A 70,137-nucleotide genomic window follows, 5' to 3' on the forward strand; every position below is an offset into this window, starting at 1 on the left:
CCTTTCCCTCCTTCCCTTCCGTGTCACCTAACACACATTGCACGATGTCAGGGGTACTAACTGTGACAACTGCTCTCATAGTTCCGACCACAGTCAGTCGGAGGGTTGCAGCTCAGCCTCCCCCACTCTTCTCGCCCTCACCACACAGGACAGCGGCTGTGCACACTCACTTGTTTATTGCAGCTGGAGACCACATGTGGCGCATTCGATGATCAGAACGGTGCTCACTGGCCTCTGGTTACTGGGGGAGCCCACCGCAAGTTACCCTGGGGGAGGGGTGGCCGTGGGAATGAGGCCACAGAGAAGCATCGGTTCCTCCAAAATTGCTGGGTGGCAGAAGACTTCGAGGTCTACTCCTCCTGATACTCTGGAGTCTGTTTTTTTGTTTTTCTCTGCGTGTTTGTTGGTGGCTTCTCCTTCCCCTCTCTCCGTGCATGCCCCGTCACGAGATTCCCCATCCCCTGCTCTTCAGCAGCTCTTGCTGCTGGAGCACACCAGCCCCTGTCCCCAGCCCCAGGGAGAAAGCCTGGGGAAGCAGGGCAGTCTTGGGGTTGGAATCAGACGGCACATACTCCTCTGTGTGTCCTCGTACAAATTATTAACGATGCTACACCTTGGTTTCCTTTCTGGAAATGGGGCTAAGAATACCTAACTCCTAGGATACTTCAGAGGATTAAGTGAAGTAATCAGCAAACTGCCCGGCACCATGTCTGGCACAAAGTACATGCTTAGGAAACAATTCCTTCCCTTCCTTTCCCCAGGCATCCAGGCTCCAGCATTTCCCCTCCACGCTGTCTTCCCCCTCCCAACAGAGGTGTTCTGCTCCTCTGGGCCGAGAGCTAAGAGGCAGGGGGTGGAGGGGGGCAGTTGGTGGTGATTTTCCATTGACTGTCAGGCACCATGCTGACACTTTAGGCATTATGTCACTTGTTAGGAAGAAACACATAGAAAATGGTGATGACTCAGACCCACCCTGAGCTGTCCCACCCTCTGTGCAGCAGACTTCGGACACTGGCCCCATGTTCTGTCCCTCACCAGATTTCTGTCTCGTAGAGGTTGGCCATAAAGTGAGACATCGTCCCCCCTCCTCCCTTCCTGGCTGTCTCTGCAGGCCAGCGCACAGACGTGTTTCTAAAGCGTTTCACAGACAGGCTTATAAAGGAAGTGACAGAAGTTTCAGAATTTTATAGGATTCTGTGGTTGTGGTCTGGATTCTGCCCCCTTTTTTTGAGCTAGTCCCAGGAAGCCCATTGGCTTCTTGTCCATTGCTTCCACTTTCAGGGATGCGGAGGGGAAGCAACGCAGAGCACTCGGGCTGGAACATTCCGAGGCATTGCCTTTTTGAACACCGCTAGATTGTGTGCGGAAGTCCCCTTGGGGACTTTCCTCAACTTAGGGTTTGGAAATTCTGCACCTTAGTCATTCCTTCTAGAGTCAGTTTTGGGTGGTGAAAAGGGCAAGGGATTGGGAATTGGGAGACCTGAGTTCTAGTCCCAGTTCAATTCCAGACCTAATTGTTAGGTTGTGGCAAACCACTGGCCCTTTGTGGGCCTCAGTTTCCTCATCTGTGAAATGGAAGTCTGACGGTATTATTTCTGAGGACTTTTCCTTCTCAGTTAAAAGACACAAAGGTAAATATCTCTAGTATGCTAGAGAGAGATTTGGGAGCAGGTGTCCTGTTGCCCCTGAAATCAGTTCACACTACTCCTCCTACAGGAGTTCCCTCTCATCCTTCTGACGCCGGGGACTCACCTCATTGCTTAGCTCATGCCTCCTTCCTTCACTCTTTCCAGTCCTCCACCCATGCATTCCTTTGTCTACTCATTCACCTCTCCATCTCGTGTCTGTTAAAATTCTTTCTTTGTAAGTGGAGAAAACTTTTGTAACTGGGAGTATGGTGAAAACAACACTCAACCTAGGTTTTCCTCTGCTCTCACACTATCAACACTATCAGCTCTCTCTCTCTCTCTCTCTCTCTCTGATGTTCTTCTGCCCTTGTGTGACCAAATGTGTGGGACTTTCTCCCCACACACCAAGCAAGCAAGCAATCAATTCTGCAGCAAACATCAGCTGGGTTTCCTCCAGTTAATTTGATGCTGACGCCATCTGTCTGGAAATAGTCTCAGAAACCACAGGTTGAGGGCTTGTTCTCACAAGACAGCTCCATCCTTCCCCCAGTTGCAGGTTTGGGCCCCCAGAATGTCTGACCGACCAGCTTCCAGTTGGTGCTACCATGACCCCCTCTTTGGGTTTGATTAATTTGCTAGAGCAGCTCACAGAACTCAGAGAAAAAAGTTCGATTTGTTATACAACATATTTTAAAGGGTAGAAATAACCAGCCAGATGAAGAGATACAGGGCGATGTCTGGATGAGCTTCTGTCTCGGTGGAGTTGGGTTGCACCACCCTCCCAGCACGTGGGTGAGTTCTTGTCCACCTTCCTGTCACCCTCCACACGTTGAGCTGTCTGGAAGCTCTCTGAACCTCGTCTTGGGCCTTTTATGGAGAAGTCTTATTGGATAGGCATGATTGAAACGTGGACAAACGTGTCAAGATGTGTTTGGGCAGAAAAGGTGTGTTCTGATACTAACAAACTGAACAAGTCACCCACTAAGGCCCGTCTGGTCAGATTTTTCTTGGCCTCTCTGGCATTCCTTCCTCCAGGCAGGACCCTTCTTGGAATGAGGGTCTTACGACCCACAATCAGATTAGAGTCCTGCCTTGGGCAGGTGAAAGGAGGGTAGGAGAACATGAGAGAGAGAGAGAGAGATTCTGATTCCTGAGGCCTAAAGTACCCCAACATTATAACAAAAGACTGTAAGATTGTAACAAGGGCTATGGGAATTATGAGCCAGGAACCATGGAGATATATAAATAAATAAATAAGTAAAATATCACACTAACTTAGGAAAGTAATGTCTTGGGGGAGATGTTGAGTAGCTCATAGAATGGGTAGGACATTGGAGAGACTGGCTTGGAACAAGGGCAAGTGAGACACCAAAAAACCCTGGGTGTTTGGGAAATTGGAACTGTTTGACAGTCTCATCAGGGTACCATTGTTAAAATAAATGTGCTCCAGTTAATTTTCCTATCCCCTCTCACTCTATGAAAGAGTCACAGTCCTAGGAGAGAGAGTGTGACCAGCCAAGCTTGTGTCATTTGCTTGCTTCTTGGCTGGGAGAAGATACAGCACTTGGTTTGCTATAGCACTGAGACTGTATACCCTGGCAGGGAGAGATAATTCCATAAAAGGATGTGAAGGTGATATTTGGAAGGGGGAATGGATCCTAGCAGAAAAATAAAAGCAAACAAATGAACTAAGACTCTACCCACCAGTCACCCACTCCTCTATCCATCCATCCACTCATCCATCTGTTCATCCATTCTTCCAGCCAACCAACAACATACCTTTCTTGAGTGCCCACCATGTTCCAGAGTCCATGCCAGGCACTTAGATACGGTGCAAGGCCAGCAATCAGAAACACTCCAAGACCCTCCTCACAAAAGACTCCTCTGCAGACCTAAAAGGATGATAAGGATATGGGGGAAGAAATTCATATATGTCCGTGTACTGGAGGGTTCAAACCAACATCACTAAGGACATGGTGACTTCTTCTGGATGTGGGCAGGTAAGAGATGGTTTTTGTGAACATCTCATACTGCCCTGAGATTACTTAACATGTGACAGAACAGACTATGGCCAGGATGAGGCACCAGAAAACCGGGGTCTGCCTCTGGTCTTTGCTTCTCTCTAGCAGTGGGCAAGTCCTACCTCCTTTTCCTGATCTATACAATGGGAAGAACGAATGTAAGAATCCCTGCCTAGTCTATCTCAGAGAACTGCTGTGGAGCTGAAATGGGTTAATGGATGTGAAGGCACTTTCCAAGCACAAAGAAAGAGAAGTCTTTTCATCGTGGCTACTTCTGTTTGCAGAGTGGCTGATGATAACACCCAGGGCCCATGTGCTACTGCGACTTCTTCACACCCTCACTGCCTACCACCCAGCGATAACCTTGGAGAGGATCTGTTGAGGGTTTCAGTTCCTCAGGTCGGTAGATGAATGTCCAGGGTAATCACTGCTACCCACCACAGAGAAGCGGATGGTCAAGGCTCTGTGGGCCCCGAGTAGGCTGGAAATAGCAGCTGGCTGAGTGTGTGTGTGGTTCTGGTTTCTTATACGTGGAAATGAAATGATCAGAGGAAGCTCTGAACTACATGGGAGGCCCAACTATTTTCAGCTCACAGTAGGAAGGAGCTGGGTTCTCCAAATTGCTGCCAAGTCAACACAGGAGACCACAGCTTTAGGTCAGAAGGTGAAGCATGTGTTGTCTGGAGGAATTAGCCCTGCACTTACAGGGTTCCAGGCCATGACCCTGAGTGAGGCATATCAACTCTCTGACCCTCAGTTTTTCCATCTGTCAAATGGGTTTGCCTGTAAGGAACAGCCTGTTGGTGCTGTTGGCTCATCTTCTTCACCTGTCCTAGGATGAATTTCTGGTCAAGCTTGTCTGTCTGCCCGTCAGACAGTCTCTTCCAGCTAAAGGTTTTTTTTTCCTCATATATAAAGCACTCCTTTGGCTGCCTTTCATTTTTGGTGGGCTATACATTGCTACAACCTCTATGCAGCTGGGCACAATCTATTAGAATTTTAAAAGCACGTACTGTATTTAATAAACACTAGTAATCCTACTTCTAGGAGTTTATCTTACAGATATATTCACACCTGTACAACTTGAGCTGTACAAGATATTCATGGTTTGTAATAAGGAAGATTGAAGTTCGTCAATAAGGAACCGATGAGATAATCTGGCTCTTCCACAAATGCCAGGCAGCTACTCCAAAGAATGAGGCAGTTCCCTACATGCAGATAGGAAATGATCTCTAAACACACTCAGCGAAAGAAGCAAGGGGGATAGAATGGCTTCTGTAGTATGCTGCAGTGTGTATGTGTGTGTAAGAGAGACTCATCTATGCATGGAAATGCTTTTGAAGGCTGCCTGAGAGACTGGCCACAGCTGCCTTCCTGGTAGAAGGGTAACAGGAGGGAGGCCTGGGGGACAGGGGAGGAGGGAGACCTCCTTTTCCTTGTATACCACTTTGTATCTTTAGAACTTTGTATCATGTGCATTTGTGATCTGTTTATAAAAAGTCATCTGGTAGGGGGTGCCCAGGCGTTGGAGGGAGAATTCCCATGGAGCTTGGGTCCTAGTCTTAGAGCCGCTTTTACCCCTCAGACCAGTGAGCGATGCGGGTCCTCTGAGCAGAGGTTCTCCAAGGCAGCAAGACGTCCCCCGTGGCTCATCCCTGCCCCAGTCCCCTCACCCAGCCCCTCGCCCCACCCTTCACCGCACGGGGAAGTGGGCTTTTTAGAATCCTATTTTGACACCCAAAACACAACCATACATGCCTCCCCACAAAAGAAGAAGAGTGCCATTTCACCACTGGGAAGGAGGGGCAGATCATTATCTTCTCTGACACCGGGGTGTTACACAGTGGAAACAGCATTTGGAGTTGCGCAAACTTTGATTCAGATTTCAGCCTCTGCTGCTTATGCTGTAAAAGTTCAAGAAGCTGTCAGGCTCTCTCGCTAGACTGTTTCCTCATCTGCAAAGTGGGCTGACTTTCCACTGAACTCAGGTGACCGGAAAGACGGGATGAGGTCATTGTATACAATGCCTGGCACATAGCCAGTGCTCGGTAAATGGGAGCAGTCGTGCTCGCAGCCACCGAGGTCAGCCCAGCCTGCTGGAGCCCTTTACCATGAAGGAAGGAGGAAACAGTAGTGCTTGGAATTAGACCCAGTTGAGCAAACGCTGGCGGCCCTCTCCGGGTTTGGCCTCTTGCCCAGTAGAGGTTAAAAGGCACAGTGCCCACCTGCCAGCAATGCACGTTGATCAGAACGGTCTGGGAAAGCCTCAAGTTCACAGCTGCCTCTCTGTAGCTCTGAGGTCTGGAGACAGTGTGCTCAGCCCCAAGGTGACTGTTTCCAGGGCAGACTCAGCTTTGGTGTTTGCACGGGGGGCTTTCTTGTAAGGCAGGGAAGAGGCTGACTGGGGAAGGATCAGGGGTCCTGGAAGTTGCTCCATGAGGATAGGGTGTCAAACCAGTAGGGACCTTGGGAACAAGCTTCCCCCACATCAAGGGCTACTATCTCCTGGCCTGTCCCCTCCACAAAGGACCCTGCAGTACACTGAGCTTTCCTGCCACATGGGGATTGGTCCTGAACAGGGGGTTCACCTCCCAGCTGCAGACACACAGGATGGGCAGTGGTGGGCAGCCTGGGCGTTTAGAGTAAGGCGGACCTGGCTCTGAGTTCTTGCTTGGCTGTGGACTCACTCAGCAGCTATGCTCTTCAACTTTGCCGAGCCTTAGTTTCTTTGTGCAATTTGTGCAATACTACTTCCTACCGCTTACTGTGAAGATTCAGAAAAACAGCCCATTACACAGATGTTTCGAGGCATTACAAAGATGTTTTAGTAGAGCTGGCTAACGTTGAGTTGCTGGTCTAAAATGAGGGCAAAATTCTTCTTAGGGAGGGATTTACTCTTGGTTTAGGGGGAAAATGCCCCAATGAGCATATTTGATTATAAAAAGGAGACCCCTCCATCCCATCCCACCCCTACCTCATATTGCCTAGAGAGAGCTAAATTGTTCTGTGCAACAAAGCAAGGGGATTGGGAGTTGCTCGTGGTCAGTGTGAAAGATGGGGCAGGAGTGTGGGATGGTGAGGGAAAAGAGGGGAGATGTGTGGGGGTCCCAGAGCACAGTGGGCCAGGGAGAGATTAATTTCCTCTGTCAGGGAACGGCCAGTGGATTTTTAAGGCAGGGGTTTTTATGGCTAGTGTCCAATTTCAGGTTCTTACTTGAATTATTCTGTGCTACATTCAGGACCTATCCTACGCTCAGATCTCCAGAACACATCTGTTACATCCAGTAGCCTTACAGCATGGGTTTTTGGGGAGAATGAAAAAATGAGGTCCCTGACTCTTGTGGGGTGAAGCAGCAAGTAAAGAAATAGAGAATTCCATGGTAGCTGAGAATTGGAGGAAGAGGTGCCATGATACAACACAAGCCTTCAGTTCTCCCTGGGGATACAGATGGGGTGAGAGTCTTGACTACTTTCAGTATCTGAGATGGAGAAGGGAATGACTTTTGGATACTCTGGTGAGGTTCCAGATAACCACAGAGCAGAGGCTGTCACATGGGCAGTTAAAAAAGGACAGAGGACATGCCGAGACTCGAATCAATGAGGTGGGGCTGAGGCTGCAAGTGAGTGATTGTGGGTTCCGGCTGCACCAGGAGAATGGACCACAGGGTCCAGCAGCTGTAGCACTTCAGCACAGGAGGGTTCTGAGGCAAGGTGAGACGAGCCTCATCTCAACAAAACATCAGCTGCAGTCAGCAGGAGGAGAACCACTCCCCATGCCCGGCCAGGGCCATGGCCACGGCCACGGCCACGGCCACGAGGCCCTGCACGCTGAAGCCTCTTGGGAGGTAAGAAACAGCTCTGCCAAAGAGTTCAAACGTCACATTGGTCGTGAGTATTCACCTGAATAGAGACTGCTTCTTTTCTGAGAGGCCAATCTTCCTCGACTGTCATTGTTTAAGTGTTTCTTCCCCCACTGGTGGGAATGGATGCTCCAATGTGAGATCAGACACTGAAAATAGGAACAACAGTGTTTTGTACATCCAAGTTGTAATGTGGACATTTTTGACACTGCCATGTGATTAATGCTGAAGAACCACCCCGTGGTCGTACATGCCACACACACACACACACACACACACACACACGCACGTTCCTCCAGCCGTAAAACTTCCCTCTCGTATTGCAGACACACAGGCTGCTTTCTAGTCATCGCTGCAGACAGTCTGACCACCCGCTTGCTCTCTTCAAAGCCCTGGTAGTGCTTTGAACACTAGCGGGAGAGAACCTCTGACAGCTCAGAGCCTCACTTTGATGTCCTGGAGCTGTTTTTTGATTGCTTTGACCTCTTAATGAGGCTTAAGTCCCTCCCAGGGACCAGCCAGGAAATGCTCAGAAACTAGGACACGGAATTGTTTTGTTAAAAAAAGAGGAAAAAAGAATTGGAAAGCATAGAGGCTGAGGCTGAGTCCCAGTGAGGTGGGCCGGACCCAGATAGACTGGGTGTAAGGTTGGCTGGATTTTCTCTTTACTGTCTATAGAACTTGTCCCTTTCCTTCTTCTGTTAAACGGAGGATAATATTAGCTAATGCTTCCCTCGAGCCTTGTTGGGAGGGTTAAGTGGGGTGACATAAAGAATTTAATGCTATGTGACACTTTGAGAGCCTTCTTTCCCATCCTCTGTGCTTTTGGTCTCTCTTTTTTCCTTTCTCATTTCCCCCACCTCCTCTATCAGTGACAAGGTGGGCGTTAGTACCATTAAGGGTCTCGACTGTGAGGAGATGGGAACTTCCCAGTTGGGAGGAAGGGGCTGGAACATGGAAGCTGGGATCACCATAACCCCACATTTTGGGCAGCTGAGCCAAAGCTGTGTAGTCTGTTTATCTCCCTCATCTCCTGCTCTTTGAAAACCAGCTCCACCACTTACTAGCTGTTGGACCCTGGGCAATTGCTTAAATTTTCTGAGCCTGTTTTCTTACTGGTCATATGGGGATGACCCTATACACTGCACAATGTGGAGTGATCGTTAATTGGCATATTATATGTAACAGGTCCAGCATGGTGCTTGGCAGATGCTCAATAAATGTAGCTGTTTAAGCTCAAATGATGTAGCTCAGCTGGTCAGACCAACAAGCTAGGAGTTGTTCTTGACTTTTCTTTCCTTTACGCCTTTCTTAATTTGGGCTCCCCCAGAAGCAGACCCCGAGATAAGGATTTGAGTGCGAGTTGTGTATTGGGAGGATCCCAGGAAGCTCCAGTGGGGAAATGGAAGGGAAGGAAGCCACTCTAGAGTGAGCGGACTACCACTGTGATGGGACAACGCGGGCTCGCCCCCACTGGGGACTTCTACTTCTGTGTAGAGCACATCTCAGAGTTTCCCCACCTGAGGAACTGCTTGTCCACCAGCCTTGTCTGCCATCAGCTGAGGGCTTGCTTTTAGGGACGACTCCTCAGCATCCCCACATTGCGGGTGTGGGCCAAGCCGCAGCCAGGGAAGGCCCCGGGGCAGAGTCGCGGGTGCTTGCAACAGAGGGGACGTGGGCAGAGCGCTGACTACATCTGCTACAACATCCCACGTCAAGCGTGTCAGTGACTCCTGACAATTCTGCCTCCAACACGGATTTCGAGTTTGAGGACTTCTTGTCACCTCCACAGCTCCATCCAGTCCTGGCTACCAGCGTCTCTCCCTACGCTAGCCTAGTAGGCTCCTACCTGGTCTCCTCTATTCTACTCTAGCCTCTAGCTCACCCCTCAAATCCACTCCCACAGAGTAAATGGGGGTGATCTAAACAAGCGAATCATGTCATGTTCTTCCTCTATTTAAACCCTCCAGTGCCTTCTTGTTATACTCAGAAACCCGAACTGCTACGAGGCCCTACACAACCCAGTGGTTTTCAGCCAGGCATGATTTGGCAATGTCTGGAGACATTTTTGTTGCCACAACTAGAGGAAGGCGGCTGCTAATGGCATCTAGGGGGTAAAGGTTGGGGGGCTGCTAAACACCCTGAAATGCATAGGGCAGCTCCCCACGACAAAGACTCATTTGGCCCAAACTATCAATAGCACTGGAACTGACAAATTTTATCTGACTCTTCTGGCTGTATCTCCTACGACTTTCTACTTTAGTCACTCCCCTGGCCTTTTGGCCATTCAAACACCTAAAGCTGATTTCCTCCCTCCTCAGGGCCTTTGCACGTGCTGCAGTCTCCCTCTGGAGCATTCACCTCTCAGGCCTTTACATAACTTGTTCCATTACTACATTCTAGTCTCTGCTCCAACATCACCTTCCCTGGCCGCCGTCACTAAAACACTTTGCAAAGCCCAACTCTCTGTCCATCGACTCTATTTTTCTTTTTTTTTTTTTTAATTTTTTTTTTCTAAACTTCTTTTTTTTTTTTTTTTTTTGAGACAGAGTCTCACTCTGTTGCCCTGGCTAGAGTGAGTGCCGTGGCGTCAGTCTAGCTCACAGCAACCTCAAACTCCTGGGCTTAAGCGATCCTACTGCCTCAGCCTCCCGAGTAGCTAGGACTACAGGCATGCGCCACCATGCCCGGCTAATTTTTGGTATATATATATTTTAGTTGTCCATATAATTTCTTTCTATTTTTAGTAGAGACGGGGTCTCACTCTTGTTCAGGCTGGTCTTGAACTCCTGACCTCGAGCGATCCACCTGCCTCGGCCTCCCAGAGTGCTAGGATTACAGGTGTGAGCCACCGCGCCCGGCCTCTATTTTTCTTTATAGCACTTATCACTAGCTGAAACTATGTTGTTTATTTTTCTTTATTTTTTATTTTATTTTATATTTTCTATATTTCTTTATTTTCTTTAATATCTCCCTCTCTAGACTAAGCTCTATGAATGCAGAACTTTTCTTCTGTGCTGCAGCCTTAATACTTACCAGTGCCTGGTACATACTCGGTGTGTCTTAAAAACTTATTGAATGAATGATGTAATTTTAGGTAGTGGCTTGCAGGTTGGGAAGAACAATTTTGTAGCTTCTCAATTCCTTGAATTTACTTATGAAACCAACAGTAATGGGAGGAGTGGTTTTCAGTTTACCCCTATTGGGTAAGCGCTTTGAACAGACTCTGAGCAGGGCCTCTGTCTCTCATGAGTCAGAGAGGTGCAAACCAATTCCTCTCTCTCCCCTCCTGCCATGTAGTGGATATGTTGACCACTGCCTGACTCATTAACATGCTCTTCCAAGGAAATTTGTTCCCATTTACAAAGCCTGCAGAGTCTTTCCGCTTCCTCAGCAGAGTCAATGTGGCGTGGCTCCCTGCCCCAAGGGCGTTCTATAGGCTGCCCAGGAGTTGTGTGGGGTCTGGATTAAAAAGATAAGTTGGACCAATAAGATCCACTCCTCTGTTGGCTCTTTGGGAACTGGGAAACAGACTGGGCAGTGGGCATAGGCTCATTCCCAGCCAGTAGCCCCAGGAACTGAGCTAGGAGTCTAGATTCTGGGAAGGTGGCCCGCAGGGACCTTGGGGAGTACTGGATCAGCCACTGACAGGTCCCATTATGGGGTCCTGGAATCGGATAGACCTAGATTTGAATCCTGGCTTGATCGCTTACTGGCTGTGTGAGTTGAAGCAGGTTGCTCAGTCTGAACCATGCTTTTCTCATGCCATATGGCTCTAATCAGGTAGATATTAGAAGTAAGCAAAGTGCCATATGTAAAGTTCTTGACATATCAAAGATACCCAGTGAGTGTGAGGTCCTTTTCCATTTCCAACTGCCCCGCCTCTTGCTCCTGTGAGCTGGGCTATGACAGGGTTGCTGGGCTGGACATAAAAGCAGAAATGTTTCCTTAGATGTTCCTTAGAAAGTGACAGAGAGAACTCTGGCTAGGAAAGAGGAAGTGGAGGCACTTTCATGACTCGGAATTTCCATAATAGGGCTTCCAGCAGGATTGAGAGGACAGTTCCCTGCCACTGTGACCTGTGAGTAGACAAGATTCAGTAAGTTCAGGGCTGGTCACTTAGTGGGGGATTTCCAGAGCTTGTGCAGAGAGAAAAGGTCCCCAAGAGACTGGCGGGGACCCTGTTTTGAGGCAAGGCAGGAAAGGAGGCAGGTGGACACCCCTCTAGTCCTGCAGCCAGTAGCCACAAGCTGCTCTCTGAGCCCAGGAGGGAGAAAGGTAGCAGTCCCATTGTGTTTCAGCCTCAGGATTGGATCAAAGAAGTCTATGGTCAGACAAGAGTCACAGGAAAGCCATAGAGGGGGTATCCACAGCGATGCCTGCCTCCCTCGTGGGCCTCCTGCAGGGACATGGCATAACAAAAATGCAATGAAAATTATGCAAGGGAAACACAAACATATACAAGATTCAAATGAAAAAGATTCAAATCATTATAAGAGATTCAAATGATGCACAAGTACAAAGAGATGTAACAGGAATCCAAGTCTGCAAACTCGAGTTTATAGGAAATAAGACTTTACTCCTATAACTTACTTTGGTGTATAGTTTCATTCTGCTGTTTTGCTGGCCTGGTGGGAAACTTTAACCTCAGCCTTTCTGGGGTGTGTCAAGGTATTTGGGGTTTATGATTATCTGTCTCCATAGGTTACTGCGGAGCCATCCTTCCTGGAGTGGGTCTGGTGGCTTTTTGATAGTTTGGGGACACAGAAACCTTCCTCAGGGCTGCTGTGGCCCACCTGCCTGGATGTTCCCTATAGCCTGTCCTCTTTGGGGTCTCCCTGTCTCTTAGCAGTGCTGCTGGGATGTGCATGTGGCGCTGGTCTCTGTCCAGCCCCAACTTGGAGGCTGTTTTGGCTTGGAGGAAATCTATCCTTCTTAATAATTAAATATATATCCTCTTTTATTCTTTCTGCAGGCTTAGGCTGTTAGAACACACAGGCCAAAAAGACCCATAGTTTTGTTCTCTGCCCTGCCATCTCTTCCCTGAGAGGGGTGGAGGAGGTGCTTGGTGCAGACCATCTGCTTGAATGAGGGAAGGGAAGAGGAGATAAAAATAGGAAAATACCTCAAAATATCCAACCAGAGAATAAAATGCAAGGGCCACCTTCCAAGAGCGCTCCCTTTCCCACGGTAACTCCTATGAACAGTTTGTCCTGCATTTACATGTGGATGTATTTGGTAACCTGTGTTAGTCCCTAAGGGGGTAATTCCCTTTTAGGCCCTGGGGAATTTCTCCACCTCCTCCCCAAGACCCATTTTGCCATTACAAATCGGGCTAGGGAGCAGCAGACTGTAGCAGGACGATCAGGGCTGGTTACATCAGCCCCCTTTTTCCTAAAGTTGCCATCCCTGCCTCGCCGTCCCTCAGTTCTCCACCCCTAGCTCCCATTCACACCCGTCACACACCCCTCCTCGCCCTCCCATCTGCTTGACTTCTGATGAGTCTTATTTCCATATGTGCACGGAAGTGTTGAACAATTAGTTCCAATTTGATGGTGAGTACACGTGATGTTTGTTTTTCCATTCTTGTGATACTTCATTTAGAAGAATGGTCTCCAATTCCATCCAGGTTAATACAAGAAGTATTAGTTCATCGTTTTTTTTAAACGGCTGAGTATATATGGTATACATATACCACATTTTATTAATCCACTCATGTATTGATGGGCACTTGGGTTGTTTTCACACCTTTGCAATTGTGAATTGTGCTGCTATAAACATTCGAGTGCAGGTGTCTTTTTTATAAAAAGTCTTTTTTTCCTGTGGGTTGTGGTGTGTTCTTTTTCACTGCCATGTAGCATAGCGTTGTATCCACACCCTAATTACTAAAGCTAAACACAAGCCTCTCTGATTTCAGGTTCCCTTCCTCCTCTTTGGCCTGAAGGGAGAACTTCATGACACATTGCCACCTGCTTGTGTGCCCTGAACTCCCACTCTCTCCTTTTCTGTTCACTTCCCTGGGGGTGAAAGGACCAGAATTTCCAGTTTCTCTTCTTGTCTCTGAGTCATCTCTTCCTTTTTCCTGAGGTGGCATTGGCCCTGCCTTCTTCCTTGGGGACACTTGACAAGGGTCAGGGAAGAAAACTGGTTTCCTAAGGAGGAACTCTAGCAATGTGATCTCTGCTGTACTTGGGGAGGGTGGAGTTTGTACGGAACTGCTGCCCTGATTGGAGAGAGAGAGAGAGGGAGAGAAGATGTTGCTACCGCCACCTAGGCATCTGTGGAAGGGCTTATTAATTTTTAGTTGAAAGTGGCAGAAATCTAATTAAAATAAGCTTAATCAAAAAAGGAAATTTAATGACTTGTGTAACTGGAAAGTGCAAGAAGTTCCAGGCTTCAGGTCTGGCTTGATCCAGAGGCTCAAACAATGTCATCATTAGAGGTTTCTTACACTTCACTTTTTATCTCTATTCCTTCTGTATGTTGCCCAGTTTTCTTTTCCTGAAGATAAACTTCCTTCATGCAGAGGTGGAAGAGAGAGACAAAGCCACAGGTCGTTCGAGACTTTCATCATTCTGGCTCAGCCAACCCCAGGACAGAGTGAGCGTCTTCCTTCCAGTGTTCACTGTCAATCTCAGGGCCTGTGTAGGTCTTCAGTCTACCTCTTGGACCAGTCTCTACGGTCAGGCGTGGAAAGGGTTCAGAAGACAGACAATCCCATTAGAACCACATGGTGGGCAGACACAAAACAGCTTATGTTCACTGTGAAAGGTTATTCGGTATGAAATGTCCGGTCTCCTTAAGCACTAAGTTTGACAGTTGGTATCGCTGACATTTTGCTTTGACACTTCTATTTTTATTTTTATCGTGAAGATATATCCTCAGTCTTTCAAATGCATGTATTGGCTTGTGATTATCTTTCACTTTTTTTAAGAGAATTTTTGTAGAACTATGGATAAGTCAAAAAATTCATGTTATTTTCGAATATGAGTTCTGTTGTGGAACCAAAGCTGCACGGACAGCTTGAAATATCAACGACATGTTTGGGAAGGATGTGGCTAAGGAATGCACAGTACGTCGATGATTTGAGAAGTTCCAGTCTGGTGATTTTAACATTGAAAATAAGCCACGTGGGCGACCTGAGACCAAGGTGGATAATGATGAGCTGAAAGCTGTAGTGGAAGTGGATCCATCTCAACTTAGCTCGTGAATTAGCAGCAACAATTAACAATTATTCCAACAATATTGGACCATTTGAAACAAATCGGTAAGGCAAAGAAGCTGGATAGATGGGCAATAGAGATAAGTAGTTGTTGTTTTAAGCTATGAAGTTGTGGGGTGATTTTCTATACAGCAATTGATTCCTGGAACATGATTTTGGTGGGATATAGAACATGCTACCCCAAAATATGGCACCCTGGCATACTGAGTATTTCAAGGGGAAGGAAACTGAGAGAACCACAGAAGCAGAAAGGTCACTCTCTGACCTTCTCCTACCTTTCTCCCCTGCAGCAGGCTGTAAAAGAATTCTGACTTACCGTCCCTAAAACTAGATCATAAGAACCTCATTCCAGAGGGGTCCTGCCCCATACCTGGAGGCCGAGAACAATCTGTGCAAACAGGCCTTGTTAAGTCACCCCCTTACCGCCATTTATTGCCATTGTATCTTATCCTTTTGGCCTCCAATCTTATTAGTACTTCTGCATGACTATACATAAAAATACAGTTTTTCCTGGGTCTTTGTGTTTTCATTTCTAAAGGCTCCCATGTCACATAAAACTTCTATTAAATAAATTCATATGCTTTTCTCTTGTTAATCTGTCTTTTGTGATAGGGGTCTCAGCCGTGAAACTTGGAATGGGTGAGAATAAGATATTACTTTTTCTCCCCTACAATTTGTAACAAGATTTTTCTGACTCCAAAGCCCTTAGAACTCCTTATTTCATAAAAAATAAAACTCAGACCCCTCTGGATGGCTTTCCAAGGCCTTGACAATCTGGTCCCAGACTACCTTTTCAACCCAAACTCCAGCCTGTGACTTCACTGTGACACTGCGGAGGGGAGAGAAAAGCACGAGCTCTGAAGAGAGTGTGGTATTGTAGGGGATAAATATTAGTATCTTTTCCTCACTCATTGCAAGGTTCATGGCTGACACCCCTTTAACAAAAGATGGATTAACAAGACTAAAGCATAACAAATGTATTTAATCAAAGTGTTACAAGACACGGGAGCCTTCAGTAGTGAAGACCCAAAGACCCAGGGGAAACTGCGTGTTTTTATGCTTAGATCTGATGAAGAATAGACAGTCATGTAGACGTATGATTGGACCAAAAAGGGGTATTAGCTAATGGTAATAAACGGGGGTTGAGGAGAGGAACTTAGCACATCCTGTTCGCTCAGGTTCTGTGGTTGAGATTAGTGTCTCTCATGCCCCTGCCATCACCATGAAAAGGACATCATCTAGTTCCAGGAAGACGCAAGACACAGTGTCAGCTCAGAACTGAGAAAGTGAAAATCAGCCAGTTGCTAATCAGACTGCGATAACAGACACAGGTGAGGCAAGCTGCAAAGCTGACAGAAAACATTGTTTCCCTAGTGTCACACTGCAGCTTAAAATATGTAACAATCCCTTTGTTTTGAGTGATAACTGCTTTCTTGCCAAAGACTTTCGCAGCCTTGATACGTTTTTCCCATTCCTTGAATGAAGACAACTGCTAAGCTAATCCCAGCTTTTCCTAGCCCCTCCTCAGAATCGTTCAGCAGAGGCCCAAACCTTACAAGAATCCCTTCCCATTCCTTCTTACCATGATGCCCCACCTCTGCTGTTGGGAACCACCCTTTCTTGCAACAAGTTGGATAGACCTAACTTTGATGGACGAGAGGTGCGTGTCAGGTGGTCTTTATCATATGGGCTTTATCAGACACAAATAGCAGGGCTGAGCTGCCTTAGCCAAGTTCAATTTAGGTGATCCAACCTTTGGCCAGCTAAATAAGTACTTACTGTTGTATGCTACTGATATTTTGTGGTTGTTCATTATGCAGCAATAACTAACTGATATACTTAGTAATGGAGGTAATGGAGCTGGGGTTTGAATTGAGATATATTTCACTGCAAAATCTATGATCATTGCACTATGCCACACTGTCTTCTCATAAGAGATACTGTATCCGAGAGCATCATATGTTTGTTTGGCATCCACCCTTGCTGGTGCCATGGTTTTTGACTTCTATGTATAAGTCTACTTGTCCAGTGGTGTGATCTTTGATATTTGAGCCTGGGTGAAGTGGTAGGTGGCTAGGCCTTTAGGTTTCCTAAAAAGGTTTTCAGGATGGGCCGTGCATTGGTGCCAGATCTGCTGACCCAACCCCTTGGGCACAGTAGGGTTTGGGGTGAACTTCAGATGTGAAGATGAGTTTTTGGTACTAACAAGCCATCCAATTTTGCTTTCATGAATTATGCTATGGAACCTTAAAAGGCTTTCAAATGTAGTCAATTTTTTTTTTAAGTAACACTGGTGTTCTGCATGGATAACTGCTTATTGCGTACCTAGCCTGGGAATAGAGAGATCAATCATGGCTGTAGCTAATCGTCATTTTTGACTTTCAGACTCCCAGCCAAGACAGTCTGGGCATGCATATCTCCTCCCCTCCCTCTGTGAAGGGTGCTGGCTGACTTGGTTTTCCTGTGCTATTGCCATTGTGCCCTTTGGCTTTTGGTGGTTGCAGTCATCACCTGCTGTCCCTAAGGGCTAAGAGTGGTCTCACTGATCTTAGAGGATATCCTTGGAGGGACAGAAAAAGGTTCTCACCTATTGCTGTTTCAGCTTTCTTCTGGGATCCTCAAAGTTTCCAAACCCCTCTGAGGAGAGATACTCCTGGGGCCTAGTTGGTTGACAGTCAAATTTTATCACCCATTCATACATTCAAAAGATCACCCAACCCACTAGCCAGTGTTCTTAGACTAAGACAATATTTCAACTTTCTCCTTCTGGGTACATACCCTGGAGGCTGAGGATAATGTTTGCTTTTCCTTTTTGTTTGAGAGTCTTAATTTGAATGTGCCTAGTTCTCTTGACTCTTTGTTACTGAAAGCCTAGAAGTTCCTTAGGCCAACCTCAATAATGTACAGCCTATTTAAGTTCTCCTTGGCCTTCTGGGATGGTTTAGCTGAACTAAGTTGTCTTAACTATGGGCATAAATAAAAGTGTCCATCTCCAGGGTGCAGGGAGCTGAAGAAGCAGCGGGAAAAGGCGATTGCGACTGAGTTCCCATTCCTGAATCTCTGGTTCCAGCGTAGAAGACTGAGGATCAGGCATATTTTATCTCACTTATGGTGGTCAGTTTTCTTTTAGCGGTTTGAAGAAAGATGTTGTTCTACTGTGTTCTGACCTCCATGGTTTCTGATAAGAAGTCTTTAGTCACTCAAATTGTTGTTTTCCTATATGTAATATGTCATTTTTCTCTCCTCTTTTCAAGATTTCCCCTTTATCTTTTGTTTGACTTTGATGTGCCCAAGCACAGATTTCTCTGGATATATCCTGCATGGAGTTTGCTCACCTTGAATTTGTAAATTTATACCTTTCACCAAATTTGGGAAGTTTTCTATAATTATTTCTTTATATTATTTCCCACTCCATTCTCTCTCGAAGTATGTTAGATCTCTTGAAATTATCCCATGGGTCCTTGAGGCTCTGTTCATTCTTTTCTAATCTTTTTTTTTTCCTAACTCAGATTGTAAATTTATATTGATGTACCATCAACATCACTGGCTCTTCTGTCATCTCCATTCTGCTATTGATTTCATCCAGGGAATCTAAAAAATTTCAGATACATTTTAATGTTATTTTAGAGAGCAATTTTAGCTCTAAAATTCTGTTTCTCTGCTGAGATTTACTGTCTTAGTGTTCATTATAAACATATTTTCCTTTACCTCACTAAATATAGTTACAATAGGTGCTTTAAGGTCCTTGTCTAGGAATGCCATAATCTGGTTCATCTTAGGGTTGGCATCTATTGCCTCTTCTCCTGAGACTGTGTCACATTTTCCTGTTGAATAATTTTGGATTGTATACTGGACATTGTGAATATTATGTTGTCGAGACACTAGATTCTATTATACTGGTCTGAAGAATTCTGCTGTTTTTATTTTGAGCAGGCTGTTAACTTAGAGTCAAACTGCAAACTTTCTTGCCTGTAGTGGATGGTGACTCGGATCTTAGTTCAGTTCTTTGGGTTTTAGCTGCAAGCTGCTTTGGGTTTCCCCCACATCTGAATGATCCAGGAGTCAGCCAGAAACTTGGACTAAGTTTATATGAAGAATTTGGGATTCCCCTTTGCTGATTTTCTCCTTTCTGGGCTTCCCCCTCATTTCCCAGTGGTCACTATTGCCTCAGGCTCCTTCTCTTTTTTCATCTGGCCAGAAAGACAACAAGGCTTCTGGTAGAGCTTTAGTCACCCTCCAGCATCCTCCACAGCAATTGAAGTTGCCCTGAAGCCAAAGCCACAAAAATGGGAACTCACTCCATGCCGGTTGCTTGCTCCAATTCTGGATGTCCCCTCAAAATCTGTGTGCTTTTGTACCGTCTGCCAAGTTCTCTGCTGTATTTTTAAAATTCTGTCCAGAGTTTATAGCTTTACTTGCAGAATGGTCAGTTTGTTAGGTGTGTTAGGCGCTCAGCTTGCCATGCTGGAAGCAGAATGGAGGTGATAAGTTTAATGACAGCTGTAATAAGATTATTATTAAAAACTGTTTTTCCTGGTGAGTCCTATCAAACACTACAAAGTTGTCGTGTGCACGGCTCACTCTCACTATGACTCTGCTTCACCCTGCTTGATAGACCCTATTGTCGTGTACACTTGTGTGTGGACTCCATCTCTCCCCACTGAAAGGTAAGCTCTTTGAGAGCAGGATCTTCACTGTTGCGTCCCTACTGTGTACCGAACGCCTCAGCTCTCTTCAAAAGGGGAGAAGGCAGGGAAAAGTGGGAAGGTGTGGTTTCAGCAACTGGGCTTATGCACAAGGTAGACACAATCAAATTTGCCAGTCCTTTAATAACACCCAGAGACTGGTCATTGCGACTTTTAACCACTGGGTGGTGCTGTCCACTCATTTTTCTCAAATCAAGTCAGACTAGAATTTGCTTTTCAGCAACTGTATACATCCTTATCTTCCTCCAGGACCCGGTTTAAAATGCCATCTCTGTGGTGACACGTCTGCCCTGATGCCCTGAATTCTCAGCCAGAGGGCTCCATCCCATTGACTTCCAACCCCTGCCCCCAAGCCTTCGTGTGACTTTCATGGACAGACATTTAGGGAGGCCTGCCAGGGGCGGAGGCCCCCGGATGGGAGCAGGGTAAGTTAGAAGTGGTCCCTGCCCTCTGAGGCAGCCTTTTCGAACTGGGTTCAGCTGGTTTAAGACAAGCATGGGATGTAATGGATTAACTTCTCTCCTATTTATCTAGAATGGGGCTGGTTATGCATCATCCTTAGGAGAACTGAGAAAATAGTAGTCACTCAAGTCATCTGTGTCCTGTGGTTCAGACGAGAAACCCTGTGTAAACAGTCTGGAGGGGAAGACTCCTTTTTTGGTCAGAATGCAAGGGAGGAGAGAGGGGCAAGTTCTGAGTGTGTGCTCAGGGAGGAAATAACGGTGCTTCTGGATTCAAACGATTTCTTGATTCTGCTGTTCAGAACATGATTCCTTCTCTACCAGCTGCTTCTTCTCTGTTGTAATTGTGGGAACTGAGAACCGTCCTCTGACTCTGTCTTGCCTTTCCCAGCAAGCAGCGTCCCTCCGGGGAGGGGACCATCAGTACTAAATCTCTGCGGCGAGCCAGGCCCAGTACCAGGCACGTTACATGTGTTAACCGGTGTCATTCTCCTAAAAACCTGCAATCGTTGGTGTTTTGGTCTCCCTTTTATAGCAAAGAAAAGTGAAGCTCAGAGAGGTTGAATGCTTTGCATGTCAGCACACAAACATGCTCTAAATTCTCACATCGTTAAAAAATCCTCCTTGAACCCACACCCATTTCTGGCTCCGGCCCTAAATTTTTCTTCTGTCCACAAAAAGTTTCCTAGAGTTGCCTACAGTGCTGGTCCCACGTCCACACCCCCCGTTCTCTCTCTCACACCCTGTGGTTGGACTCTGTCACCATTTTCCACTGAGACTTCTCTCATCAAGGGCACCGATGGCCACTTCTGTATTCTTCCTTTATCTCTTGGCGGCACTCACCACATTCGACAATTCCCTCTTTCTTGAATTACTGTCTTCTTTTTGCTCCCGGGTCACCACCTTCTCCTGATCTTCTTGCCGTCTCACTAGCCAATCGTCCATTCCATTTTTGTGCTGTTCCTGCTCTGCTCTGCCGCTTAATGTTTGAATGCCCCTGGGCCTAGTACCCATTGCACACTCTCCCTGGCTGACTCCACCTGGCCCCATGGCTTTATATCTCCAGCGTGGCCTTTTTTTGGCACTGCAGACTCACAGAGCCAACTCCCTCTTCAGCACGGCCACATGGACACATAATAAGCATCTTCACATTATCCTGGCCCGAACAGAACTCCCGATTCCACCCCCAAACTTGCTCTTCCCCTAGAATTCCCCCTTTCTATGAATGGCACCAACATTCACCTAGTTGCTCAAGCCCAGATCTTTCTCAGTATGTCTTTTCAATTCTATCCCCCAAACCTCTCCCCAGTCTGCTCACTTTCTTCTACCTCCACCACTACCTCCCTGGTCCAAGCAAGCCACCAGCAGCTGTAGTCTGTACTGCTGTGGGGGTCTCTTAACTGGTCTCTCTTGCCTCCAGAAGCCAGTGTTGATTTTTTTTTTTTTTAACATGTAAACTATGATCTCACTTGGCTGCTTTAAAAATCCCCAGTGGCTTCTCACCTCCCTCGGAATAAATTGCATACTCCTTACTCTGGCTTACAAAGCCCTGACTGACCTGCTTTTTCCTTCCTCGACACTCATGCTGTTCCTCCTCCTCCTCCTCCTCCTCCTCCTCCTCCACACTCTGGCCATACTGCTGCAGTGATGCCAAGCTAGTTCCTGCCTGAGGGCCTTTGCACTTGCTGTGCCCTCTGCCCAGAAGCTTCTTTCTTCCCCTGGTCCTTCCATGGCTGATATGCTCTAGACGTTTAGCTCCCAGCTTGCATGTCACCTCTTCAGTGAGGCCTTTGTCACGATTCAATCAAAAGAAGTCATTCAGTCATGTCCTTGGATCTCGAGAGCTGTTTGCAATTCTTTTCATTTCCCCAATTCTACAATCCAAAGCTTCCACAAGACTTCTGTGAATCCCCAAGGGCTTACTCCACAATTTGCAATCTTCTTTTAGTTTTATTTATGTATTTTTTTTTGAGATAGGGGCTTCCTCTGTTGCCTGGGCTGGAGTGCAGTGGCATCTTCATAGCTCACTGCAGCCTCTAACTCCTGGGCTCAAGAAATCCTCCTGCCTCAGCCTCTTGAGTAGCTGGGACTATAAAGGAGTGCTACCATGCCCGGCTAATTTTTAAAAATTTTTTTGTAGAGACAGGGGTCTTGCTCTTGCCCAGGCTAGTCTCAAACTCCTGGCCTCAAGCAATCCTCCCGCCTTGGCCTCCCAAAGTGCTAGGATTACAGGCGTGAGCCACCATGCCTGGCCTTAGTTTTCAATCCTTAATTCCTCATTCTGGGGGTGCTGGCTATGTCTTATCTATGCTCACCTTGATGTGGAGTTATTCCCTTCATCACTTTTTCCCAAACCGCTCACATCAGGTGTTCCGGGAGCTAAACAGTTGGTAGAAATTTTGAGGGCTCTGGGCAAGAGGAAAGTCCTTCTGTCCATTGCACAGTCTCTTGTCACAACGTCCCCTCTTCCTCCGAAGTCTTGGCCTCAGTCTGTAACCATGTCCTGAGGGAGTTTCCTGCTTAGCTGGGGTTATCAAAGCATTTTCTTAACACAGGTTGTTTCCCCCATGAGAGGGATTCTTGCTTTCGCTGCTAAGAGGTTAACGGTAGTTTCCGTTTCCTTAGAATGCTTGTTCCAGACCCTGTGCCAGGGGTTGGGACTTGTCACAGCAGCCCTGTAAGGTATCAGCTCCGTTTTGCACGTGAGGAAACTGGGCTCAGAGAGGTTAAGGCCATGGCTGATAAATACCAGGTCCCTTTCTGCATATGTCTGTTGCTTCTTCAAAGTCTTCTTGGTCAGAGTCAGAAGATACCTGAACAGAGGCCAGGCTCTCCAGGGAGCCTGGGTCATGGAAAAGGAGGCCTCAGGCTTTGAACTGTCTGTCACTCCCTTGGTCAGATGACCCTAGTCTTCTGCATATTCATGTTAACACAAACCTCAGGCTTGTGTAGATCAGAGGTTTCTTCTGTTGAAAGTACAGCCATTGGTTCTAGTGCCAGATCTGCCAATGATTTGCAGTGTGACCTTGGGCGAGTCACTTTCCTTCTCTGGGCTTTAATTCCCTTGTCTTCACAATGATGGAAAGCTCCTTCCTGTCCTACATTCTATGGTCTTAAAAAAAAAAAAGCTGGACATTGGAATAATAAGGCCTGTCTATTGAGCACTTATCTGCTAAGCACTCTCTCACATTGCCTTTTAATCCTGTCAACACTGGGAGGTAGGTACTATTATTGATCTATTTTACAGGGAGGAAACCAAGGCTCAGAAGGCTTACTAGTTACCCAAGACCTCAGAGTAAGTGACAGAGTTTGGATTTGAATGTAGATTTGAGTTTGGAGACAATGTCTTTTTTTTTTTTTTTTTTTTTAAAGTGATGGGGTCTTGCCATGTTGCCCTGGCTAGGATGCAGTGGCTAGTCACAGGCGCAATCACGGTGCACTGTAGTCTACAACTCCTGGCCTCAAGCCATCCTCCTGCCTCAGCCTTGTAACCCAAGTAAATGACTGAGGCAAAAATCTCAATCAATGGAGGTTTTATAAGTCAAAGTTGAGGAAGTGCCTCAAGCTGTGGCTGTTTTTTCCAAAGGGGAAGTTGGAAGCTTTGGCTTTTAAAGGAATGTAGAAAGAAAGGAAAATGTGGGGTGTGTGGGGGTGGGGTGGGAAGGAACTGATGAGGCAAAATTGTTACATTCCTGTGAGGCCAGGAAATTTACATTTGACATAAAATAAGGAGAATGTTAGAAGAGAAAAAGGGAGTGAAGGAAGCATCAGTTAGGTGGATGTAGTTAGGTAGGTGGAAGAATATCTGATTCTGTCTTATCTCTAGTTCTGTTACCTGTAAAGATAAACTGGTAATTATTAGTGTGGAATCAAAAGGCTTTAGTTTTAGGTGTTAGACATAGTTACAATTTGTAAGTCCTTGTGTATGGGAGGCCAGTGAGGAATTTCCTTAATGAATGATGAGTGGGGCCAGTTCTTCACAGGTGCAGGAAGCCTTTATCTTCTCTTTTGCATTAGGAGTTGGGGGCAGGGGTGGCCCTGAGACTTTGATTCCATTTTTACAGCCTTCCAAGTAGCTGGGACTACAGGTGTGTACCAGAGCACCCAGTTTGGATATAATGCTTTTAAACCATTTCAACTGTGTCCCCAGGTGCCAGCTCGGGCTGCTGCTGATTCTCCATGGTTGCTTCCACACGTTCAACATATGTACTCTCTTGGGAAGGAAATCTGTGCTCACATGACCCGTCTCAGAGGGACTAACAGCATTTCTAACAGGCTTGCTAAAATCAGCCTCAGGCCATCTGGTCCAAATCCTCGTGGCTGCGTAGAGAGGACATGTGACTGGTCCTCTGTGACGCCCAGTAGATGCTCTTTGTACGACCCAGAGTTGGCTCCTCACTTTCTTCCCTTCCTGTCCTAACTGGCCCCCCCCCCCCCCCCCCCACGCACACTCTGCCATTCCACATTCAGTCATTTAAGCTGTTTGGGAGTAGGTTTATGTGGGTGAAGTCTTTGCTTTAGGATGTCCCTGGCTGGAAACGCCTGTGTATCAGAATGAGGAGGTCCTTTCTGTATTTGTGTGTTTAAAGTCACGCATCTATCTACCTACCTTGCAAAGACTAAGAATATCCCTCTTTAAAAATAATTGAATGCACCATGCACCTGAGAAAAGTTCTTCCAGTTCTGAACCGTCAAGACTCTCTGGCAAGCTTTGTGTTATGTAGTGCGGTGGGGTGGGGATTTGACTTTGTATATATACATTATTAATTAGTCAGGTTTTCAGACTGACATCTTAACCATGAATGCCTTTGATGGACCAAAAAAAGAAAAAAGACAATAATGACATTCCCATTCCAGCTTGCCAGAATCTTGGCCCTCTGCTTCCTGTTTTCAGCCCTGTCTTCTAGGTCTTTGAATTCTGATCCTCTGACTTTGACCCTGGTGCTAGCTAAGGACTTTGAAACTTCCTGCTGTCTCTGATGTTGTTCTGACTCCTGTGTCAACCTAGGCCCTGCCACGGCTCCCACCCCCACCCCCTCCCCCATGTCTGCACTGGCCTCCACAAGCAAAGGTCCAGGCTTGACCACATTGTGTTTCTTAGTGATTCTGTTATTCCCCGACTGTGAGCTCCTGGAGAAAGGAGTTTGATCATATTTAGCTGTAACCCCTGAGCTTTGATAGCAAGGAGGATGGAGAGAAATTCCTGGATCCTGGAGCAGGAGCTCATAGTCTAGGGAGGGACTAAAGCAGGTAGCACTGGCCCCTGTGGAGGAGCGAGGGCAGCAAGCACGTGGGGCAGAGCCTCCAGCCTCACCTGCCTCTGAGCCCCTGCCTGGCCATTGTGGTGACTGATGGGTCATTGCACAAGGTGAGGTGCTTTGGGTACAAGTAACAGAATCCAAGATCTGCTGACTGGCTAGCAAGAAAAGGGGAATGCCCACATGTCCACTGACAGATGGCTGGGTAAACGAAATGTGGTAGATGTGTACAATGGAATACTTCATTATTCAGCAACCAAGAACATATTATTCAGCCTTAAGAAGGAATGAAGTTCTGACACATGCTACAATATGGATGGACCTTGAGGACATTATGCTAAGTGAAATAAGCCAGTCATGAAAGGACAAATACTGTGTGATTCCACTTACATGAAATACCTAGGGCTGTCAAATTCATAGTGAGATAAAGTAGAATGGCGGCTACTAGGGGCCTGGGGAGGGGAGTTAGTATTTAACAGGTACAGAGTCTCAGTTTGGGATGATGAAAAAGGTCTGGAGATGAATAGTGGTGAGGGTTGCACAACCACATGAATGTCCTGAATTGTACCCTTAAAAATAGTTAAAATGATAAACGTTACGTTTACTTTAGTGCACATGTGCATGCCCACCCAGAACTGACTTAAACACAACAAAAGTTATTGCTGAGGTCCTGAAATGCCACCATGGCCATTTAGGAATTTTTAAAAAATTTTATTTATTTATTTTTTAAATTTCAGAATATTAGGGTACAAACATTTTGGTTACATATATTGCCTTTGCATCACCCAAGCCAGAGCTACAAGCGTGCCCATCCCCCAGACAGTGCACTCCCCTCCTCCCCCTCCCACCTGCCCGGCACCGGATGAATGTTACTTCCACGTGTGTGCCTAAGTGTTGATCAGTTAGAATCAATCTGATGGTGAATACATGTGGTGCTTGTTTTTCCAAGGAACTTTTTTTTAAAGGCGGGATGATGGGAAAGTCGCTGGGGCATGTCATGGAACTGAAAGACTAGCCCCTAGCCTCGATTAGGACAGGACGTGAGACAGTTCCAGGGACTTCAGGGCAGAAGTTCATAGACCTCTTCCCTTGGGACGCTGCCAGAAACTCGCTTCTCCTCTAGCAGCAACCAGTCTGTGTATCTCAGGTCCAAATTTCAAATCTCTCCGGGAGTCGGGTTGGCCAGCTGGCTCAGGGGGCCGCCCTGCAGGGGCAGATTGTCCTGGGCAGGAGCGGGGGGCAACAGGCTTGTGTGTTAGCGACAGGGCCTCTGGGGGCAGTTATGGGTCAGTTTACTAGAATCCAATTCACTGAATGGACAGTGTTCAGAATGATCGCTTCACCACATTTATCTGCTTCTCTTAATTACCTAGCCTCAATCGCCTGATTTTTGTTTTGTCTTCACAACAGCATTTTGGGACAATGTTGATCGCAAGGGAGCTGAGTCAGCTGCCGGCTGCTGAGCTGGAGATTGAGGGAGAGATTGAATATATGTCTGGCCTTGGTGCTATGGAAACCCTCTAGCCCCCAAACTTGACAAAATTCTCAAGGAATGAGGAGAAACCCCTGAAAAAACTGAGATGAAGCTTCCTGTACCCTCGCAGAAAAAAAGGCAGGAAGTTAGGAATCAAGTTGGCAATTAAGGAAGTTTTATTTATTGCGTGCTTGAGTTTTGGACCAAGAGTTTACCCCCAACCTTGTCGAATGCCCTTTCCCTGTCCTGCAAAGCTCAGCATGGGAGGTGGAGATTTATGCCTCTTTGTTTTTGATCAGGGACCCTCTATACCCATGCCACCCTGAAAAAGACTGAATCTGAGTGGGATCTAGCAAATCCTCGGCAACAGGGACAAAAATGATTCGTGTGAATATTCCCACCCTGACCTGCTAAGAAAAAGTTATGTCATAAAAGAAAAGAATAATGGAAGAAAAAATGCATCCAGAAAAAGGGATAAGGATGGATAGGAAAAGTCAAGAGTTTCTGGGGGCTCTTAATGGGTCAAGACCCAGAGGCCAGAGATGGTCTGGCAGGTTGGAACCTGGCTAATTATTCAGAACGGCTGGGGTGCTGGTGAGAGCTGAGGAGCTGAAAGCAGAGCCAGGAGAAGGACGTGAGAGAAGTTTTTCTGTGTATTAAGAACGTATCTCTGCCTACCTCCCTTAACTTTGGCATTTTTCCCGAGATTGAAAAAATATTCAAAATGCAGTTTCTTTGTTTCAATCATTGGCCTGTTTCTCTGACTGTGGCTGTGCTAGTTTCAGAGCACAAAGCTGCCCCTGTCTCCATGGGTTTGTTCCTTCCTTCCATAAGCTTGCGCTTCTACTAAGGTCCAGTCCTCATGGGGAGCTTCGGAGCTGGGGTTGGTCTGTCTTTGATGTATTACTTTTAAGCCCCGAGTTTCTGGAGGGCAGCAAAGGTAGGCTGGGATCCTTGATGTACTCTTGGACCCAGTCGTTGCTGGGGTTGCTGCAGACGTCTCAGTTCTTTCTGGTGACGAAGCTGCAGAGGCAGAATTAGACTCTCATGGGCTGCAGGCTTGGTTGAGGCCCTAGTGCACCACCCCCCAGCTCACACGGGGCTTGTCTCATGTTCCCTGCAGCTTCCCTAGGCCTCCTCTGGCTGGCTGCCCTCAGAAGACCTCTCCTTCTGGCCTCAAGACCTCATCATCCCTTCTCTCAGTCCCTTCCCCGCTCAGCCCACACCCTGTGGCTTGGGTTTCTTAACGGCCACCATCTATCGGACCACACAGCTGTGAGTGGCAAAAATCAAGAATTAAACCCAGACTCCTGAGATTCAAGGCCCAGACCTTAGCTGTGATTCCACTGCTTCCAGCATGGAGACCTCTTGGTCCTGTGATCCCATTCCTGCCCCGGGGATCCTTGTCCCTCTCCACAGCAGTATCTGTAGGGAAGTGCTTACATGATTGCTGGCAGCTGACAGCTGAGGGCCTTCCGGTAGCCTAGCACCAGTTTCCTTGGCAATAGTTTCTCCTGATACTTCAGGCAGCAGGTGGTCGGCTGGTTCACCACCTCAGGAATTTCTGCAGGAATCACATTGCAGGCTGAGCCAGGAAGGCACAGAGGGGAGACCACCGCTGACCACCTCCGTCTCCCATCAATTGCATTTCACTGCTCTGATAGCAAAGCCATCTGTTAGCAGGGACTGATGAGAGCTTGATGGGCAATAGAGAAAGTGAAAAAGATAAACCCCTCTGGGGGACACCCATGCACAACCTTCAGCCTCTGAACTGAGTGTCCCCAGGACAAATGACTTGGTTATTTGCTGATAAATCGGGACGGAGCCGCTTCACTTTCTTGTTTGCTCATGACTTGATCTGACAAACACGTCTTGAGCTCGTGTTACATGCCAGGCTCTAGGGGAGTAAAAACATGAGGACGACACAGCCACTGGCCTTGAGTAGTGAGGGTGAAAAGGGAAAGTGAAAGATTAAACAAATGCTACACTAGAACGTGGTCCGGGATAGAATAGACTTTGGCACAAGGTGCTGTTGGAAGAGAATTAGGGCACCTAACCCATCCTTGGTGGCTGAGGAAGAAGTCCCAAAGCAAGGGGTGCCCGAGTTGATTCTTAAAGAACGCGCAGGGTTTAGACAAAGGAGGAGTAGGACCTGCAAGAAAGAAATGTAGGAAGGCCAGGAGTGGGGGAAGCTCAGTGTGTTTAGGGAGCGCTGAGCAGTTGGGGGTGGCTGGGATGCAAGGTGAGGAGGAAGGAGTGGAGAGAGATGAACTGGAGAGAGGAGGGCCTGGACACACAGCGACTGAGCTGTGGTGGAATTTGGACCATCCTAGAGGCACAGGGAAGGCTGAGACCAGAGAGGAAGGGGGAGGGTGGAGCCGTGAGTGAGAGAAGTTAAGGCAGGAGGAAAAAGCATATGATTTAGGCCTCAGGGTCAGGCAGCTTGGGTCAGAATCCTGACTTGATTTGAAGTTTGGTTTGAATCATGGGCAAATTTCTTCATCAATATAGGTTTAAGTTTCCTCATTCATTAAATGGGGGTAAGAAGATACTTATATCCTAGGATCATGGTGAGAATTAGTTGAGAAAATGCTTGGAAAGCCCTTAACGCAGAGCCTGGCACACAGAAAGACTCAATTAGTGCTTATAATATTTATTATAATTAAAAGCAAGTGGTAATAACGACAATTCTTCTTGCCTTGGCAGTGGCTCTTTCCCCTCTTCCCTTTGATGCTTGCAGGAGGCTGGACTGGATGGTTTCTGTCACCGCGTTTCCCGTGAGCTCCCCTGACTACCCACCAGTTGGGGCTACTACACAGGAGGCCAGACCAGAGACCGCCCTGAGTCCCCAAACCTGCAGAGTGCAAATCCCTTTGTAGCCTGACCCCTCGCCTCCAGCTGGTGGCAAAGCTTGGGACATCTCGAGAGCACCGTCTGCCTGGCCCATGCTTTGTGTGGGCCATTTTCTCTTCCCTGAAGTCTCAACCCCCTGGAGTGGCCTGACTGAACTTCTGGAAAAGCATTGTTGCCGCCTCCACCCACCAGACACACACAGTTCCTCCATAGGTGGCCCTACACACAGTCCCCTCTGTGAGAGACATTCATGTCCTGGGTTCTCAAAGCAGAGTTTACCCAGATCAGGGCCATCCTGACAGTGTGTGGGCGGATTACCAGGTGCACTTGACCCTTGCTCCCCGTGCTTATATAGGCAGCCAGGGGAGACTGCATGTCCAGGGTAGCCTTAAGGGAGAAAAGAGGGGCTGGGCAGCCTCAGGCAGGTATGTGGACAGGCTGAGTGTCTTTGTCCCTCCCCTGTCACCAGGTCCTCATAAACGATGGTGGAGGCAGAGGATACAGAGTGGGCAAAACAAACCCTCTGCTCCGGAGGTCCCAACTCCCCCTCTCCCCATAGCTCCAAACCCTTTCAACCCCTTCCCTCTTTCCTGTAGACTTTATCCTTGGGCTGGGGGATGGAAGAGGGGTGCTCTTGGCCATCCCACTGGGACTCATTCTGGTTGTCTGACAGTCCCAGTAATCCATGACCACCACTGTCAGGAAGGGGTGTCTAGGTTCACACTCCCGTCCCTGGGCTTGGTCCCAGGGGTGGCTTCAACCTTCCTCCCCCAACTCGTTCTCCCAGAACATCTGCTGCTTTCCTCATGCACTCGCCTCACCCTCCCCTTCATCATATACATTTTTATTGCATTTTCTGCTACTTCCTTGGCTCCTCCTCCTAAGTGATCATCCCTGGTCTCCATCCTTGGGACTCCTGGGGAAACTTGTCCCTGGGGATCTGCACCAAGCCCAGCTCTACTTACAAAGGGGAGAACTGGAGGTCAGCAGCTGTACATGAAGGTGGGGGAGCCCCCAGGGCTGATGGGGCCGGAGACCTGACAGTACTCTTGGTGTCACCTCCCTGCCAGCTGCCTGGTTCCCCTTTCTCACTCCTGCCCTACTGGGACAAGTGGACTCACTTGGCTGGCTGTTAAAAGCAGCAGTAGTGGTGAGGATGACGATGAGGAGAAAGAAGGCAGCCACAGAGACCTTCATCCTCTCAGTGGGGTGGTACAGCTTCAGGGGACAGCCGAGCAGAGATGTCCTCCTTGCAGCTGGTCATCGCTCTCCGCCTGCTCAGCTCTCTGGACTCTGATCGAGTCAGAGCCGGTGGAGAAGGAGAAGCAATGGGCCTCGGTGTTTGCTGAAAGGCAGGGCAGTGGAGGACACGGCCTGGTGCAGAGTTGAATTCAGTGAGACCGAATTCATGCGAAGGAATGAGCTGGAGAAGGGGTGGCGGATGTGTATGGGGTCAGCCACCTTGCACGCCCTGTCTTACTTAATCCTCCCGATAGGGAGGTAGCAGTTCTTCTCTGGGGCCACTGAGGCTTAGAGAGGTTGAATAAATTGTCCAAGGTCACATGGGTGGAGGGTGGATAGGCAGTGCTGGAAACAAGATGTGTGTGATTTTATTGGCTACCTGCCACCATTTCTGTGCTGGGGAAGAGAGAGGGAGGGTCGAGCTGCCTGTTTCCCCGAAATGATCCGTCTTGGGGAGGGTGAGCATCACGCAGGATTAGAGGGAGCACGGACTGAGGCAAGGGTGGGGTTTACCGGCCTCTGAGAAGGATGGTCCCTAGACCCAGTCCAGACCCAGTCCAAGGACACACGATTGAACTCACACACTTTCATGTTACAGATTATATGCTACTAATATTCTGAAAAAACAATGCGTCTGATCCTTGGGTCTCCATTTGTTACTGAAGTGTCTGGCTTATTTTTGAACGCTTTTATTTATCTCCTTGGACCTCGGACTTGGGACCGATTTTTAGGTATAGCTGGCTGGTCCTTCCTGGGTGCCTGCAGGCACCCTGCCACCCTGGCCGGCCATGACCAGCAGAGGGCGCGCCAACCCTGTGCTCCTGACCACCCGCAGGGCCGTCCGGAGTTCCAGCTTCGCCCTCCCGGGTGGCCTGGGCTCTGGCCCTGCCTGCCCACAGCATCACCTCTCCTCAGTTTGCCTCAGGAGGAGGGATGGAAGGTACAGCGGATTTTGCCGTTGATGGACTGCGAACTTTAGAGACACAGGGACATGTTTCAGGAGTTGAGAGGAGCGGGAGGCAGGGCAGGAGGGGGAGCGCGCAGATCCTTATGGGGCTTGGCGTGGCTGCATGTGGACAGGTAGACCACAAAGTGCAGTTAGTCCTGGTGGGTTCAAGGCAGTCAGTGGTGGAGAAGCCACTTGTCTGTGGAAGGTGGGAGGCCAGGGGAGGGTGGCCTAGTCCCTACGCTGGGGCACGCTCTTACTCCAAGCACACCGAGGTCCTCCTGGAGCCCTGAAGGTGGGTTTGAGAGCCTATTCTTGTAGCCTCTCTATCCCTGTCTCATTCCTTTTATTTCTCCCTCTCTCCAACCATCCATCCATCTATCCATCCATCTATCCATCCATTTCCTGAGCCCCTGGTATGGGCCTGGCTTTCTGCTAGGCCTTGCGGGGGATATGAAGACGAGTACATGAGTAAAACAATACAGTACAACATGGTGTACGTAAGTGGGGGGAGGGAGGTGGGATTGGATAAAATGTGTCCGTGGATCATTCCTATCCCAGACAGCAGTGAGGACAGGCCTTGGAGACAGCACAAAACAGGGCTATGGAGTTTGATGGCTATGGAGAGGCCTTTATGAAGTTGTGTCTGTAGAATCAGGTGAGACTCTCAGCTTTTACACTTATTGTGAAGCTTAAGTAAGAGAATGCACATAGACTGCATAGCAGAGTGGTAGAATGTCGAAAGCACTAAGAAAATGGCATCTGCTGTTGTTTTGTTGAGGAAGTGGCCTTCACACCACGTTTCTTTCTCACCTTCTGCTTCTCACTACCCCCCTGTAGCAGGCCTGACCCATTTTTTGCACCAGGCTCTGGCAAAACTTCTGCAGAGTAAAGCTGGATGTGGAGGGTGCCACACCCAGGCAGGGCTCACTGGCGTCCTCAGGCCACAGCCAGGGAGTAAACTGAGTAGAAACGAATGAGGGCAGTGGAGGGCATGGATGGTTTTTAATTCAAGGCAGGGCAGTGCAGGGGGTGGCTGGGGCTGCGAGCCGGGGCAGAAGAGGGGCCTCGACCTCTTCTCTTCAGATCTCTGAGCTGTGCCTTCTCCACTACCTCCAGGTCACTCAGTTCTCCTCCATGTCCTTGATGTAGTCCTGGACCCAGTCGTCACTGGGGTTGCTACAGATGTAATGGCCCTTTTTGGTGATGAAGCTGTGGAGCAAGAGGGAGAAGGATCACAAACCGAGGGGGCCGGCAGCTGAAAGAGCCCGTCCTCCCTCCCTTCCCAATTCCCTGCCTGACCTAGACTGTTTCTCCCTCCTTTGCCAGAGACGGCCCAGGGCCAGCCTTCCAGACATGCTCTTCAGCCCCTGCGACCCACAGACCCATCTAGTCTCTGTGTACTCCCCGGGGAAGTGCCCTCTTGCCTTCTCCCTGCCCTGGACACCTCCCCATGTGTGGGGACAGCTTTCCTGTGGCTCCTGCTGGCTCCAGCAGGAAAGCCCCCAGATTGCCCCTCGGCTGCCTCTCTCTGCCTAGGTGCCCTGGGAGGTGCCCTGGGGGTCCCCACTCCACATCCTCCCGCCCCCCCCCACAGGCCCTGCTGGCTCCCTCTCCCCCACGTGGTGTGTGGGTGCCACCTACACGATTCCAGGCTTGGAGCACTGGCTGCTGGTCTCATAATAATCCGTAATGCGGTAACGCGGGAGCTCGTGGGTAGTGTAGGTGAAGCAGCACTCGGCGGGGTGGTAGGGTCCTCCTGAGGGGACAGCATGGGGAGACGCTGAGATACTGATGGCTGCTTCTGCAGCCCACGGGCGTGTAAGAAGGAGGAGGGGACGGCCCCGCAGAGCTCAGACGGAGGGCTCTGGAGCAGCTCCGTCCTCTCTTCCCACCTCGTAGGACTCCTCAGGCTCCTCTTTCCCTCCTTCATTAGCAGTCACCCGCCCTCCTTTCCCTCAGCCCCTCCTGGAGAAACTGGCTGATGACTTTCAACTCCGGAGCTGAAGAGCAGCAAACCCAGGCCTTCTCGGTGGGCTCACACCACCTGTGGGGGCCGACTTGCCGAGAGGGCTGGTAACCTGGCCAACGTCACACAACCTGTGTGCCTTATTCGGGGAGGATGCTCCAAATGCGAGAACGATTTGGGAGAAATCCCAATGGGGGTTAGGAGACGTGCCATTTGGGAATGCAGAGCCAGCCCCTCCTAGACCCCAACCTGCCCGTGTCCCCATTGAACACTCGGCCTGCAGAGAGGGAAGGATGCCCACACCAAGCCCCAAGGACGATGGCCGCAGGGTCGGGACACCCAAATCCTAACCCAATCTTGCCTTTGCTTTCTTCCTGCTGTGACCATTGTGCTTTTCTTTTCAGTTTTCTCCTCCATAAATGAGGCCTTTGGACTTTGGTTTTTACACTGAGCTCCCTGGGTCTTAGGGGAGCTTCAGGGACTCTCATGGAGGTGCTGCATTTGAAAATGGTGTCTTGGGGATTGTACCCCATTCCACTCTTTTTCAGTTTTAGCTATTGGGCCTCTGTGGGAAATTTTGCTTGAAGAAAAGATTTCTTGGTCTAAAACATTTTGAAAAATCACTGGATTAGGTGATATTTTAGCTTTTTTCTGATTGTGAAATTTCATGGCTCTCACGTGAGGAGCGATTACAATCACGGAGATGGCAGGAAAGGCACTGCAGGCCGGGGACCCTGTGCAAACGAGCCCACGCTGTGGTCACGGAGTAGAGAGACCAAGCGGGTGTGTGGCGTGTGGCCAGGCTGGGCAGAAACAAGGGTGCACACGGCGATGGCCTCGGTGGCCACTGGGGGTGACCAGACGCTTGTGTGGAGAGGGAAAGGCCCGGTCCTGTTGTCCAGCACATTCCAGGCAGCGTCCTCACTATCCGAGGAATAGAATAGGGATCCCGGGACCCTGAGACCCACTCGGGGCTCTGACTCTCGTACCTTATTCCCCGGAACTGACAAATGACTTCAGAGAGACCAATCGAATTGCCCAGAGACCTGCTAACTTTAGACTAACTTTATTTCAACAACTTTCCATGTTTCCCTCCAGATTCTGAAAAGGAAACGAGGTAGATGGCAGGGTGAGAAGTAGTTATGGCTCTCTGTAAAGACAGGTCCTCCTAGGAAATAAGCTGAGGAAAGGTGGCCTGGGAGGGACCCTGGGAGGTGGCCTAGTGTTTCCCTGAGCCCAGCCCCAAGCAGTGCTGCAGGCACAGGGCACGGGTGATGCGGGGAGCAGCTGGGCCCAAATCTCAGGAGGCCGACAGACAAAATAGCCTTGAGGGGCTATGAACACTGTTCCTCAAGCTCCCGGGGACGATACCCCCCCACCGTGGGGTGGGCCACTCTTCTGCCTAACAGCAGTGGGAGAGGAATTGGGGGAGGGGAGAGGAATTGGGGGAGTGGAGAGGAATTGGGGGAGTGGAGAGGAATTGGGGGAGTGCAGAGGAATTGGGGGAGTGGAGAGGCAGGCTGGCCTCACTCTGTGACCGGGAGGGGAAGGGGCTCTGGTCCGGGGGAGGATACGGATGAAGCCAGCTGGCGCAGACGCCCGAGCTGCTGCTCGAGCCCTCCTCGTTGTCTCCCCGGCCACCTAGCTCCCGCCCTGTCCCCACAGGGCCTGGGTGGGAGGGAAGACAAGGTGCTGCACTCACGTGAGGAGGATTTGGCTCCGGCCCCTGGGGCGGTGGTGCAGAGGCGGAGGAGGAGGAGGAGGAAGGAGATGGCAGCCACCGAGACCTTCATCCTGTGGGGAGCCGCTGCAGAAGGAGAGCTGGCCTGTGGGGTCTTCTGAGGCTCCTGGGGTGAGGGAGGGTTGAGGAATGATCATTGAGGCCAAATGGTTTTGAAAATAAGGGAACTAAGATTTTGCAGGGAAGCGATGCCTCAGCGATTTCGTGTCCTGCACGTTTGTTGAGGGTGGCGTGAGGGAAGCACGGAGAGCCAGGGTTTAAGGGAGGACGTGGCCTCCCATCCCCAGGGCAGTAAGTGTGACTCCTTTGACGTGAGCCCTTCCTTAGGCACCGGGCCGGGGGCCCTGGCTCCAACTTAGCAAAGCATCTCATGGCCGGTGTGTCCTGGGCCCAATTGCAGTTCCAGCCTCAGAACAAGGCCGAGTGGAGCCTGGAGGTTTAGGATCTGTTCACCTGGAGGTCGGAGGGCGTTCGAGGTAGTGGGATGAGGTCTGCAGTCCCCCAGGTCAGGTCTTATGCATCAGGGCTGGGAAATCCTCGCTTAAACTCATTAGCAGAACCTGCCGTTCCCAGCCTCATCCCCACCCCTTGCCGCACCCTGGGCTGAAGAAGTGCTCTGATTCTCAGTGGAGAATTCATTTATATAATGGTTGCTGTACACGCCAGCCACTGCCCCAAATGGTTTATGAATATTAGCCCATTTAATCTTTATAGCAGCAGTTGAGGAAACAGGCTCAGAAGCAAAGCCCACGCTGTGACAATTGATAAGAGGAAGTGGGTTCAAACTCAGGCAGTGTTCTTAACCCACAGTGGTACGTCTGTGTTCCTAACCACTACGCTGTGAAGACAGGGGAGACCCGCTGAGCTGTCTAAAAATGTCCTGGCTTGCTTGGGCTCTCCGTAAAGCCTTTCGTCTTAGCTCTTTCTGAGCTCAGGTAGTGGATCCCTTTGACAACCCTCTCCTGGTTTCTGACTTTCACTACAGAGAAGCTTGGTGGAAACCTTAGAAAATGCCTAGTTCAGGGATGGCTAGTAGGTTTCGTTGATTAGTGGCGGACTGGAGCTCTGTGTTGAAAACTATCCCGAGGCCGTGTCCAGGCACACGGGGAAGAAGTGCGGCGGCTGATGTACAGTTTCTGTGACGGTGCAGCTTGCAAGCCGTGTATGCATCCTTGGATTTCATAAACCGGCCATTTACCGAGTGGGAGCTGGGGCTCAGAAAGGCCAGCAGTTTGCTCGTGTTCACACGGTAATTTGGATGCAGGACGACCCCACCTCTGCAGACTCTCAGTCTAGTGGGTTCACCGTGCTGTTCCTGGGGGCACTTCCTGCACTCTGCTTGCCACTGTGCTTAGCTGGGTATTCAGTCCTCTCCTCACCTGGAGTCATCACGGCTGGGAACGTCTGTTACCTCCCTCTGCCCATTCACGCAGAGCCTAGCATGTAGCAGGTGATTCATAAATATGTTTTAAGAGAAGGATGAATAAATAAATCAAACCAGGTCTAAGTGTGTATATCTTACAGGAAATGGCTGAATTCTCATGGTTAGGTGTGGAGACAAGCCATTAATCATATATTTTCTGTATTCATGGTCATCAATAACAACATTATTTAAACTTTTCAAATGAAATGATAACAATTGTCATTAGGAACAATCTCAGAAAACAAGTTGTTGCTGGGACGAATATGAGTTGGAAAGAAATAATGTTCATTTCCTTGTTTTGGGGAGCCTTATAGGAAATTCCTTAATTTTTCCAGCAATTATTGAGTTCCTACCTATTGATATATTAGTCTGTATATGCTAGCTGCTATGATAAACAACCCAGAGCATCGGTTAAATGAAGGTTTGTTTCTTGCTCATGTCCTGGTTCAGTGTGGGTCAGGTGTGGTGTGATGGTGTGTGTTGGGCAGGGCTGTTCTGTGCACTCCTTCGGGAACCAGGGCTGCTTCTATCTTGTGATGCCATTGTTTTCAGCATAGGCCTGCACGGCGGATACCGAAGGGGAGAAACAGAGGAGGATTGGAAGATCTTCATGACCCGGTCCTGGAAATCAATAAATTACTTTCACTCACATTCCATGGGCAACATCAACTCACCTAGCTCTAACCTAATAAAAAAGGGATGGAAAATATACATCATCTGTGTGCCCAGGAGGAAAAAGGAATAGGTGTAGAGATCACATCACTTCTTTGCCACAATATCATATGCCAGGTACTGGGCCAGGCTTGGAGGGAGGGAATCAAGGTGACCCTGACCTCAGAGGACTCAGAGGTTAAAGAGGGACTGAAAAATGTAAAGGAAATTGCAATACAGTGGGATGAATGGAATTTGGTAGCAACATAATTAGAGAACTTAAATGTTCTCTGGTTCACTGGTGATTATGCAATGTTTATTTAAAAATTATGTAAAGTGTTTTTCAAAGCAACACATATACATTGGTTAAAAAAGTTGCATAATACAGAAAGGATGTGTAAGACATAAACTTTCTGAGTTCATGCCTGTCTGAGGTCATTATTCAGCCCTCACACTTGATTGATATTTTGCCAAATATAAAATTCTACATTGAGAATATGTTTCTTTTGGAACTTTCATCTGTGGCGATCTGGTGTTTCCTTTCTGTAGAAGATTTTAGGATTTATTATTCAATCTTGTTTTCTTACTTTTGGGCACAAAAAGATGTTCCAGGCTAATCCTGTACTCTCCCTGGCCCAGCCCCTGGAATTAGGCATTTCTCCAATGACTCCTGATTCCCTTTTGTGAAAAATGGTCTTGAGAAACTGTGATCTGAATGCTTGGTGTGCTCATTGCTGTGGGGATGGCATTGCTTTTATGTCTGAGCTTTCAGTGGACAGACTAGGAAATATATGTAAGCACATGTGTATATTTAAACTTATATCTATTTCTATTTATGTGTTTCATACATTACTAGCAATTTCTATATCATCATCTTTCTATCTATATGAAAACCCAAAAGTTTATACCACAATTTCCAATTCCAAGTCAACACCATGGAGTTATTTCAGTCTTCCTCCTTTCTGTAGGTTTCCCTCCCTACTCTAGCAGTGAGAAACTGGCTCCCATTAACCTCAGTGTATCTACTTGAATTTGCTTAGTCCTCTGGATGTCACCGATCTGGCCACACTGGCTGTAATCTTGACTCCAACCCTGCTGGCCTCAACCATGTGGGTCGTCCCCTCTGCCCTAGCCCTGGTCGGGCCCTATTGAACTATATTACTTTTTAAATATTGTCTCTCGTTCTAAAAGCGAAAGACTAAAAATATGGGTGTTTGCCTTTGCTATTTTTATGCTTTGCTGATTTTGGTGAAGATCTTTTTAAATCATTTTAATGACTTTTAAGCAATTTTTTTCTAGCTATTTGAGACAACTTCTGAGATTTTTTACTTTTAAAAATTCAAAGTTGGTTGTCAGACTTATTTAGCCATGTTTGACACTTTTTCTAATTATATATTTCTTTTATAATTAAGCAGCTCTGATAAGCTTTGTCATAAAAAAATCAAATTTCAGCACATGTGAAGAACTGGTCCATTTTGTTGTGTGTCATTGAAAAGACAATGATTCAGGCCGGGCGCGGTGGCTCACGCCTGTAATCCTAGCACTCTGGGAGGCCGAGGCGGGTGGATTGCTCAAGGTCAGGAGTTCGAGACCAGCCTGAGCGAGACCCCGTCTCTACTAAAAATGGAAAGACATTATATGGACAACTAAAAATCTATATAGAAAAAATTAGCCGGGCATAGTGGCGCATGCCTGTAGTCCCAGCTACTCGGGAGGCTGAGGCAGTAGGATCGCTTAAGCCGAGGAGTCTGAGGTTGCTGTGAGCTAAGCTGACGCCACGGCACTCACTCTAGCCTGGGCAACAAAGTGAGACTCTGTCTCAACAAAAAAAAAAAAAAAAAAAAAAAAAAGACAATGATTCATTTTTCAACTCTTTTAAATTATTTTTTGGTTATTAAAGAAATATGTGTCTTTTATAAATACTATATACAATGTTGAAATTATGAAGTCAAGAGTGACAGTTCCTGTCAAATTTCCACTCTACTATGCAGCATCAGTATTACCTAGAGACTTGTTAGAAATGCTGATTCTTTGGTCCTAGTCCCAGTGCTACTGAACCGGATTTCTAGGGGTGGGCACCAGCAATCTGTGTTTTAACAAGCCCTCCTGATGGTTCTTATGCTGAAGTTTCAGATGCCCTTATCTACAACACAGCTTTCTAACTAGTGTGCTTCAGTATGTGGTATCTTTAGTCCCTGGGCAGTCCAGGTGGGGTATGGGGAGGCTTGAGTCCCAGTTGCCTTCATATAAACAGCCTTATCTTTTATTATTATTATTATTTTTACTTCTTTTTAGACAAGGTCTCACTCTGTTGCCCAGGCTAGAGTGCAGTGGCATCATCATACCTCACTGCAACCTCAAACTCCTGGGCTCAAGCAGTCCTTCTGCCTCAGCCTCCCAAGTAGTTGGGACTATAGGCACACGCCACCACACCAGGCTGAGCCTCATCTTTTTACTCCAAGGTTGCATAATTATTTGGAGACTTAGTGATGAGAAAGATATGATTCTTGCACTCACATGTCATATCTTATGCTATTTGCAGTCTTCTATACAGACTGAAATATTCTTGAAGGGCAACAATCTAGCGTGTTTTGTTCTCATGATTTTCCTAAGGCCTAACACAATTGTGCATTGTGTTCCTAGCACAATGCATAACATAAAGTAGCCACTTGATAATAATCTGAGTGACAGCATATATCTGTTACAAGATTCCAGAGACAGAGAGATGGGTCCTTCTATCTGGGATGATGGGGGAAGGTTTTATGGTAGCATTTAATTTGAGCCCTTGAGATTGGGTTGAGTTTTTCTGGACAGAGGTCAGAGGAAGGCATTTCTGGCAGAGGACACCACATAAAGTAAGGAAGCAAAAAAGAACAAACTGTTTTTGAGGAACTGTGAAAATAGAATATGGGAGTATTATGCAATTAACCTGCACATAACATATTTTTGTCCCCTCTAAGACCTCATAGAGCTCTGTGAGTGGCCAGATGCTTGTTTAGAATGGACAGTCTTGGTTTTCATCCCTCACTTCTGTTGAGCTGCCATTTGTTGTGACCCAACACCTTCCTAAGTGGCCCTCTGGCACCCATACTACTCTCTCTCCCCCTTTCATTCTTCTGAGCTTAACAACTTGACCTGTCAGAGAACTCAGGGAAACTTCACACATTCCCCTTTGGTCTAGCACAGTTTTAATCCAACAACCCTTTTGAAATTTTCCCAAAGGCTCTGAAACAAAATCTCCACAGCGAATCCAGAAATTTCTGGGTCACCATCCCCCAGTCATATATTTAGGCCTTAGTGGGTTGGTTTCAACTCAAAATTTCTGAATTCAACAGCATTCAGTGAAGTCATGAGCACAACAAGGAAGATCATAAATGGATCAAAATACAGGCTAGAACCCTGAGCATCTGTGTTTGTCTTTTTTATTTATCTCCTTAAATCCCACTGAAATGACAGAAGAAATATAAACATAAGTTCATGTAGCAGTTGGGAGTCAGAAAAAATGACATTAGCCTATCATAAAGTGAGACATTTCTGTTTTCTATAAAGGACATGGGTCAGCTTGATGGCAAATCACAAGAAGGCTGAAAAAAGGTGTATTCTCATATAGGTGAAGGAGATCATTGAAAAGGAGAATTTTCTCAGCAGGACCCTGGATAACCCAGAGATCAGTCAGGGGATGCTGGGAGGAGAAACCTGGCTTGAGTGCGTAGCTACAACCCTACCAGTGAAGTCCTTGAAGATTGTCTCCAAGAATGAAGCAGTTGCCATGAAACAAATGTTGGGAGTATGCGTATGCTAATATGGAATGCTAATGAAATGAAGACAAGCATTTCTCTTTTGGTTAACAGAAAAAAATCAAAAGAAAATTATGGGACAAGAGATCATCACGGATGAAATATTGAGCTAGTGATAGAGTAAGAGAAACTGTTTCCTGAAACTGTAGCCAAGCCTTCAAAGACGAGCTATTTTAGTAGAGAGGAGAAGATGAGTTATAATGTGAATTTGTATTTAATCTCTTTGGGGCTCAGCAGTTCTTTCAGTTTTATTTCAGTTTATTTTCTCTTAAAATTTGAGTATAAATTCCTCTTAAAATTGAATATTCTCTGTTAGATGTATTACTTTTACAATGAAAACAGAACAATACTTTTTTAAAGTAATTCAGGCCAAGAAACTCACAGGAAGTGTTGGGGCAAGAGAGTTGGAGATGGGGTGGCTGGCCCCTTTTGTCCCTTTTCCTCAAGAAATTGTCATTATTCCTGGGTTTGTGGATACCGAGTAGGACTTCAGTTTTCTCATGCAATCTTGAACTCCTCCCCCATCGGGGTGGGCACAGACAAGTTGTCCTTTCTTGGTGTGGAAGCTGGGGACAACGGGGAGAAAGATCACACGCTGAGGTGTGTTCAGCAAATGCAGAGGAGGAGCCCCATCCTCCCTGCCCCTTGGATCCCCCATTTGAAACAGCCTGTCCTTCCCACTCTCTGCTGGTGGCAGCTCACAGCCAGTGTGCCCATGAGGCCCTCCTTCAGCCTGTGAGACCCTCTAGTGACTCATGGGCATGTCCTTCCTCAGCCTTGTGCCTACTCTCTCCTTCCTTCCCTACCCCTCTCTCTGCTGGGGGCATCTCATCCCTGATACCCCACAGGGTCCTAGTAAGCGCACAAGCTGCCCCTTCCCTGGCAGGATGCAGAGGGTGGGACTTTTCTGACACCCAGCCATCAGGTCCTCCCTGCAAGACCCTGCAGCCTCCCTGTCCCCAACACATGGTCGGTGAGCTTGGCACTTACATGACTCCTGGCTGGGAGCACGCACTGCTGGTTACAAAATAATCTTTCATGATTGAACACCGGATGCTTCTTGAGGTGTAGGAGAAGCAGCAGTCAGCAGGAAGTGCAAAGGCTGTAGCAAGAGAAAGGGCCACGTAAGGGCCAAGTCTTTTTCCTCAAGAGCACCGTGCAGGGTAAGAAGGTGCAGGACTCAGAAGAGGTGATGCCTCCTCCTTGGCCAGCCCTTGCTTCACACCCTCCCCAGGGTTGAGCTGTGTGTCTGAGGACAGGCAGGGTGGGCCACAACAGGGCCAGGAGCATTTCCCCCAGAAGGGGAGGCATCCTCAGACACCTGCAGGTGTCAGAGAGCACCCTCTGCCCAAGGGAGCAGACTGCTGGGGCAGCCAGGGGAGAATAGAGAAGGCAACTGTGCAGGAGGTCCCCATGGCCATCCTGATCTTCCTTGGAGGTGTTCACCACCTTCAGACCCCTCCCGTTCTTCCCCCATCCTGTAAATGGGCTGGCTGGAAGCCATAGGGCAGATCTGTACCTCCTTGCTGCTTTTAAGTATATGCTATATCTGATCATTTACCATGGTAAATTATTGGAGGTTTCAGCTCACGCATTTCCATCATGAGTTCTCTTGTCTCTGTATCTGGAAGAAACAGACAGGGCTGGGAGAAAAATCGCTGGAAGGCAGCATAGTCTCAGTGTCTACACCCACCCCACTCCTCACCCCCATCCCGAAGCAGAGGCTCTGATGCTGGACCAGTGCCACCTGCCCGGGTTCTAGCCCTGTTTCCTGGCCCATTTGTTCCATTAGGGCCCTGAGATTCTTCAGGGACCTTTTAAAATGTTTGATATATATGGACATTCTATTAATTCTGAAATACTAAAAGCAAACTGCAAATCTAACATGGTTAAGTTAATCAAATGTTTACATAATGTGATAAAATCCATAATTCTTTCTATACATTTCTGGAATCTACAGAGCTCTGGAAACAGAAGGTTTTTCATCAACCCACTTGGTGGCACAATGTCAACTGCAGTGAAGTGAGACTATTTATAGTCTTTTTTTAATCCCATGTAGTATAAACGTTTGCATATGTTTGCTGCAGAAATATTGCTGTGTTTGACCAAAGTATGCTTCTCAGACATCACCAGGGATGTTAAGTACCTTTTTAAAACCAGAAAAATTTTGTATTGCAAAATACGTCTAGCCCCAAAGATTTTAGATAAGGGCCATGTACCTGTATTGTACTAATTAGGAAAATGCAAGGAAACTTTTAGGTCATTGTTATACTGTTACATATGAATTATATTTAATAAGGCACATGGGTACACTTTGATTTGCTTGATATGTTGTGGGTGGGCTTGCCAAAAAAAAAAAAAAAAAAAAAAAGATCTTAAATGGCCTTGTCTTTCCATAACTACTTCCTAACTAGCCCATATCCTAATTTTATCACTTACTAGCTGTGTGATCTTGAGTAAGTTATCTAAGGTTTATATGCCTTAGTTTTCTCACTTGTAAAATGTGAATAATAATAGTAATATAATAATGTGCAAAATATATAACATTGCTGATGTCCTACTGTTTTCTTTTTCTTACAAGAATGGCAAATTTACATTTGTTCAACCCAATACCTACCCCACCGGGTTGTTAGGAAGAATCAATGTGTTAATATCTCTAAGACATTTAGAACAGTGGCTGCCTGGCACATAGGAGGTACTAGATATGTGTTTGTTAAATAACAAAATAGAATGTCCAGATGAACTGTATTAATCCTGGTTTTTATTTTCTGTATCTTATGATGTTTTGACATCTTAAAAGTCTTGACAGCTGGGGCGAGACTGCCCCTCCCAGGGTGAGCCAATTCATAGACGTAGCAAAGAGCTCAGACCTTTCATATACAAATCAACTCATACGGAGCTCATATGTCCAACCACCTCCTTTGTTTAACTCTCACACGCCAAGCCAACATTTCCCCTGCCCTAAATCATGCTAAGGCCAGGTACCAGATAACCAGAGACCATCCCTGGGTCCCAAAGCCTGCTGGACTTACTCAGACTAGCCGATTCTAAACTGCACACTCTGCTTTGCCCTGCCTCTTCCCCAGAAACCCAGCGAAGGTTCTTGCATATGTTGTTTTTGTTTTTTTGTATTTTTTTTTTGAAACAGAGTTTCACTCTGTTGCCCGGGCAAGTGCCATGGTAGCTCACAGCAACCTCAAACTCCTGGGCTCAAGTGATCCTCCTGCCTCAGCCTCCCAAGTAGCTGAGACTATAGGCATGTGCCACCATGCCTGGCTAATTTTTTTTTTTTCTATTTTTAGTAGAGACGGAGTCTCCCTCTTGCTCCAGCTGGTCTCGAGCTCCTGACTTTAAGCAATCCTCCTGATTCGGCCTCCCAGAGTGCTGGGATTAAGGCTCCTGGCCTCTGGCATGGGTTTTTCCCTCCCTCCTGCTCATGCCTCCTGACCAAAACCTGACGCCCCTTGGGGCCCCTGTGCCATGGTGTACCTCCTTCTCTTGGGAAATGTAAGTAACAAATTCTTTTTTTCAATGGCATTGGCCTCTCTGTGTTGATACTCAATCACCTCCATAAATTAAAATTCCACAGGTACAAATGAGACAGTGACTTTGGGTGAATCACTTGATCACTTGCCTGGCTGTTCCCTCTTCCTTTCCCAAATGATAGTTTCATGCTAGGTGGTATATAACAGTTCTAACATCATAGAATTATATGCTTCTTTCCACAAAGTTGCAATTTCATTATGGTTCTTTTGATCTAGCTAAAATGAGAGCTAAGAGAAGGTATCAGATAATTTTGGTTCCAAATGGGACCCGTCAATTGTGTATATTTTTTTCCAGGGACCAAAGGCTGCAGACAGAGACAGGTCTATACCCTGCTGCTGCTTTTCAACCAGTGCCATAATCATGTCTGGGGCAGAGAGTAGTCACAGGAAGGCAGGGGTGTCCCTCTGCATCTCCTCCCCCGACCGTGAGATACCATGGACCTGGCCACCAGTGAGAAGGTTCACTGGACTCACCATGTATGACGCGGGCCTGGGATCCAAGGGCAGCAGCGAGGATGAGGAAGGCGAGGGCAGCCCCAGAGACCTTCATCCTCCCGGTGGGCAGTGAGAGCTGGCCTGAGGACTCCTGGGCTCACAGGACCCCAGCTCTGCACTTGTATTTATAAGACCAGGCAGTCACAGGGGAGAGGTCAGAATGCTGTTATTTGGCTATATAGTAGTTAACAGGCTATTTCTGAAAAAGAGAACAAGGCTGAGAATGAAGCAGGAAGTAAAGGGCAAAGATGACGTGAGTGTCCTTATGGACCTTTGGAACTGTTCTAATGGGTACAGGCAGAGAGAGTAAATATTTCAAGGAAGACTCTTCCCTCTGGCAGAGTCATTTAATCCTCTAAATGTGAGCCCAGGATGGGAGTCGGGGACTATCTGTCACTCCCCAGCTCATTGAACTTGGTGGACACTGCCCCGTGTCCATTTCCAGTTCTATTCCTGGATACCTGACCAGAAGGAACTGGAAAGGTAAGAGCTAGCCAAGCTGGCCACCCAAATGGAGAGCTGGAATGTCTTCAGATTGGGGGCTGGGAGATGTTCCCAGGCACTGATGACCCCGAGTCCTAACTACTCTATTCTGGACCTTCAAGTGCCCCCAAAGCCTATAATCTGGGGTGACCACCAGAGGCAATTCTCTAACCTGTAGCCTTGGCTGTGCGATTCCACAAACAGACTCTGCCAGTGGCCGCTCACAGACTTAGGGTCAACTCCTATGTTTCCGTCTGAGTGTAGAAGGCCCTCCAGAATAGGTTCTCTTTGCATACACAGCTCCTCTCTTTTTCAGTATAGGGACATTTTAATACATTTTAAATTTAACAGTTAATGATGCATTCATTAATTTAGATTTTATACTTTTTGTCTTTTAGAGTGAATAAATTTTTTCAAGGCCCCCCTACTGGGTGCTTAGTGGATAAATTGGTCCTGTGCTATGTTAATTCCTACTAACCCACGGACTCTGCTCAGCAGTCACCTCTGTCAGACAGACTGCTTGTCTCTCCTGCCCTCTAGGCTAGGCCAAGTGTCCCTCCCTCCTAAGTGCTTCTGCAGCGTCTGATACTTATTAATAAAGCTACTATAGCACCCGTTACACTCTATTTTAAATGCTTACGTACTTAATGGCTCCCCACCCCCAACCAATATAACGTGTGTGTGTGTGTGTGTGTGAGTGTGTGTAGTTAAAAAAAAAAACAACAACACATAACCTGAGATCTACCTTCTTAACAAAATCCCCAGTGTGCAATTATAAGGTCCTTGAAGAATGTCTCCAAGAATGAGATAGTTACCATAAAACGAATGGTGTGAGTCTGTAAGTACAAATACAGATAATAATGAAAGGAAGACATGTATTTCTCTTTTGGTCAATAAAAAAAGTCAATTAAGAATTGCTGGAAAATAAGAATCAACATGAGATTATCATGGGTTAAACATTAAGTAAATGAAACTGTGTCCTTTGAGGAAATAATGGTGTGAACTAAAATGAAATCTTAAGCTCCCCGGCCGGCCGAATGGACCCCCCTCTTGGCCAAGGGGACCCCAGATAATACCCTAAAGCTGAGTTGCTGGCCAGAAGGGAGGCCAGACAAGCCTCGTCATGCCCCCTCCCTTCTTGGAGATACGCTTTGTAACTCATTAACAGGCGCAGGGCTCAAACCACACCTGCAGGTTATCAATTGACAGATCACATGAGTCTATGTCTGGTGTACTTGTCTCTGATTAACAGACGTCCTTATCTTAACTTAAAACATGCCAGGGCTTTAGACAAAGCTTCATTTCTTTTCCTTTTTTTTTTTTTTTTTTGCTACAAAAGATATGAGACAGTCTCCACAAAGCTTCATTTCTTTAACCAATTATAAATCAAAGATTCTTTAAACCCACCTATAACCTGTAATTCCCCACTTTGAGATGTCCTGCCTTTTCGGGCCAAACCAATGCACACCTTCCATGTGTTGACTTACGATTTTACGTGTAATTCCTGTCTCCTTGAAATGTATAAAACCAAATGGTAAACCAACCACCGTGAGATCACTTGCTCAAGGCTTCTTGGGCGTGGCTCTCCAGGCAATGGTCACACATATCTGGCTCAGAATAAACCTCTTTAAATCATTTTACAGAGTTTAGGTTCTCTTCTGTTGACAATGGTAAAAGATGCTGTTTTCTAAACTGTAGCCAAACCTTCAAAGATTAGCTATTTTAGTAGGGAGCAGAAGATGAGACATAGTGTGAATTTGCATTTAATCCCCTTAGGGTTATAATAATTCCCAGCTTTTCTCATTATCTCAGGACTTTTTTCTACCACAGTAGTGATTTAGCCTTATAAAGGTTATTTGATTATGGATCAGTTTTCTCCCTTTGATTTCATAGGCAAATCACCCTAAAAGTAAGCATAGGTTTTAAACTTTTTTTCCAAATAAATAATATTTTGTTGTTGTTTAGAATTAAGTGCTGTCTTTTGTCAGACACTTGACCAAGATATACTAATTATAAATATAAACTTACATGCTTTAATAGAGGTGTATATAAAATTGATGTTAACTCTATCTTTAAATGTTTTTATTAATGTCCTTTAACTTTAGGGAAAAAAATCTCTTAGAAACTTATACCTATTAAGAAAAACATCTAAAAATTAGAAGTAGGCGAAAGGATGACTGCATGCTTTTCAATGTCATATTGGAATATTGTCTAACAGGACCACACCAGGAATCCTTAAATCTGTAAGGGAATGTGCTTTTGATTCATGTTCTATTTACTCTTGATTAGGCCCCAGACATTATGAAATTACATGTTAGCTTGTAAATTTTTATCTAGCACAGATGCAAATGATTTCTGTTCACTAGAAAAGATTAACCCAAAAGGTTACAATTTTACTATTGCCATATACACAGGATATTAATGTGAGCTCTAATTTAGCAAACTTATTTCAGAATGTCGCTGCCGATTAACTGTACAAATGTCTGTTTCTCAAAAGACCTTAGAATTATTTTAATGGTCCCCTCACTAATGGGTTAAGTACGTCTTTGACACATAACTCAATCTAAATTTGAATGAGTCGTCCTTTTGGTTTTTAAGAAATTACACTGTGTCTCTTGTTTTGAAGACAACACTTATCCAAAGTTCAATAATTCTTTCAGTTTCTTTTTCCTCTTAAAATTCAAGCAAAGCGGCCGGGCGCGGTGGCTCATGCCTGTAATCCTAGCACTCTGGGAGGCCAAGACAGGCGGATTGTTTGAGCTCAGGAGTTCGAGACCAGCCTGAGCAAGAGCGAGACCCGGTCTCTACTAAAAATAGAAAGAAATTATATGGACAGCTGCTAAAAATATATATAGAAAAATTAGCCGGGCATGGTGGCGCATGCCTGTAGTCCCAGCCACTTGGGAGGCTGAGGCAGGAGGATTGCTTGAGCCCAGAAGTCTGAGGTTGCTGTGAGCTAGGCTGACGCCATGGCACTCTAGCCTGGGCAACAGAGTGAGACTCTGTCTCAAAAAAAAAAAATTCAAGCAAAGCAACTTAGATATTCTTTATTGGATGTATCGCTTTAAAACCAGAACAGAAGAATAAATGTTGTTTTTTAAAAAATAATTCAGGCCAAGAGATGCTCATAAGAGAGTTGGGGCAAGAGAGCTGGAGGTGGTTGTCTGGCAACTAGTGTCCCATCTTGCCAGCAGTTGTCATTATTCCTAGGTCCTTGATATTTCAGTTCAGCTTCAGGTTTGTCATGCAGTCCTGAACTTGACTGTTGCTGGGGTGGGCACAGAAACGTTTCCCCCTCTTGGTGTAGAAGCTGGGGACAAGGAGGAGAAAAATCACACACTGAGGTGTATTCAGCAAATAAAGAGGGGGAGCCCCGTCCTCCCTGTCCCTTGAAACAGCCTGTCCTTCCCACTCTCTGCTGGTGGCAGCTCACAGCCAGTGTGCCCATGAGGCCCTCCTTCAGCCTGTGAGACCCTCTAGTGACTCATGGGCATGTCCTTCCGCAGCCTTGTGCCTGCTCTCTCCTTCCTTCCCTACCCCTCTCTCTGCTGGGGGCATCTCATCCCTGATACCCCACAGGGTCCTAGTAAGCGCACAAGCTGCCCCTTACCTGGCAGGATGCAGAGGGTGGGACTTTTCTGGACACCCAGCCATCAGGTCCTCCCTGCAAGACCCTGCAGCCTCCCTGTCCCCAACACATGGTCGGTGAGCTTGGCACTTACATGACTCCTGGCTGGGAGCACTCACTGCTGGTTACAAAATAATCTTTCATGATTGAACACCGGATGCTTCTTGGGGTGTAGGAGAAGCAGCAGTCAGCAGGAAGTGCAAAGTCTGCAGCAAGAGAAAGGGCCATGTCTTTTTCCTCAAGAGCACCGTGCAGGGTAAGAAGGTGCAGGACTCAGAAGAGATGATGCCTCCTCCTTGGCCAGCCCTTGCTTCACACCCTCCCCAGGGTTGAGCTGTGTGTCTGAGGACAGCCAGGGTGGGCCACAACAGGGCCAGGAGCATTTCCCCCAGAAGGGGAGGCATCCTCAGACACCTGCAGGTGTCAGAGAGCACCCTCTGCCCAAGGGAGCAGACTGCTGGGGCAGCCAGGGGGAAATAGAGAAGGCAACTGTGCAGGAGGTCCCCATGGCCATCCTGATCTTCCTTGGAGGTGTTCACCACCTTCAGACCCCTCCCGTTCTTCCCCCATCCTGTAAATGGGCTGGCTGGAAGCCATAGGGCAGATCTGTACCTCCTTGCTGCTTTTAAGTATATGCTATATCTGATCATTTACCATGGTAAATTATTGGAGGTTTCAGCTCACGCATTTCCATCATGAGTTCTCTTGTCTCTGTATCTGGAAGAAACAGACAGGGCTGGGAGAAAAATTGCTGGAAGGCAGCATAGTCTCAGTGTCTACACCCACCCCACTGCTCACCCCCATCCCGAAGCAGAGGCTCTGATGCTGGACCAGTGCCACCTGCCCGGGTTCTAGCCCTGTTTCCTGGCCCATTTGTTCCATTAGGGCCCTGAGATTCTTGAGACATGGAGACGGTCTATTAACTTTGCAATAATAACAGCAAGCTGTACATCTAACATGGTTATGTCCCCATAATGTGATAAAGTCCACAATTCTTTCTACACATTTCTGGAATCCACAGGGCTCTGGAAGCAGTTTTTCTTCACCCCACTTGGTGGTACGATGTCATGAGAAGTGAGACTATTTACAGTCTTTATTTATCCAATTTGGTATAAATATTTGCATATGTGTGCTGTAGAAATATTGCTGTGTTTGATTAAAGTATGCTTCCGAGATCCCATCAAGGATAAGTATCATCCAGGTATGTATTTCCCTTTTAGAAGTCGTTTTTTAAACCATTAATAAAACAGACCTATGTAGTACCTCTTTAAAAAATTATTTTTTATTATCATCATTTTTTGAGACAGGGTCTTTCTCTTTCTCTCCTGGGCTAGAGTGTAGTGGTGTCATCATAGCTCACTGCAACCTCAAACTCCTGGGCTCCAGCGATCCTCCTGCCTTAGCCTCCTGAGTAGCTGGGACTACAGGCACGTACCATCATGCTCAGTTAATTTTTCTATTTTTTGTAGAGTTGGGGTCTCACTCTTGCCCAGGCTGGCCTCAAACTCCTGGCCTCAAGTGATCCTCCCACCTCAGCTTCTCAAAATGCTAGGATTACAGGTGTGAGCCATCTTGCCAAGTCTATTATTTTTTTAGAGATAGGGTCTCCTAAGCTGGTGTGCAGTGGAGTAATCATGGCTAACTGTAACCTTGAACTCCTGGGCTCAAGCAATCCTCTTGGCTTAGCCTCCCAGGTAGCTGGGACTACAGGTGAATGCCACTATGCCTAGTTAATTTTTAAATTTTTTGTAGAGATAGGATCTCACTGCCCAGGCTGGTCTTGAACTTCTGGCCTCAAGAAATCCTCCCAGCTTGGCCTCCCAAAGTGCTGGTATTACATGTGTGAGCCACTGCGCTTGGCCAAAAAATTATTTTTTAAAGTTGTGTTTAAATATATGTGACATAACATTTGCCATTCTAACCATTTGTAAGTATACAGTTCAGTAGCATTAAATACATTGAAATTACTGTGCCACTATCAACACCATGCATTCATAGAACCTTTTTCATCTTGCAAAACTGAAACTCTGTACCCATCAAACATTAACTCCCCGCTCCCCCTCCTGCCCCAGTCCCTGGAAACCACTGTTCTACTTTGTATCTCTATGACAATTTCCCTACTCTAAGGACCTCGTATGATTAGAATCATACAGTATTTGTCCTTTTGTGACTGGCTTCTTTCACTTAGCATAATGTCCTCGATGTCCAGCCATGTTGTAGCATATGTCAGAATTTCCTTCCTTTTTAAGGATATATAATATTCTATTGCATGTATGAACCACATTTTGTTTATTCGTTCATCTCTTGATGGGCATTTGTATTACTTCTACCTTTTGGCTATTGTCAATAATGCTGCTATGAACTAAAATCTCTGCATGTACCTACTCTGAATTCTTTTGGTTATGTACCCAGAAATGGAATTGCTGGGTCATACCATATTCACTTTTAATTCCGGAAAGATTCTACATTCCAAAATTTATCAGCACCAAAGGTTTTGAATATGGAATTGGGGTCCTGCACTATGCTAATTGGGCAAATGAAACTAAATTTAGCTTTTTTTCCTTTCTGTTTTTTTTTTTAATTTTTAAAGTTAGTTTATTTCCACAATTGACTATTGTCACAGAATAAAGCTAGATTTAAAAATCAGTGTTTACTTTTCATAGTGAAACAAAGATTTTGGCAATAAGGATTCAGATGTTAACTTAGTCCAACAATTGCTTTCCATTGTTTTCAACTTATTTTTCATATAGTTGTATATAAACATATAAATCATATTTAATGAGGCTCGTGGGTATACGTTAATATGCTCAAGATGATTTGGGGAGGGCTTGCAAAATGAAAAAAGATCTTACATGGCCTTGTCTTTCCATAACTACTTCCCAACTAGCCCATATCCTAATTCCACCACTTACCAGCTGTGACCTTCAGCAAGTTATCTAAGGTTTCTATGCCTCAGTTTTTTCATTTGTAAAATGTGAATAATGATAATATGTAAAACTATATAAAATTACTGATTTTCTGTTTTTTTCCCCTACAAAAATGATAAATTCATTGTTCAACCTAATACTACCCCAACAGGGTTGTTAGGAGGACTCAAGGTGTTAATACCTGTAAGAGAGTTAGAACAGTGCCTGCCCCATACATAGAAAGTACTAGATATGTATTTGTTAAATAAAAATAAGATGGTTAGGTGACCTTGGTTGAGTCACTTGCCTGGGTGGTTCCATTTCCTCTCCAAAATGATAGAGATGCTACTAGACAGCACATAACAGTTCTAACGTCATAGAATTCTATGCTTCTTTCTACAAGTTTACAATTTTGCTACAGTGCTTTTGATCTTGCATTTAATAGTCCTGTGTCAACTAAGGGAAGGTATCAAATAATTTTAGCCATGAAAAGGGAAATAATTGGCCCCAAATGGGAAGATTTTCCCCCAGGGACCAAAGGCTGCAGAAAGAGCCTGCTGCTGCTTTTCAACCAGTGCCATAATCATGTCTGGGACAGAGAGTAGTCACAGGAAGGCAGGGGTGTCCCTCTGCATCTCCTCCCCAGACCGTGAGATACCATGGACCTGGCCACCAGTGAGAAGGTTCACTGGACTCACCATGTATGACGCGGGCCTGAGATCCAAGGGCAGCAGCGAGGATGAGGAAGGCGAGGGCAGCCCCGGAGACCTTCATCCTCCCGGTGGGCAGTCAGAGCTGGCCTGAGGACTCCTGGGCTCACAGGACCCCAGCTCTGCACTTGTATTTATAAGACCTGGAGGACCAGGAAGTCACAGGGCAGAAGTCAGAATGCCGTTCTTTGGCAATGTAATAGTTAACATGCTATTTCTAAAAAGGAGAAGAAGGCTGAAAATGCAGCAGGAAGTAGAAGGCAAGGATGTTGTGGGTGTCCCTATAGAATCCTGGAACTGTCCTGATGAGTACAGGCAAAGAAAGTAAAAAAAAAAATTTTTCCTGAGACAGAGTCTCGTACTGTCACCCCAGGTAGAGTGCAGTGGCATCATCATGGCTCACAGCAGCCTCAGACTCCTGGGTTCAAGGGATTCTCCTGCCTCAGCCTCCCAAGTAGCTGGACTCTACAGGTGCGTGCCATTATGCTCAGCTATTTTTCCTATTTTTAGTAAAGACAGGGTCTCACTTTTGCTCAGGCTGGTCTCGAACTCCTGAGCTCACACCATCCTCCCACCTAAGCCTCCCAGAGCGCTAGGATTACAGGTGTGAGCCACCGCGCCCAACCAAAAGAGTAAATATTTTAAGAAAACTCCTTCCCTCTAGGAGATTCATGAATGCTCTAAATCAGAGGAGTTTTTCCCTCAGGAGTTAACCACTTTCAGATGCCCAAATAGCCTATAGACATGGGGACCCCCAGAGAGAACACTCTAACTTGTATACCTGGCTATGCGATTCCTTGCACGGTGTCTGGAGATACCTTTGATTCTTCTCTTTGTCTCCTACCCCACGTCTAATTCATTAACAAGTACTTTAATGCTACATCCAAAAATATAACCAGAATCGTATTATTCCTTGAGAGGAAAACTGCTGTTTCTTCTCTACTACTGTTCTCAATACTTCACTTCTGACGCTCCCTACCTAGGGCTAGCACAGACCCCACAGGCTAAGGGCTCGGTCCCCATGAGACTGCCTCCACTTCAGGTGCCAGCTGCAAATAGTGGGTCCCCAGATGACCCACAACTTCTGTCCAACTTGGCTACCAGAGGTTATTACCATGACCCCCTCCTCAGGTTCTTTCATTTGCTAGAATATTTCACACACTCAGAAAAGCAATTTACTCGCTAGATTATGGCTTTATTATAAAGAATACAACTCGGGAATGGCCAGATCAAAGAGATGCATGGGGCGAGGTGTAGGGGAGGGGCACAAGTTTCCACACCCTCTCCAGGTGGAAGAGGCACCTACCTTTCAGCACCTACTGCCACGTGCTCACCAACCTGGGAGCTCTCTGAACCCCATCTTTTTGGGTGCTTATGGAGGCTTAATTACATAAGCATGATTGATGAAATCATTGGCCATTGGTGATCAAGTTAATCCTTAGCCCCTCTTCCCCTCCCTGGAGTTTAGGGGGTAGGGCTGAAGTCCCAATCCTCTAATGGTTGGCTCCCCTGGAAACCAGCCCTCATCCTTAGAGCTTTCCAAAAGTCACCTCATTAATTAATGTTACAGTAACTGATGTTACTCAGGTGTGGTCAGAAGTACTTGTCCAGTACTTCCAGGTTGCACATGTCTGAGGGTCCTGTAGCCATCTCACACCTCAGCATCAGAGAATCCCCAATGCAGGAAAAGGGGTGTGCACGCTGGCCTAGGTGAGGCGAGGTCAGATTATGCCCCCATGAGGCTGGGCAAAGCCTGTGCATGGCCGGGTGCTGTAGCACCTGCTAGAATAAGAGATGGGGCTGATAGGGTGGAGTGATGTAGTGTGTCTGACACAGTATTAAATGCATATTTGTTCAGTGAAAGAAAGAAAATGAAGAAACAAATTGCATAATATTCATCAACCAATGTGTTGATTTCACAACATGTTGCCATTTGTTGACCTCTCCAATATAGAAAACATTTCGAGAGTGGTTTTCGCATGCTTCCTGAGTTTTTTGTTACCCCTCTCCCCCACCACCAAGCATCCTTGGTGACATTTAAGAATCAGATGAGGCCGGGCGCAGTGGCTCACGCCTGTAATCCTAGCACTCTGGGAGGCCGAGGTGGGCGGATCGTTTGAGCTCAGGAGTTCGAGACCAGCCTGAGCAAGAGCGAGACCCCATCTCTACTAAAAATAGAAAGAAATTATATGGACAGCTAAAAATATATATAGAAAAAATTAGCCGGGCATGGTGGCACATGCCTGTAGTCCCAGCTACTCGGGAGGCTGAGACAGGAGGATCCCTTGAGCTCAGGAGTTTGAGGTTGCTGTGAGCTAGGTTGATGCCACGGCACTCACTCTAGCCCGGGCAACAGAGTGAGACTCTGTCTCAAAAAAAAAAAAAAAAAAAAGAATCAGATGAGCTCTACTTGGGACTTAGCTTGGCACAACCAAGGGGACAGGCTGTGCTGTTCCACAAGGCTGCTCCAACCGCAGAGATCCTAGAAGGCTGGTAAAACAACAGCCGATGCCCAGCGAGCACTTTCCGTGTTCACAGGCCTTGGGCCATGCTGGCATCATTTCACAACTATCCTATAGGGAGTTACTATAATTGTTTCACAATATTACCTAGCATACCACGCAATTTCTTCTCTTGCAGAAATACCAAATATCCTGTCATCTTTGTGAACACACCTCTTACCACATCCCATGATGTGCACTTGCTCAGCACATTTGTCTAGTGTGTGCTCCGCTACCCTATAATATTACAGGGGGAGTGTAGGGCGAGGGTCAGCACATTTGAGCTAAAATGTCCCCGCATTGGGGTAGCCTGCCTTCTTTCTCAGTCCTGCATTCAGTCTATGGAAATTTTCTGCTGTTAATTTCAATTTCATCTCTCACTCCTTTCTCACTGGTTCAAGGCATGGCGTGTCTGCGTCCCCGACTGGTCGTGAAGCCTGAGAAGGGCTGCCCCACGTACAGCTCCCTTCAGAGGAAAGGGGCCTCAAGTCGTGGCTCTTCCCTGCATAGGGTGCTCTTCCTTGAGTTTCCAAGTGAAACCATCCCAGGTGACCTCATCTGATGGACCAAGGATTGTACACAAGCCTGTCACGTGTGCAGGGAGGGCAGGGCGTGAGCCAAGCCAGCTGTCTTGAGCTGTCTCAGCAGGAACTCTTCCCACCAGACGTTACGCACACTAAATAGCCTCAAAGCAGCTCCATAACATTGTTTTAGCTGTGAAGTAAAATGAAAGGTGAGCTAAGAAGGTCCCTTGAGCTCAGAGGGTTGTCCCAAACAAAGGTGAGGGAGTGTTCTAGCTCTCTCTCGGGCCAGCTGCACATCCTTTTGGGGAAGACAGTCACGTGCGTGCAGTATCCAACCCTTGCACGGCTGCACGAGAGTGCCTTGGGCCTGGAACACTTCCTGAGCAAGAGAGAAAGAGCGCTCACAGCCTGTCTTTCTCCATTCTAGACTCAGTGTGTGCTCCTTTGTTCTGCTTAAGCATGTGCGCTGTATGGCACCTGGCGGATCCCACTACTGCATCCATTATGGGTGGGGAGGCAAGGGGGTCCTTTGCCTGCAGCACAACAGCGGTGCATACAAACCATTGCCCTCTACCAGCTGCGGATGGGACCAGCAGGCCCTGGGGTACCCGTATGCCTATTGAAACTGACACTGCTCTGTCTCTTCTCTGTGTGAGTAAAGTGCTGTTTTATCCAGTGCCTGTGTAAGTCCTGTCTTTCTCGGTGACCCCAACACCTGCAAATCATGTAGTGGGTTGACATCCTGGTGCTGCTGCTCCTGGTGGTAGATAACAGGTGTCACTTGCTTGACAAATCGCCATTTTGGAAGCACCAGGACTGGTACTATTTTAAGACCCAGGCAAGGAGTGACCCTGTCCTGGCCCCAGGCCTTAGAAGACTCTTCATAATACAAACACACACAAAACAAGTTTGTCAGGGAGCACAGAGGCACCCATATCTCTGGGCATGTGGCACTCAGGGCTGGCCCAGCATGGCTCATAGTTGTACACATCCACTGCTGTGACGAACACTCTTCCTGCCCTAAGGAAAGTGCTTCTCCACCTCTCCTGCCCTATGTCCTTCGAATGAAACACACCTGGGTGCCGATGCTGTGGGTCTGGGGGGTGCCACTGCTGACACTGGAGACAGACTCTCTGGGCTGCAGGGAGGAGTTGGGCAACAGAAATGTTTAGAAGCCTGGAAAGATAAGCCGATTAACTTGCCAGTTCTTCCTCTCAGATAGCATGATTGCAACACGGGAGTCCCCCATTATCTGCAGTTTCCCCTTCCGTGGTTTCTCTTGCCCGAAGTCAACCACAGCCCCGAAATATTAAATGGAAAATTTCAGAAATAAACAGTTCACGTTTTAAATTGTGTCCTGTTCTGCATGGCATGATGAAATCTCACACCATCCGCAACCCACCTGGAACCTTTGTCCAACGTATCCACCCTGTACATGCTACCCACCTGTTAGTCACTTAGTAACTGTCTTGGTTATCATGTCGACTGTGCTTATATTGTAGTAACTGTTTTTTTTTTTCCCCCTCAATAATAGCCCCAAGGTGTAAGAATAGTGATTCTGTCAATTTGGATAACCCAAAGAGAACTGGAAAGTGCTTCCTTTGAGTGAAAAGATGAAAATTCTCAACTTAATAAGGAAAGAAGAAAATTTGTACATTGAAATTGCTAAGATCTACCGCAAGAATGAATCTTCTATCCATGGTATTGTGCAGAATGAATGAGAGACCAGTCACAGTGACTCACGCCTGTAATCCTACCACTCTGGGAAGCTGCGGCGGGAGGATGGCTTGAGTCTAGGAGTTTGAGGTTGCAGTGAGCTATGATGATCCCAGTACTGCACTCCAGCCCTGGCAACAGAGTGAGACCCTGTCAAAAAAAAAGAAAAAGAGAGGAAGGAAAGGAAGGAAGGAAGGAGGGAGGGAAGGAAACAAAAAGAAATTCATGCTAGTACAGGGTTCAGTACTATCTAAGGTTTCAGACATCTACTGGGGGTCTCAAAATGTGTCCCCCATGGATAAGGGGGGAGCGCTGTATATACAATAGTGGCACATGGTTGCAATATTGAGCAATTCATTTTACTCTTAAATTTGTTTGTTAGCTTCATTTATAAGTTTAAAATATTGGCACACCTGACATGGGCGCCTCCTTTTGGATGCTTGCCTTGGGCCCTGTAAATGCTAGGGGCAAGCCTGACCATGACCCAAAGAGACAGTGTGGCTGGTGAGGAGAGTCCCTGGGCTCCACCATCTCCCATATGTCCTTATCAGTCCTTTCCATACATATCTGTGATTGGCAATAATCATGCGCACTTCTTCCCTGTGCATAATCTTAAATGGTCTATTGCATGAGAGAACCTTTCTTCTTAAATAATACAAGCAATAACAGAGCCTACCAACTCATCTTCTTGTTTCACCTGACATCTGTAAGACTGGACCCAGACCCTCCTTAGAGAAACAAGACAAATCCAAACAAGACAAATCCCCTTAAAGGGGCCCATGGGAAAAGTCTACTCTATGCCATGCAATTGAAACTGCTCTGGGGTTGCAAAGAGATGGGGTCCCTTAAATATGTTCTGACCATTCCTGTATACCAGCCACTATATTTGTCTTTGGTGATACCAAGTCAAAGAGGTTTCAATTTTGCACCAAACATTTCTCCTAACTCAAATTAACTATTTGAAATTAGGTCTTGGTTTAATTATTTAACTTGTCCTTTTCTTTAGTAGATTGTTTGCAAAAATGCGTGCAATAATTCCTACCAACCACTGTGCATGCCCTTGGGAAGTCCCTTCCCCTACTGAGTCTGGTTTTGGCTATGTGACTCTCGTTGGCCAATGAGACAATTAAAAATATGATGAAAAGAGAGACTTGAAAAGTGCTGGTGCATTGAGACTTGCACTATTTTGCTGCTGGAAACCTTTGTACCACCATGAGTGCCAGCCCATGCTAACCTCCCAAAGGAGGAGAGGCCACATGGAGAGAAAGATGCCTAGATATCCTAGCTTTCCCAGCTGAGAGGTCATCCTAGACCATCAAACCCTAGCTGAGCTGGCTCAGACCAAAACTATCCATCCAGCCCACAGAATTGTGAGAATAATAGAGGTTTGCTGTTTTAAGCCACTGTGTTTTGGGGTGATTTGTTATGCAGCAAAAGCTAACTGATAATCCTTTCTTTGGACCATGAGGATGGATTTATTTTCTTTTTAAGTTTGCTGAAAGCAAAAGCAATAGTTCCTAACACAAGAAGAGGCTTGTTGCCTTTAGTTAAACTAGGTACTTGTTACAGAAGGACAACGTAAATAGTAGTAAAGATGCTTTATTGTAGTTAAGGCAGAGATAGAGGACTGAGGAAGTTCTGCCACCCAGAGCTGTGGAGCCTTTGTGTCCAGTGAGGATTTTAGAGGAGGACGAGATAGATCCCTTTGGATTGGGATGATGAGAAAAATTTATGGAAAGGATAGCCTTTGACCTGGGTCTCAGAAATTGGACAGAGACTGTACACTGCTTCAAAAGGCAGAGAAAAGATGAAGAAGATTCCAGCCAGATGTAGGTGCAAATAATAGGAATAGTAAATAGTTGTAGTGAGACATGGGCTACTTACTGTTTTATGTGTTTTAAAAATATTTTATAATTAAGTTCTAACTACGGTCTTGTGAAATAGGCACAATCAACCAACTTTTTCCAGATGAGGTTATGGAGACATAGAGCAGCAAAGTAATTTGCTAGTATTTGCTGTGTGCCCGCACAGCTTAGTAGAGGGCAGAGCTGGGATTCGAACCAAGGTCTGTCTGATACTAGAGCTCACCATTTAAGACAAAGTCATGGAAATGATAAAATTTGATGCATATTTTGGGTGTGTCTATAGTGGACAAATAATGTGTAGATAAGCATGGTCATTAACATTTTTAAATTAAACTTTTTATTTTGAGATAATTGTAGATTTGTTAACGAATCCACAAGGGGGGTTCACTGTTGCTCATTGCACAAAAGCCAATCACTGAGACAAGGATTGTCAAAGAAGAAAGGATTTATTGCAGAAGACGCATGGACTGGGAGGTAGGAGGTACGGACAGCCTCAAATCTGCCTCCCTGACAAACAGGGCCAGGGGGGTTTTCTGCAGGTGAAATGAATAATGCATGAGGGGAGTGAGCATCATTACATGTTGGGGTGCATGCAAGGGCAGTGAGAAATCATGCTAGTACATACATCCCGTGATCAAAAAATGGTGGATAAGTCCCTCCCAGGGTGGGAATTTTAGTAGTATAATGAGCTAGGGGTTCATATTGATCATTCTTTCAGCCTAATGTGCAGGTGGGATGTGGGGAATAAGCTGCTGAGTGGGTCCTTGGCGTGGTCTCTGGTAGGGTGTTGCTTATCTTGTCTTCTCTGGACAAACAAGTGGTGTAAGGCTTTGTAATTATCTTGTGGCTACAAGGAGATTCTGCGATTTCTAGGAAAGAAACTGAAAAGAAATGCTTCTGTACAGCAGGAAGTTACAAACTTTTGGTCATCAGATCTTACCCAGAGCTATTTTCGTTTCTGCCTGCTTTGAAACTGCTGTTGCTAAGTGACCGGTGCTGAGACAAAACTCACTGTCTACAGTATCACCAATTCAAAGCCACTTAGAGCAGCCAGCTGTAGCACAATGTAAACACTGAAAATTCATTTGAAACATAAAGGAACTAAAAATGCTATTAAAAAACCATTTTCTTGCTTACGGAGCCATTTACAAATTCACATACAACTGTAAGAAATCATTACAGAGAGATCCCATGTAGTGTACCCTTTACCCAGGATAAAAGTTGAATTGATCATTCAGTTGGGTCGTTCTTATCATACCCAACTAAAACAGAGCTGAGAGGCCAGGGGGAAAACGCATTCAGGGTATGTAACGCTGCTCCAAGAATGTAACTCTCTGCAAGCCCGGCTGCTGAAACCTGACACCAGGTTTATCTAATAGCTACTGAAACAGCCTGCTGCAACTCTAAGACTAGTTTTATCCATTGCCATCACCCACCACTCAGAACTTGCCAGTTCCCAAGACTGTACTAGTACCAGTGAACTTTCTCAAAGAGCAATACGTAACATTTCTCTTTTTAAGAAAACCTTTAACCTTCTCTTTGTTCTTTGGACATACTAAAGACCAGTGTGTATGACCCAGATTGCATTTCTTGCTTCCGAAATAAAACATTTTAAATTTAGAGATTTGCCTTTCTATTTTGACTTTGACTCCAGTTTCTCCCAATGGTAACATCTTGCAAAACTACAGTAGGCTATAGTAGAGGACATTGACATTGATATAATTAAGATACAGAACAGTTCCTTCACCACAAGGACCCCTCCTGTAACCCTTTTATAGCCACAGCCACCTCCCTCCTACGGCACCCCTTCCTCAATTCCTGGCAACCACTAATCTGTTCTCCATTTCTATAATTTTGTCATTACGAGAATGTTATATAAATGGAGTCATATAGTCGCTTTTTAGGACTGGCTTTTTTCCACTCAGTCTAATTCTCTGGAGATGCATCCAGGTTTTTATCAATAGTTCATTCTTCTTATTGCTGAGTAGTGTTCCATGGTGTGGATATACCAGAATTTGTTTCATCATTTATCCATTGAAGGACATCAGGGTGTTTCCAGTTTTGGGCTGTTACAAATAAAGTCGCCATTAGCATTCATGAACTGCTTTTTGTGTGAATGTAAGTCTGCATTGCTCTAGGGTAAATGCTCAAGAGTGCAATTAACATTGAGCATGGTTATCAGTACTTTAGAACAATGCCTGATCTAGAGGCTTTTTTTTTTTTTTTTTAAGTAAAGTAGGGGGCATGTGTTTGTTTTTTCCAGCACCCTCCTTTCTTCTGGAAAGATGCTCTTCTCTCGGATGGGACTGCTCTGCCCTTGTAGCTATCAGGTTCTGTGGGGGAGGGAGGAGTCTTGCCAATCACAGTGTCTGCTCTTTGGCCATAGGTATGGACCCAACCCCCTAGTCAGACAATTGGGGGTCTGTCCCGAGGACTTTTCAGGTTATAATGAAGGGAAGAGCAGCAGTTCCCTCAGGAGGGGAAGGCTCTGTGAGGGCAGCTGTGTCTTGGTCCACCTGCCAAGAGCAAATGAAGCGGACACGAGGATCCTGTGGAGTTGCTTGTCCTGGGGCTGGTTTTCCCTGTGCTTTGCCCCTGCCATTCTCTCTGCAAATGTGAGTCTAGAAACTACCTTTGGTTTTCTCTAGGGTATTTCGAGGGAGGTTTCTGTCACTTGAGACTCAAAGGATCTTCCATTCCCCACTCCTAGACTCTTTCTTGTTACCCGCTCGGGGTTCTGATTCTTGCCTCCTTCGGGTCTGAGATCCCGACTGTCAGGGACCCAAAGAAGCCACTCAAGTTGCTGATGTGCCCAGTGTAGTTTCCATGGAGCAGACCCTGTGTTTCCTCCAAGGCTCTTATAGCAAATCTATACTGTGGCCTGGAGCACCAGGGCTTTCTCGGGGCCCCAGAGAGCTGGGAGGCAGGGCAAAGCTTCGGGAAAGACCAGAATTCAGCACAATGAGTGACAGCTGGGAGAAAGTGGGCCCGGGGTTAAATTCAGGGCGGGGAAATTCCAGGGCCCGGCAGAGGTGGGGAGATGCGGTAGGAGCCTGGGGCTCCCACTCTCCCTGCATCCTGAACAGGGATGCCCCTGCTGCAGTTTGGTTACTGTGCCTTGAGCTCCAGATCACGGTTGGTGGCATGAGCATGTGACCTCTGCAGTCACATGGGGCCCTGCTCTTGCTTTCATGCTCTGCTGCCATTGTTGAAATTAACAATCTTTGCACAATTGGCCCTGTGCATTGATTTGCACTGAGTCCTGCTCCAGGTCAATGCATTGCCGTGGATCCAGGCACTGTGGAGGTGACACAGGTGCGTTTCACCCTTTGCATGATGACGCTGAGGATTAGGAGTTGAACCTCCATTCAGGTTCCTACATTCTTTGCAGAATCCTGGAAGCTTCTGGCACAGGGCAAGTCATCTTTCTGAGGGGTTGCTCTCTATTCGCCAGGACCCAGACGCGCCTGAGCCAGCATACTCCTCGGTGAGTCATGTGATCCTTTCAGGGAGCCCCCCTCCCCCTTTCTTCTCTCTCCCAGACTTGGCCCCTCTCTGCCCACTGGAACCAGCTCCCCCATCTCCCTGCAGGCTCAGCCCAGGCCAGAATGCGCCAGCCCCTCTGTCTGCACACCTGGCAGGTACTCGGAAGTCTGCCCCTTCCCTGGAAAATACCAGCCCTTCCCCTCCTTGCCAGGCCTTGCTTGGTTTTTTTTTCCACCCCCTGAGGTCAGTGGCTGGAACCCAAGTTTGCCTGACTCTAAAACCTGTGATTGTTCTTTACATCTTGTTCTTCTTGATACAACAGTAATTATTTTCACAATAGTGACCATAAGCCCTTACTATGGGCAGGTTGGGAACAGGCTATGATACATGAGGCACTAGCCTTGGGTACAAAACTTAAGGGGACACCAAGAAACTCAGTAATCAAGATAAATAATATTTTAATCAAATATTAAATCAAAATTCCTGCCCCCAAAATTCACAATGAACAAAATATAAAAAAATAAAAGACAGGATCAGTAACCAGGATGTCAATGCCAAAGCTCAAAACTTACCTTCTGCACTAACATTACTAACTCACTTAGCTGCAGGTGTCATTTAACCTCTGAATGAGTTTGCACACCTGTAAAAAGGAGATTGATGATTTCTCCCTGGGAGGGTAGTTGTGATGATTAGAAATGATGTATGTAAAGCACCAAATACAGTACTTGGAATGACTAACATTTTCATTAGCATTTATTATGTGCCAGGGAGTGTTGTAAGAGTGTAAATATATGTAGTAACTAATTTAATCCTCAAAACAAACCTGTGAGGTAGGTGTTATCTCCATTTTATAGATAAGCAAACCAAGGTCTAGAGAAGTTAGGTAATTTGCCAAAGCCACAGAGGAGAACGAAATGATAGCTATTGTTTTTAAGATTATTATTTCCTATGTAGCAAGCCCCTTCTTTGTCCTTCCTTGAGAGCTTCTCTCCTTGAGTTTCCAAGGACAGAGGAGCCCAAAGACTAGCCCGTTCTGTCTCTGACAGCCCACAGGTGGTTCCACTTTGATCACTGCTTCTATTCTAGTCTCAGGGCACCCTCAAGAATCTCACATAAAGAGTTAATGCTTAGAAATTGTGTGATATTAAGGTATACAACTTTGTTACTCCAACTATTGATTTTGAAGACCATAAAACACTTTAAGTTACAAGAGTGATGAGAGAAATAATTTTATCAGAGCATGAAGAATCTTTTGCCCTGACTTCACCACAATACATCAGTGTAGCAGAATGATTCTTGGACCCCATGAATATGAATAAAAAGAATTTTTTTAAAATAAAATTTGGCCAGGTGCAGTGGTTCATGCCAGTAATCGTGGCGCTTTGGGAGGGGAGGTGGGAGGATTGCTTGAGGCCAGGAGTTCAAGACCAGCCTGGGAAACTTAGTGAGACCCTGTCTCTAGGAAAAGTAAGAAAAATTAGCTAGGCATGGTGATGCATGCTTCTAGTCCCAGCAACCTGGGAGTCTGAGGGAGGATTGCTTGAGTCCAGGAGATTGAGGTTGCAGTGAGCTATGATGATGCCACTATTGCACTCTAGCCTGGGTGATAGAGTGAGACCCTGTCTCAAAAAAAAAGAAAAATCGGCCGGGCGCAGTGGCTCACGCCTGTAATCCTAGCACTCTGGGAGGCCGAGGTGGGCGGATCGTTTGAGCTCAGGAGTTCGAGACCAGCCTGAGCAAGAGCGAGACCCCATCTCTACTAAAAATAGAAAGAAATTATATGGACAGCTAAAAAATATATATAGAAAAAATTAGCCGGGCATGGTGGTGCATGCCTGTAGTCCCAGCTACTCGGGAGGCTGAGACAGGAGGATCCCTTGAGCTCAGGAGTTTGAGGTTGCTGTGAGCTAGGCTGACGCCACGGCACTCACTCTAGCCTGGGCAACAGAGTGAGACTCTGTCTCAAAAAAAGAAAAATCATGCTAGTAAATTAAAAATAAAATTAAAAAATCTTTTGTTTTTTACTTTAATTATTTATTTTAAAATAACTTTAGACTCACATAGAAACTGAAAAATAGTATAGTTTGTGTGCAAATTTCACCCAACTTCCGCCAATGATAACATCTTATAAAACTTTAGTACAATCACCAAAACTAGGAAATTGACAGTAATACAATATTATTAACAAAACAAGACTTATTAAAATTTTACCAGTTTTTACATGCATTTATTTTGGCTGTATAGCTCTATGAGTTTCGTCACATGCGTAGATCTGTGCAGCCACCACCATAACAAGCATATAGCTCTACCATACCTTCTCCCACATTTTTACACTAATACATAAATGGAATCAGATAGTATGTGATCTTTGATATTGGTTTTTATTCACTCAGCATTAAGCCTTTGAGATCCACCCAAGTTGTGTGTAACAAAAGCTTGTTATTTTTTAGGGCTGAATAGTATTCCATGGTATGGATATACCAGAGTCTATTTAAGCATTCACCCACTGAGGACATTTGGATTGTTTCCAGTTTTGGACTATTACAAGTAAAGTTGCAATGAATATTTGTGTACAGTGTCCTTCGTTTTTAAGACTAATTTTAGGAGTCCACTTGCACAAGGCTTCTTGGGTGTGGCTCTGGGTAAAAAGAAATTATTAAGAAAAGGAAAACAAAACGACTAATTTTAGTTTCATCAATAGCCTTTTCTCCACCCATATAAATAACTTGACCTGAAATTCCTATGGAGAAAAAGATCCAATTAAAATATCAGGAGAATCAAACTTCCCTTCTCTGTTAATAATAAAATTAAACAAATCAAATTTAAAATCTTTAAGAAAAGTATACAAGCTCTTCTTTTATGAATCAGATATTAAACTTTCCATAAGATAAAATTTAGGGTGAAGCCCAAACTGAAAACTGAGTTTTCCCCCTCAAATTGCGATTCACAGATGATGCCGGTCACCAGGTGCTGGGGTAGAATTCATCATCAGTTTGTTGATTTGTGGGTGGATTGATTGATGAAATTGATGCATAGTTATTGAGTGCCTACTAAACCCCAGGGCAAGACAATGGAAATATAATGGTGAGCAAAATGGAGATGTGTTCCCATGATAGCTAGATAGTAGAGAAATAACCACACAAACAAATCTCAAATTACAAACTGTAATAAGTGATCTGAAGGAAATGCCCAAGATGGCCTGTAAAATAACAGGAAATCCTAAATTGGGTTTGGGAGGCAGGGAAGGCCTCCCTTAGGAATGGCCATTTCAGCTGAGGTCTGCAGAGTGAGGTTTGCTAGGGACCGAGTGGGGGGAGAGCCCTCCAAGAGGAATGTTGAGAAAAATTGTGAAAGATTTTGAAATGAACTCTCTCCACCCCTACCAAAAAAAAAATAGATCACTGGTGTCCATTCTAGGGCACCCTTCTGGATTATCTGATTATAAAGGAGTTTGTGCCTTTCATCGTCCTTGTATTATTTTAGGATCTTGTGAATTACAGAAAACTTATAACAATGCAAATAATTCTTATCTGTAGAAATGCAAGGGAATTTTGTCTGGTGGGATACAATTAATTATTGCCTTGTGGATATTGACCAAATTTTCATCTGTTCATAAATTTATTTCAGCTTTCCTGATTACTAATAAACATGTGTGTTGTTTGAAGTCCCCATTGAGTTAATTTTTGTGTATGGTGTAAGGATGGGTTTAGCTTCATTCTTTTGCAAATGGGTATCCAGTTGTTCCAGCACCGTTTCCTAAGAAGAATATTCCTTCCCCATTGAATTGTATTGGCACCCTTGTTAAAAATCACTGGCTATAAATAAGTGTAAGGGCTTATTTCTGGGTTCTCAATTCTGTTCTGTTGATCAATATGTTTATCCTTATGCCCCTATCATACTATCTTGATTGCTGTAGCTTGGTACTAAGTTGTGAAATCAAGAAATACAGATGTTCCAACTTTGTTCTTCTTTTTCAAGGTTTTTTTTTTTTTTCTGTTCTTCTTGGTCTCTTGAATTTCCGTCTGAATTTTATGATTCACTCTTGTCAATTTCTGCAAAAAAAAAAGCTCACTGGGATTTTAGTAGCAATTGCATTGAATCTGTAGATCAATTGAGGGAGTACTGCCTTCTTAATATTGTCTTCTAATTCATCAACATGGGATATCTTTCATTTATCTAGTTCTTCAATTTGTTTCAATGATGTTTTATAGTTTTCAGTGAACAAGTATTGTGTTTCTTTTGTTAAATTTATTCCCAAGTATTTATTCTCTTTGATGCTATTACATGTGCAATTGTTTTCTTAATTTCATTTTGGAGTGTTCATTGCTATTGTGTAGAAATACAATTGATTTTTGCATATTGATCCTATATCCTTGCTGAATCCATTTATCTGTTCTAGTTGTTTTTTAGTGGAATCCTTTGGATTGTCTATAATCAATATTATATTTGGCTGAATTCACCTCTGAACTTGTTGTAACATCTTACTGTTTATCTTGTTAATTAAATGAGTTAAAGTCTTTGACACATATTTTTAAATATTCATATGAGAATCATAATTTTAACTTTTTTTTTTTTTTTTTTTTTTTGAGACGGGGTCTCACTCTGTCACCCAGGCTGGAGTATAGAGGCACAATCATAGCTCACTGCAACCTCAAACTCCTGAGCTCAAGTGTTCCTCCCTCCTCAGCCTCCTGAGTAGCTGGAACTACAGGTACATGTCACACACACTTTTGTAGAGATGGGGGTTTCTGTATGTTGTTCAGGTTGGTGTCAAATTCTTGGCTTCAAGTGATCTTACTGCCTCAGCCTTCCAAAGTGCCGGGATTACAGGAATGAGTGGCCACACCTGGCCTGATTTTAACCTTTTAAAAACCATCATCCTTTAATAGGAAACAGCTTGTTGGAAGGCTCTGGGACAAGAAAAAGTCTGGTGAATTTTGGAAACTGAAAACTGGTTGGTTGGAGAGTGTGCATGGTGCAGAAAGGGCAGGAGAGAAAGTCTGGGGCCACACTGCACTGGACAGATTAAGGAATTGTAGGACAATTAGAAATTGACATTTCCTAATTGTAGGGCAGATTAAGGAATTTATATTTCTATCCTAAATGTAACGGTATGCAACTGAATTGTTTTAAACCAGGGATCACTCAGCAGAGAACTATTAATTGCCAATATAATTTCAAAATTGCCTTTTGTTCATCTTGATATTTTGATTCAAAATTTCTCTCTACATTAATAAAGTTCCAATAAAATATAGGAAAAAAATCAATTCCCCTTTCCTACTTGGTATTGAGAAAAAATTATTTTAGAAAGGTCAAAGAAAATACACCATGCATTGCTTCATCCATATACTTCAGATTGAACCATTTTTGTAAAGCCAACATTAGTGTGAGGCCCAAACAGAACCCGCATTTGTTTAGAACATAGTCTCCAGTGGTGTTACAGAGCGAATGATGAGGTGGCCTCTTCATCATCTGCAGACTGATTTGTCGAATCACTGATTCACATCCTCCCAGCCATTCAGGCATTCAACTGGTATTTACTGAGAACCTACAAAGCTCCTGATACAGCACCCAGGAATGTGGGGGTGGGGAGAGAGAGAGTGTGTGCGCGTGCGTGCATGTGCACTACACGGTATCTTCACTCAGGGAGTCTTCCTTGCCTGTTGAACTTTGGTGCAATTTTTTACTTTGACAGCTGCAAGTCCCCATGGTGGGATTGGGTGGGACAAGGGCATCTGCTGATAGTTGCTTTCAGGTGGATCTTCATAACTCCTGTGCACTTGTCACTCTTGCTATCCTCACCTGCCCCTGGAGCCCAGAGCCAACACTGCTGCTTCCTCCCATGCGTGTCCTGGGTCCTGGTCTCCTCTTGCCTTATATTGGCAACTAATAGTTCTTTCTCTGCTGAGTGATCCCTGGTTTAAAACAATTCAGTTGCATACCGTTACATTTAGGATAGAAATATAAATTCCTTAATCTGCCCTACAATTAGGAAATGTCAATTTCTGATTACCCGACAATTACTTAACTGTCCAGTGCAGTTTGGTCTGTTCATAGCACTCCATTCATTTTCCATCTTCCAGAAATTTGATAGAAACTCTAGAGGGCAGATTTTGCCCCCTGCCATGCACTCCTTGCCTTTAGTTCTTTTTCATTATATTTTAATAGGGGTTGGACAGGAGGAGAGCTACCTCTGGGAGTTCTGTCTACCATCCTGAACTGAACATGCCATTAACTTCCAACCCAACCCCCAGCGTTCTTTCTCTTTCCAAAAAGATCTTTGAATCCAAATTCCTGGACAGTTAACAAGAGCCTGCCAAAATATCAGAAAAAACAAACAGTTACCTACCCCTATAAGTAATGCCATAAAATAATAGCAAAAGAAAATAATAATAAAAATTTTAGTTTGTACTACTTTCCCCAAATAATATGGATTTATTAAAAGTTTCCATAAAGCAGAAAGTAGTCTAAAACCTTCAATAAAATTCCAATTTGTCCCCATTTGATGACTCACTAGTGAAGGACTAGAGCCATTTGCAGGTCATTTATCCACTTACTCATTTCTTTCTTCTGCCTTTATTGTTGAGTGACAGGGTGGGAAAATATACCCCCAGCAACACACTTTGCAGGCACAAAGCTACGTTTATGGAGGAAAAGCTTATAGCAGTCCCCCAAGCTCGCCTTATCCCACGGGAAGGCACTCCTGGGCCAGGCACCCCTGCATGCACCATGGAGAGTGCTCCAGGAGAGATACTCTGCTCCTACGTTGCTTTACAAATTCATAGGAAATTTGGGAGTAGTTGGGCAGAACCACTGGTCAAGTAGTAATGGATTGGCCTTGCTGGGTAGAGAAAAATCTAGAGTTTAGATTATCAGTTGCCCAGGGACAACTGAGCATTTGCATACCAGCATAGGCACTCTTTGTCCTAGAGTGTAAATATTTCAGGCTTTGAGGGCATAAAGCCTAAAGAGTCACAGGGTGGTGGCTAGGGCAGTCAGTCTACAGGTGTCGTCATCCACTCCCTT

General features: G+C 46.0%; 4 protein-coding genes and 1 long non-coding RNA gene across 5 annotated transcripts; 1 reads left to right on the plus strand and 4 right to left on the minus strand.

Annotated features, from left to right (window-relative positions):
• Positions 1–26,821: 26,821 nt before the first annotated feature.
• Positions 26,822–30,715, minus strand: CCL16 (C-C motif chemokine ligand 16). Its single transcript, XM_069481037.1, is given in 3 exon segments — positions 26,822–27,653; positions 28,074–28,194; positions 30,605–30,715. Coding segments are annotated over 3 exon segments (360 nt in total). The 5' UTR covers positions 30,681–30,715; the 3' UTR covers positions 26,822–27,490.
• Positions 30,716–32,669: 1,954 nt separating this feature from the next.
• On the minus strand, positions 32,670–35,639 carry CCL14 (C-C motif chemokine ligand 14). Its single transcript, XM_069481038.1, has 3 exons — positions 35,343–35,639; positions 33,316–33,430; positions 32,670–32,883 (listed from the first exon to the last, which is right to left on the minus strand). The coding sequence occupies exons 1-3, from the start codon at positions 35,431–35,433 to the stop codon at positions 32,796–32,798; spliced, it is 294 nt and encodes a 97-aa protein (XP_069337139.1). The 5' UTR covers positions 35,434–35,639; the 3' UTR covers positions 32,670–32,795.
• Positions 35,640–40,098: 4,459 nt separating this feature from the next.
• On the minus strand, positions 40,099–45,605 carry LOC138392037 (C-C motif chemokine 15-like). The gene is made up of 4 exons (XM_069482300.1): positions 45,272–45,605; positions 42,814–42,876; positions 42,243–42,354; positions 40,099–41,818 (listed from the first exon to the last, which is right to left on the minus strand). Exons 1-4 carry the CDS (start codon positions 45,345–45,347, stop codon positions 41,695–41,697), a joined length of 375 nt encoding a protein of 124 aa, XP_069338401.1. The 5' UTR covers positions 45,348–45,605; the 3' UTR covers positions 40,099–41,694.
• A 3,215-nt stretch (positions 45,606–48,820) lies between these two features.
• On the minus strand, positions 48,821–53,160 carry LOC138391380 (C-C motif chemokine 23-like). The gene is made up of 4 exons (XM_069481039.1): positions 53,008–53,160; positions 50,058–50,120; positions 49,498–49,609; positions 48,821–49,085 (listed from the first exon to the last, which is right to left on the minus strand). The coding sequence occupies exons 1-4, from the start codon at positions 53,081–53,083 to the stop codon at positions 48,998–49,000; spliced, it is 339 nt and encodes a 112-aa protein (XP_069337140.1). The 5' UTR covers positions 53,084–53,160; the 3' UTR covers positions 48,821–48,997.
• Positions 53,161–61,891: 8,731 nt separating this feature from the next.
• Positions 61,892–67,817, plus strand: LOC138391382 (uncharacterized). The gene is made up of 3 exons (XR_011234843.1): positions 61,892–62,240; positions 63,017–63,112; positions 67,701–67,817. It is a non-coding gene; the product is annotated as an uncharacterized lncRNA (long non-coding RNA).
• The last annotated feature ends 2,320 nt before the right edge of the window (positions 67,818–70,137 follow it).

This window comes from Eulemur rufifrons, chromosome 9, assembly GCF_041146395.1.
Source record: "Eulemur rufifrons isolate Redbay chromosome 9, OSU_ERuf_1, whole genome shotgun sequence".
Classification (NCBI taxonomy): Eukaryota; Metazoa; Chordata; class Mammalia; order Primates; family Lemuridae; genus Eulemur; species Eulemur rufifrons.

Coding starts and splice junctions, on each gene's coding strand:
- CCL14 (XM_069481038.1), bottom strand. CDS start 35,433: ATGAAGGTCTCGGTGGCTGCCATCTCCTTCCTCCTCCTCCTCCTCCGC. Junction 33,431..35,342: donor CGGAGCCAAATCCTCCTCAC/GTGAGTGCAGCA, acceptor CTGTCCCCTCAG/GAGGACCCTACCACCCCGCC. Junction 32,884..33,315: donor TGCTCCAAGCCTGGAATCGT/GTAGGTGGCACC, acceptor CTTGCTCCACAG/CTTCATCACCAAAAAGGGCC.
- LOC138392037 (XM_069482300.1), bottom strand. CDS start 45,347: ATGAAGGTCTCTGGGGCTGCCCTCGCCTTCCTCATCCTCGCTGCTGCC. Junction 42,877..45,271: donor CCAGGCCCGCGTCATACATG/GTGAGTCCAGTG, acceptor TGTTTCTTCCAG/ATACAGAGACAAGAGAACTC. Junction 42,355..42,813: donor ACCTCCAATAATTTACCATG/GTAAATGATCAG, acceptor CTCTTGCTACAG/CCTTTGCACTTCCTGCTGAC.
- LOC138391380 (XM_069481039.1), bottom strand. CDS start 53,083: ATGAAGGTCTCCGGGGCTGCCCTCGCCTTCCTCATCCTCGCTGCTGCC. Junction 50,121..53,007: donor TCAGGCCCGCGTCATACATG/GTGAGTCCAGTG, acceptor TGTTTCTTCCAG/ATACAGAGACAAGAGAACTC. Junction 49,086..49,497: donor TGCTCCCAGCCAGGAGTCAT/GTAAGTGCCAAG, acceptor CCTTGTCCCCAG/CTTCTACACCAAGAGGGGGA.